Genomic DNA, 72089 nt, shown 5'->3' with positions numbered 1-72089 from the left:
GCAACTCATTACTAATGCTGAAGCTGCTGCCAGCAGTCATGATAGTACTTCAACATCTATAGATGTGTCCTTACAGATCTTTGCTGCAGTCATGCCAAAAAGCCCTTCTAGGCACATCAGGTTCCATGAGACTTTGCTAGTTCTGGGTGTCTTTTTTGTGTCCTTTTTTTGCCAAAAATATGGCTAGTTCGTAATGTGATGTGACTAGGGTGAACAAGCAGACAATGCAGATTAGTTTGATATGTGACACTTGTATATCTGTGTGCAACTGAGTCCCTGATTCTGTATACAAAGTGCAACAATGTAGCTGCTGCAGATTTTTTCATTCCAAGTTCCATTGTGCTTAATGTACAGACTGAGGTGCACACAGATAGACAAGTGTCACATATCAAATAATCAGTACAGTCTGCTATTGCATCCTAGTTGCATTTCATAGTGACTTTTTTTGGTAAAAAAAGACACCCAATGTTATCAGAGTTGCACGGGACCTGGAGGCTCACTCGTGCCAGGCAACTCTCGCTGCCTGGCATATTATGGCTAGATATTTGAGGGCACATATGTATTAAAGGTGGTCCAGGGGAAATAAAGTTTAAGAAAGGGCACCTGAAATCTAAACAATATATGCTTCTTTATATTAAAGAAAACATTACATTTAATAGTCCAAAGTTGGAGAAAAATGCAAACCACAGTCTGAAGAGCAATTGAAGAGGAGAAGAGACCGAATACCCAAGTCTGTGGGTCCCCCTGCAGGAGGGAAATCACAATCCCCACTTTCTGGACCTCGGAACCTAAGGATAGAGGCCTGAGTCTAAAGTAAAGTTTGCAACTCTCCTTCAAACTGACATAGTCCCTTCGATTCCCCGAAAAATGATCAGGCAGATTAAGTTTGGGCTTGCGAGTGAGTGCAACCCATGTCTCCTCAACCTTAATGGAAAGTTCTTGCACTTTCTGGGTAAGCACCTGAATCTGGGCTCCTAGAATTTGTACTGGATTCTGTCCGGGTTCCATGACTAATCCTATATCAGTCTGTTGGCCGGTGATAATAGTAGGAGCTGAGGGTTAGTCAGGCAGGATAGAGTTAGTGGCTGTAGTCTAGATGCAGCCTTTGAGCTGTGAGATTACCTTGAGGGCTGGCTATTTGTGGCCTATGATACAGGTACGAGATGCAGCCTTTGGGTTGTGTGGTGGCCTGGAGGTCTAGTTTGCCTTGGCTAGTCATGGCCTGTGAGCCGAGCATGGGATGCAGCCTTTGAGCTGTAAGGCAGCCTTGAGGGCTGATATGACTTTGCTCATTGTGGCCTATGGGCCGAGAATGAGATGAAGCCTTTGGGCTATGTGGCAGCCTTAAGGGCTTATATGTCTTGGCTTGCTGTGGCTTGTGGGCTGAGGATGAGATGCAGCCTTTGGGCTGTGTTGCAGCCTTGAGGGCTGATATGCCTTGGCTTGCTGCGGCCTGTGGGCCTAGTATGAGATGCAGCCTATGGGCTGTGTGGCAGCCTTGGTGGCTGGAAAGTCTCTGGTTAAGTTGCGTACTAAGATGCTCGGATGTGACCAATGTTGCTGGGTTGACACTGGCGTTGGTACACTGGATTGCACACTTTGGACGCTAAGGTGTGGCCAATATGGCCGAGTTGACACTGGTGTTGGTACACGGGGCTGCGCTCCTTGGATGCAGAGGTGCATCCAATGTTGCCGGGTTGACACTGGCTATGGTACACTGGGTTGCATACTCAGGATGCTGAGATGCGGCTAATGTCACTGGGTTGACACAAGCCACCAGATGCTGGCATGTGCTCCAGGATGTGGGTGGACTCGATACCGCTGGGATGACACAAACAGCAGAAGCAAAGATGCACAGCGTGATTCTTAGATGACACAAGCAGCACACAGCAGGTGCAATGTGGACCGTGCCACCTGGATGGAAGAATTGGCAGATTATTTGTATGGCAAACTGGACTCAGGACCTCAACTGTACTTTAGGAGATTGGTACAACCAGAAACATGAGGAACACTATAACCAGCATGGAGTGAAGGACTGGCTGCAATTTAACAGATACAGGGCCCAATCTGAGCATGCCCTGTAAACCTCCCTAATGACATACTCCTGCAACTGGCCTGTGCACACAGACAAGATAATCAATTAGTGTGCAGCTTATATTGTACAGAGACAGAGAGCAATTACTGAACACATGAGGTCAGCACACAGACAGACAGGAATGAATGCAGTGTCTTAGTAGCAACTAAAATGATCTGCTTAACCACAGATCCTAACACTCACCCCTGATAGGTTGCAATCTCATAAATAATGGTTTATCACACACAATGATAGCCCTCATTGACATCAGGCCTCTCAATTTTAAATGAAAAAACACCAACAGTTTTGGTATTTACCAGTTAAATCTCTTTCACTAAGTTCATCTGGGGGACACTTCTTGACCAAGGGGTATAGTGAGGGTTGAGGAGCCAGCACTTAATGAGTTAACATTTTTAGGGTATAAAGCTTCCATGCTACAATCCCTTCCTCACTTTGAACTTAAAGAGCCCTAAGGAAAGGTTGAAGAAATAAGTAAAGGATTGCATCATATTCATACACACAACCAACGTTCCCCCTTGAAAAAGTTTGGGTGCAGAGACCATTCCCCTGGAAGAGGATTGCATCATATTCATACACACAACCAACAGTCCCCCTTTGAAAAAGTTTGGGTGCAGAGACCATTCCCCTGGAAGAGTTGGTGCCTTAGAAGGTCTGCCTTCCAATTTTTTATCCCTGTAATAAAAACTGCTGATGTAGCTGGAACTATGATCTCTGCCCAGGAGAGAAACTGCAATGTTTCCCTCATAGACAAGGAGCAATTTGTCCTTGCCTGGTGACTTATGTATGCTACTGTTGTAGCATTATATATTAGCACTGCGCTAATTAGTGAAATTGATTTCCTTGAGAGATGGCAGAAATAAGTATCAGTTGTAATTCAAATAAATTAAAAACAGATACAGTCAGGTCCATAAATATTGGGACATTGACAGAATTTTCAGATTTTGGCCTCTGTTCACCACCACAATGGTTTTGAAATGAAACAAACAAGTTGTGCTTTAACTGCAGACTTTCAGAATTAATTTGAGGGTAATTACATCCAAATCGGGTGAACGGTGTAGGAATTACAACAGTTTCAATATGTGCCTCCCACTTTTTAAGAGGCCAAAAGTAATGGGACAATCAACTCAAAAGCTATTTCCTGGACAGGTGTGGGCTATTCCCTCATTATTTCATTATCAATTAAGCAGGTAAAAGGTCTGGAGTTTATTCTAGGTGTGACATTTGCATTTGGAATCAGTTGCTGTCAACTCTCAATATGAGATCCAAAGAGCTGTCACTATCAGTGAAGCAAGCCATCATTAGGCTGAAAAATCAAAACAAACCCATCAGAGAGATAGCAAAAACATTAGGTGTGGCCAAATCAACTGTTTGGAACATTCTTAAAAAGAAGAACGCACCGGAGAGCTCAGCAACACCAAAAGACCCGGAAGACCACGGAAAACAACTGTGGTGGATGACAAAAGAATTATTTCCCTGGTGAAGAAAAACCCGTCACAACAGTTGGCCAAATCAAGAATACTCTCCAGGAGGTAGATGTATATGTGTCAAAGTCAACAATCAAGAGAAGACTTCACAAGAGTGAATATAGAAGGTTCACCACAAGATGTAAACAATTGGTGAGCCACAAAAACAAGAAGACCAGATTAGAGTTTGCCAAACAACATCTAAAAAAGCCATTACAGTTCTGGAACAACTTCCTATGGACAGATGAGACCAAGATCAACTTGTACCAGAGTGATGGGAAGAGAAGAGAAGGAAAGGAACTGCTCATGATCCAAAACATACCACCTCATCAGTGAAGCATGGTGGTGGTAGTGTCATGGCGTGGGCATGTATGGCTGCCACTGGAACTGGTTCCCTTGTATTTATTGATGATGTGACTGCTGACAAAAGCAGCAGAATGAATTCTGAAGTGTTTCGGGCAATATTATATGCTCATATTCTGTCAAATGCTTCAGAACTCATTAGACGGTGCTTCACAGTGCAGATGGACAGTGACCCGAGGCATACTGAAAAAGCAACCAAAGAGTTTTTTAAGGCTAGAAAGTGGAATGTTATGCAATGGCCAAGTGAATCCCCTGACCTGAATCCAATTGAGCATGCATTTCACTTGATGAAGACAAAACTGAAGGGATAATGCCCCAAGAACAAGCAGGAACTGAAGACATTTGCAGTAGAGGCCTGGCAGAGCATCACCAGGGATGAAACCCAGCATCTGGTGATGACTATGGATTCCAGACTTCAGGCTGTAATTGCCTGCAAAGGATTTGCAACCAAGAATTAAAAAGTGAAAGTTAGATTTAGGATTGTTTAGTTTGTCCCATTACTTTTGGCCCCTTTAAAAGTGGGAGGCACATATAGAAACCGTTGTAATTCCTACACCGTTCACCTGATTTGGATGTAATTACCCTCAAATTAAATCTGAAAGTCTGCAGTTAAATCACATCTTGTTTGTTTCATTTCAAAATCTTTGTGGTGGTGAATAGAGGCCAAAATATGAAAATTCTGTCAATGTCCCAATATTTATGGACCTGACTGTTTGTAATCATAAACTATACAATGTAAAATATATGCAACAGCATAACAGATAATACAAACATATGATTAATAGTAATATCACAAACAGTATAACAAATAAGAAAACCATAAATTGGCTTCAGCAGCACATTGATAGTTTAAAAACACATCAGTTATAACTTCAGTGCCTCATCTCTATTTAAATGCTAATTTTAAAAGTATATATATATATATATATATACATATATATATATATATATATATATATATATTAGGGGTGTGCACCGGCCACTTTTCGTGTTTTGTGTTTTGGTTTTGGATCTGGATCTTTCTTCGTGTTTTGGATCTGGATTGGTTTTGCCAAAACCACCCTTCCGTGTTTTGGGTTCTGGGTTTTGGATCTGTATTTTTGTGAAAAAAAGCATAAAAACAGCTAAAATCACAGAATTTGTAGGTTTTTCTGCTCCTATGCTATTATTAACCTCAATAACCTTAATTTCCACTCATTTCCAGTCTATTCTGAACACCTCACACCTCACAATAGTGTTTTTATGTCCAAAAGGTTGCACCGAGGTAGCTGGATGACTATGCAAAGCGACACGAGTGGGCGGCACAAACATGTGACCCATCTAGGCGTGAAACTGCAGTGGCAGACAGGATGGCAGTTTGAAAAACTAGGCCCCAAACTGTACATAATGCAAAGAAAAAAAAGAGGTGCAAGATGGAATTGTCCTTGGGCCCTCCCACCCACCCTTATGTTGTATAAACAGGACATGCACACTTTAACAAACCAATCATTTCAGCGCCAGGGTCTGCCACACAACTGTGGCTGAAATGATTGGTTCGTTTGGGCCCCCACAAAACAAGCTGGCAATTAATCTGTCCCTGCACAAACTGGCTCTACGGAGGCAAGATGTCATCCTCATCCTCCTCATCCACCGATTCCTCACCCTCTTCAGTGTGTATATCCTCATCCTCACAGAGTATTAATTCGTCCCTGCTGGAACCACAGGTCCCTCTGTACGTTCTGGAGGCTGGTCTCCCTGGAAGAGTTGATAATTCATTTTATGAACATCATCTTCTCCACATTTTGTGGAAGCAACCTCCTACACCTTTCGCTGACAAGGTTCCCGGCTGCACTAAACACTCTTTCGGAGTACACACTGGAGGGGGGGCAACTCAGGTAAAATAGAGCCAGTTTGTACAGGGACCTCCAAATTGCTTCTTTTTCCTGCCAGTACAGGTACGGACTGTCTGACATGACTACTTGGATGCTGTCACCGATGTAATCCTTTAAGAGACAGACGCACGGTTGTGGCTGCTGCTTTGAGGATGCAAGTGCGGCTACATCGCACACAAGTCACAAACACATTAAAAAAATAGTTTTTTATTTTTTGGAGCACTTTGAGAGTTACACCACCCTTTAACAGACAGACGCACGCTTGTCGCTGCTGCTTTGAGGATGCAAGTGCGGCTACAGCCCACACAATTCACAAAGACAGAAAAAAAAGAACAATATTTTTATTGTTTGTGTAGCACACTTTGAGGGTGTCACCACCCTTTAACAGACAGACGCACGCTTGTCGCTGCTGCTTTAAGGATGCAGGTGCAGCTACAGCCCACACATTTCACAAAGACCGAAAAAAAAAGAACAATATTTTTATTGTTTGTGTAGCACACTTTGAGGGTGTCACCACCCTTTAACAGACAGACGTACGCTTGTCGCTGCTGCTTTGAGGATGCAAGTGCGGCTACATCGCACACAAGTCACAAACACATTAAAAAAATAGTTTTTTATTTTTTGGAGCACTTTGAGAGTTACACCACCCTTTAGCAGACAGACGCTCGCTTGTCGCTGCTGCTTTGAGGATGCAAGTGCGGCTACAGCCCACACAATTCACAAAGACAGAAAAAAAAGAACAATATTTTTATTGTTTGTGTAGCACACTTTGAGGGTGTCACCACCCTTTAACAGACAGACGCACGCTTGTCGCTGCTGCTTTAAGGATGCAGGTGCGGCTACAGCCCACACATTTCACAAAGACAGAAAAAAAAGAACAATATTTTAATTGTTTGTGTAGCACACTTTGAGGGTGTCACCACCCTTTAACAGACAGACGCACGCTTGTCGCTGCTGCTTTGAGGATGCATGTGGAATCTAGACGGGATTTGGAACCGGGGACACACTACCTCCATCAATTGTCTAAATCCCACTGCACTAATGGCGGATACCAGGCACACGTCTAACACCAACATAGCAGTCAAGGCCTCAGTTATACGTTTTGCTTCAGGATGACTGCTGTCGTACTTCATCCTCATCGCTAGGGACTGTTGGAAGGTCAATTGATTAGTAAAAGTAGTGATGTTCCTACTTCCTCTCTGGGATGATGAACAACTCCCAGCAGCAGCAATAGCACTAGGAGGAAGTGGTTCTTGATCTTTCCCTATTTTATTTTTATCGGAGAAAGTTTGGTCCTCCATTTATGTTATATTGATATAAACGTGCGGCTAAAGCGCACACAAACAAAGAAAATATTTTTTTATTTTTGCTGGAGAGTAGTGCACTTTGTGGGTTACACCACCCTTTAAGAAATGAGCCAGCCGGCTCTTTACTTAAGGGACACAGGCGCACGCTTGGCGCTGCTCCTTTGTTGATGCACGTGCAGCCACAGTGCACACAAGTCACAAACACAGAAAATAATTTTTTTTTTGGTTTGGAGTGTACTTTGGGGGTTACAGCACCCTTTAACGGTCAAGCCAGCCGGCCCTTTACTTATAACACAGGCGCACGCTTGGCACAACTTTGTTGATGCACGTGCGGCTACTGCGCACACAATTCACAAACACAGAAAATAATTTTTTTTTGGTTTGGACTGGAGTGTACTTTGGGGGTTACAGCACCCTTTAACGGTCAAGCCTGCTGGCCCTTTACTTATGACACAGGCGCACGCTTGGCACTACTTTGTTGATGCACATGCGGCTACTGCGCACACAATTCACAAACACAGAAAATATTTTTTTTTTTGGTTTGGACTGGAGTGTACTTTGGGGGTTACAGCACCCTTTAATGGTCAAGCCAGCCGGCCCTTTACTTATGACACAGGCGCACGCTTGGCACTACTTTGTTGATGCACGTACGGCTACTGCGCACACAATTCACAAACACAGAAAATATATTATTTTTTTAGCACTTGGGGGGAGCACCCCTGATGGACAGAGCACCCCCTGGACAACACTACAGCACCTCTTTAGGACTGGGACACTGCACAGGACTTTGGAGTGGACACAGCCCCTATGGAGAACTGACTGCACAACACAGTCCAGCCAGCCCCTATTGACTTTGAAGTAGTGGACACAGCCCCTATTAACAACAGCAGCACAGCACAACACAGCCAGCCCCTATGGACTTTGAAGTACTGGACAACAGCAGCACAGCGCAGCACAGCACAGCACAACCTACTCTGCACTACACTGCACTACACTACACAGCCCAGCCAGCCCTAACTCAGACCCTCCCTCTTCACTGTCCACAGCCGAGTGAGAAAATGGCGCCGACGCGGGTACCTTATATAGGATCCAAAACCCGCGAGACTCGGAAGGCGGGATGATGACGTTTTGCCTCGATTTCAGATCCGAGTCAGGCGGGAAACGTCGAGCCAGACTCGAATCTGCCTCGGATCGGGGGGGCTCGGGGGGGTTCGGATTTCAGAAATCCGAACCCGCTCACCCCTAATATATATATATATATATATATATATATATATATATGTAGGTGACTTTCACCATGTTTCCATAAAATGATGCATCCACAAATGATACATCCACATTGATCGATGTTGTCACTTGTATTATAAATTATGGTAACTTTCACCCACTGTTTAATTTTGTATATAGTGCAGAATAATTACCCCATCCTGGTTTACTTTTCCCAGTCTGGCAGTGAACCTGGTTGGTAAGCAAAATGCTGTCTATGCACTGCTTGCCAGTGCGCTCCAGGTTTGTACTACTTAGTCAGCACTTTATAATTGTCCTAGTTTGTCTTCCCTTATAACCAAAGCCTCAGAATGAAGATAATTGGACAGGCTGCTCTTTAAAAGATTGGCAAAAATGTTTACTTTTAGTCTTTAACGGGAAGAAGGTACTTTTCTTTCTTTTGGCTTCCGAAATTCTTTCATCTAATTTGGGACCAAACAAAAACCTTTTTTTGATTTTTTTTTATTCCTATAATGTTTGTATATTTTTACAATAAAATAAACAAAAAACAATAAAATTGCATTACAAATTAACATATACATGTGTGGTCTCCTTATTAGGTTTTGTCTGATAAACGATAAAATATAATACATTTGCAAAACACAGTTTAAGCATACATATTTAGGTACAATGTACATAGCATTCAACAAAAGAGAATTGTATTGAATTATCATAGATAGGTAACTATACAAGTCACATATAAATAAGTGGTAACAACAGTCAGAATATATGTATAGATCAGACGTTCTCTGGCAGGTCTAGCAGACAAGCTATTTAATCACAGGCTGACAAATGTACATGTTTTCTGATTAAGAAAAGAGAAAACAGGTCAATGTCAGTCCTATGGTTGATCCAACCTGTTCTTACTGAGATCCCCCAACATATACCCCAGATGACCATAAATACAATCCCAGATTGGTATGATTTGCCTTTAACCTTAGAGGATCAGAAATGTCAGCAAACCATGAAGAGAAATAAGTAATCCATTGATTTATCATAATTAACCCTTGTAACACAACCTTAAGCTAATTTATAAACTAAGAATAAACACAAAGACACCAGTGCATTGGATTAAGGTCACAGCTTTATTAATTGTATGACCAGATTTAAATTTAAAGTTTGGCAAAGAATGCGCTACCAAACCCAGCTCTAGCCAATTAAATCCATTAAAATGGGGGGCAGGACTAATATGGTCCCCCCTGTATATAGCTGTAACCTGCGCTGCAAAGGTCTCACCACCTTTTACTATGACACAGTCCTGAAGCTCCCACAAAGAAACGCCCATTTTCCTGCCCGCATGGGTGGGACACACCCGTCAGCCTTCAAAGGGCCAGTGCCCCACACCGACCACTTACACCACATGTGGCCACTGGTTAGCAGCGCGTTCCTGCCTAGCTGCCTCTATTGTTATTAATAATTAGTAAATGACAAACAAATAAATATATAGCGAGGCTTTGGGTGGGAGGTTGGGACTTGCAACTGAAAAGAGGCTGGACTAAGGGCCTGATTCAGAGCCGCTCATTAACAGCAGTACGCTCGTTGCGTTCCGATGTTGAGAAAGCACGCATGCATCGGTGTAACACTGCGCATGTGCGTAATGCATATTGCGAGCTTTTTTTGTCTCGTTCGTCAAATAGCGTACAGGAAGTGACATGTCAAATGTGATTGACAGAACAGGGCGTTTTTGGGCGTTGACGGGGGTGGAGATGGAAAAACGCAGGCGTGGCGAGGCATTTTTGGGGCGTACATACATTATCAGATGCGAACGTCAAATGTGTTCGTACCAACTCATACGTCACTGGATGATCCTCTTTCCGTTCAAAATGCTCGCACAGCTTAGGGTCTGGATTACTCGACTACATTGGCGATGGCCTTCTCCTCCGTTCCGGCACTCCACGATGTTGCATCGATTAATCACGGCTTGTCAGAAAAACAATTAGTGTTGTATTGAAAACCGGGTTGGAATGTGTTTTGAAATCAGTTTTTTGGGTTAGAACTAAACCGTACGCAGGTGGAAATCATAGCTGATAATGTCAGGATTACACAATCAATTAGCGTACATTTGTGGGTGTTTTGTTTTGGGTTGATATTTGGTTTTTGGGCTATTGTAACAATAATGTCAACATGTTTGTGTGTTTTTTTCCATTTTGCTTTTGCCTGGAGAATTTGCATCCTTATCTAAATTTTAAAAAGTTCCTTAAAGAGCCCTTTTTTTTTTTTCCAGTAAAATTTTGGGGGAGCTCGTTTTTGCCTTGTGGGCCTGGATTAAATGTAAACCATTTCTACAATAATGTCAGAAAACAATGTCGAACATTTTTTTCAAATTTATTGTAAAATAAAAACATTTTCATGCACATTTTTGGCCCAAACATTTTTTGCAGTGTTCTTCCAAAAAAAATTTTTAATTGTGCAAACATAAAAGGTATGGACTTAAAGCTAAAAATTTAAAACAATTCACAAGAAAGGAGAGGGAAGTTTTGGCCAGAAAGGAATATGGGGCAAGCACAGAAGGAGTGTGGGAAAAGTAGCCAATGCTGTCAACGTTTTTTCCCCCGTTTGGCAGGGCGAGGGAGGGCGCCAGACCGGGTCCGGGATGTCATCGGCTGGTCCGTCCAGAGGCAGATGTTGTGGCCTCTTGACTAGGCACAGGGCTAGGCACATTTGGAGGATTGGCTGATGTTGTGCCAGAGGTGGAGGATCCTGATGTTCCGGCAGGAAGGGAGGTCAGCTCCACCATGTGCTGGTGAACGAGCTGCTCCAGGGCATTGGCGATGCGGATGTTGGCCCTGGTATTTTCCGCCAGGGCCTGACCAATGGTCACGCATTTTGCTCCAGGGCCTCAGCCACCCGTACAAGACTGACGTCCATCCTCTGCAGAATCTCCATATGGAAATCCAATTTAAAATAGAGTTCTGTGAGGAGGGACACTGCCTGCGAGGTTGATTGCCCTGGACTGGCTTCTGCAGGGTCCTCAGCCGGATGTACTGGTTCCTCCCCTGCAGAGCCAGCAGAAATTCTGCGGCCAAGTCTCCCCTCTGGAGCAGACTCATCCGCCTGTGTCTCTGTTGGAAAAATGAGAAAAGAGTCACATTAGAATCTACATATTGGCACAATAACATTTCAGAGTTGGTGACATCACAATATTTACCTTGGACAACATGAGGAGCCGCAAAGTCTGGCATGTCCGTATCCATGTTGGACACGCCAAACACCTCCACAGCCTGCACACACCCCTGTGCCAGCTCTTCTAAATCATTCAACTCCAATGACACAGGGGTGGGTCCCCCACCTGTACCCCTTGCATGCCTAGCCCTTTCCGCCAGTTTTTGCTTCAGGCGATATTTGAAGTTGGCCCATCTGTGGGTGAAATTGGAACCATTATCCTTTTGTTTTAAATGGGTTTTGGTTTTAGGGGGGTCAAGTTTTTTCTTTCCGCCGTTTGACATCCCGGGCTAGACGGACATAATCACCCACCCTATTGACAGCACTGGCTACCTCCTCCCACATTCTCCACTTCTGGCTTGCACTCATATTCCTGTCTGCCTGTGGCAGGATGTCCACACACTTCTGAACCAAAACCTCCATCTCCTTTCTTGTGAATTGTGGCTGCCTTTTCTTTTTGCCAGCTTTGGCTGGAATACTGGGCCCAGCAGCCTCTTCCAAGTCATCCTCTTCACCTATTTGTTTAAATGTTGAGAATTTTAAGCTTCACAACTTGCACTATATTATGTTTCAAATTAATCATTGTTTTGAAATGCCTGAAATACTTACCGGCAGACTGTTGGCCATTGTTTCCCTGGTCTGTAGCCATGTCTTATCTCCAAACAAGAAATACACCAGAACGTTTTTTTTGGCTCGTGACGTATTTATACATGCGTCCTTATTTTTCGGCAGCATCATTGATTGTGCGTTCCTATGATCCCTCCTTAATTTGTGCGGGAAACTAAACACTATTTATGGCTTGGGGTGTCTCGAGTCGAGGTGGCGGTTTTTGGTTGTTTAAGGTTACGTTGGTCGGAGTGGATTGTTGGCGGGTTTTGGATTTGGCGTTTGTGGGAGTTGTTTTTGGTTTGTCTTTTTCTTTATTTTTTTTCCGTTCGCTTTTTTTCTGGTGGTTTTTTTTTTTGGCGTGTATTTATTTGGTAAGTTTTGGCCGTCTAACTTTTTTTCAATTTGTGTCTCCTTCTTTTCCTGAATTTTGGCTCGTTAATGTTTCCAATTTTCGCCTTTGTTAGGTTTCTTTTGGCTCTGCCCCAACGACCTTTTGATCCGGAGACTTATATATTATCTATTGGTAAGTTTTTTTTTTCACTTGGTTATTAAATGTTCATGTTTGTATTTACGCAACTTTGTTTGACCTTACACTTTTAACCTTTGGTTTTGTTAGTCAGAAGTGTATGAAATAATTCGTGTTTTTCTATCTGCGTATTTTTGGACTTGTATTTGCGAACTAATTAGCGCATTTTTATCTGTTTCTATTGTGACTTGTATTTGTGAACTAATTAGTGCATTTTTATCTGTTTCTATTGTGACTTGTATTTGCGAACTAATTAGCGCATTTTTATCTGTTTCTATTGTGACTTGTATTTGCGAACTAATTAGCGCATTTTATATCTGTTTCTATTGTGACTTGTATTTGCAAACTAATTAGCGCATTTTTATCTGTTTCTATTGTGACTTGTATTTGCGAACTAATTAGCGCATTTTTATCTGTTTCTATTATGATGTTTATTTGCGAACTAATTAGCGCATTTTTAAATGCTTATTTAGACCCATTAAATTGGTTGTGTTTTCCCTTTAGCATTTGTTTAATACATTTGGGCCCAAATTGAGGTAGTCTGCGCACTGTCGTTTTGCTATTTGCCCAAATGTGTGTTTCTCCCCTTTTATGTTTTGTCTTGCACCCAATTTAGAATCCAAAATACCCACCCTAAATTGTTGCATTTTTATATTGTGATTATTTATAGGTTGGGCCAATCATGACAATACCCCTGCATGTAAGCATCATTGGATTGTATCATCAAGCTAAGTAAAATTCCTTTTTTTTTGTGGAAAAAAGCCTTACATTCAAATCTTGCCATTTCAGGTTGATCTTTGTTGGATTGTTCTGGCCATGCTCCCGGAAGCCGACCAACCTCAATCTCGTCCCAGGCATAGGCATCGTAGGCGTGCAAGGCCCCAGATATATCGAACACGTGTCACCCTTTTTGGAATGCCCGATGATGAGGTGTTAAGACGCTACCATCTTCCGCCCAAAATCATCATAGACACTCTCTCATTAATAGAGAGTGATCTTGAGCGGGAAATTGACAGTCCTACAGCAATACCACCACTTACGCAATTTATGGCGGTGTTACATTTCTGTGCCTCAGGATCGTTCCAAACAATGGTGGGAATAGTGGCGGGCATCTCCCAATCCTCCTTTTCCTGGATCCTGAGGGCAGTGATGGAGGCACTTTTCAAGCAACTCCATCATTTTATTCAAATGCCTTTGGATATGTGTGCCCTTAGTGTGGCCAAGGCCAATTTTTACCAAATAGCTGGCTTCCCACACATCATAGGGGTTGTGGATGGTACTCACATACCACTTCAGCCTCCAGCACGTCTGGAGGCCATATTTAGCAACCGTAAACACTATCACTCCCTGAATGTAATGGTGGTATGTGATGCCTCCCTCCAGATCATGTCCCTGAATGCAAAATGACCCGGAAGTGCACATGACTCATTCATCATCCGGCAATCAGGGATATGGCACAAATTAAACAACCTACAAGCTGGTGATGCGTGGCTTCTGGGTAAGTGGAGACCTTTAGTACATAACAATGTTAAGCTTGATACACAGTGATCCTGATGTTGTCACTTCTTTTTCACAGGAGACAGTGGCTACCCATGAACGCCCTGGCTGCTCACTCCTTATTTGGCTCCCACACCAGGGCCACAAAGTAATTTTAATACCGCACTTACAGCCACCAGGCAAGTGGTGGAGCGCTGTATCGGCCTTTTAAAAGGCCGATTCAGATGCCTCCACCGCTCTGGTGGCGAGCTCATGTATTTGCCGGATATGGTTTCGAAAATTGAGGTCCTGTGTGGGATATTTCACAACATCGCCATAAGGAGTGGAGTCCAAATGCAGCCAGAGGATGCCTTACCTGAGGATGGCCCCCCCGAGGTTGGTCGGAGGTCAGTATTTGGGGGGGCCATACGCGATGATGTGGTGGCCAGATATTTTAGGTAATTATTGGCAACACAACAGTGTTTAGACACAATGTGGTAAGGATTTTTGGAGAACATCTAATTATTTTCTTTTTTTTTCACCATCTTCTGTTTGATTTCATAATCTTTAGGACTCCAATGATGACTACTTCCTGCTACCCTAAAAAATCCTTCATGGGGACACATTGGAAATATATTCTGGAACCCATATTGCAATGCAACATTTGTGGAATCATGTTGGCATGGTCCTTCGTCAACCAGTTCTTGATTTTTCTTTTTTATTTTCAAATGTTGTTTTATGGGTTGTATTTTTGTTTATCACTGTGTGTATTGTTTGTGAGTGAACACTTTGTTATTTTAGTTATGTTGTGAATAAATGTTTTGAGAGTGTAATTTTGGTCATTTTATTGCCCATTACAAGCAAGTGTAACCAGGTTCACCCACGTTAAAATTTATTAAGGGGTAATCCTGTAATGACGCAAGTTGAGCTAAAATTTAAGATGTTTTCGGGGTCAAAACCAACACCAAAAGGAATCCTGTACAATCAGTTGGCTTTGTAATCTCGGCTTAAGCAGGTTGCCCCCCAAATTGGAACCTGTAAGATGTAGTAATATATAAATTGTCAAATACAAAAAAAGGCCAATCAGATTGTTACTGTTAGGTGTTTCTTGTGCCTGTTTTCCTACAAAATACAACACACCATCTTAGTGACAATAATTGCAAATACTTGCTGGAAGAGTCTACTTATGTCAGTGTAAACAATCTCAGATTTGGAAACAAGGAATGAGACAGAACGTTAAGATTATTTTTTTAATTTAGAAAACTATTTTTAAATGAAAACAAAAAATTAGGGATGCAGGATGACCGACATATGGTCAAGGACCACCAGCAGCCCGATGAAGTAGGCACGCATCATTTCGACACATCCGGCTAAGTCTGCCATACGCCTCTGTTCCTCTGTGGGTTTGAAAAGTGTGGGGCTTAATACATCAATAATGAAACCACATTAAAAAACAAGCCAAACAAAGCTAACCAAAAATGACAATATTGTGACCAAAAGCAGAATTACCCCAAAAATACCAAGGCCCCAAAAATGATCCCCCAAAAAATTACAACCAAAAAAATCAGATTCTGATAGGTGTGATATGTGTATGGGGAAATCAGCAGTAAAAGGTAAAGACAAACAGAAATCTACAACAAATTCTCACAAACCACACAAAAAAAGGCACAGACACAGGATTACATACAAACAGTTTTTTCTAAAAACTAAAAAAAAAGACAAAACATACCGTTCAAAATAACGCCCGCTCCAGAAGCCACTCCCTCATCCTCCTCGGAGGTGCCTACATTCCCCAACGAGGTTGGCGGGGTGATTTGGGATTCAGGGGAGGGGGTAGTTACAAGAGGGATGGTTGGAGAAGAGGGGGAATTGGGATGGAGGGGAAGGAGCCCCGAAACATCCTCCACAGGGTCTGTGCAGGCTGGGAAGGAGGGTGAAATACGGGAATTTTGGGGTGTTGAGGTTTGGCTTGGGGTTGGGGAGAGGGGCCGAGAGCGCCGTCTTTGACGCCGATGACGCCGTAGTCTTCGCTCTGCCCCTAAAAGATGGGAAACAAATTGTGGTTATTTTCAACCCAGACCTAGTTAAACACTAATTTTTGACAACACAAATATGTAAACATGGCCATGCAGATATGAGTACAATGAATAAATAGGCCATACATGAAAACATGGCCATACAGATATGAGTACAAAGAATAAATAGGCCATACATGAAAACATGGCCATGCAGATATGAATACAAAGAATAAATAGGCCATACATGAAAACATGTCCATGCACATATGAGTACAATGAATAAATAGGCCATACATGAAAACATGGCCATGCAGATATGAGTACAAAGAATAAATAGGCCATACATGAAAACATGGCCATGCAGATATGAATACAAAGAATAAATAGGACATACATGAAAACATGGCCATGCACATATGAGTACAATGAATAAATAGGCCATACATGAAAACATGGCCATGCAGATATTAGTACAAAGAATAAATAGGCCACACATGAAAACATGGCCATGCAGATATGAATACAAAGAATAAATAAGACATACATGAAAACATGGCCATGCACATATGAGTACAATGAATAAATAGGCCATACATGAAAACATGGCCATGCAGATATGAATACAAAGAATAAATAGGACATACATGAAAACATGGCCATGCACATATGAGTACAATGAATAAATAGGCCATACATGAAAACATGGCCATGCACATATGAGTACAAAGAATAAATAGGACATACATGAAAACATGGCCATGCACATATGAGTACAAAGATAAACATGAAAACCACTTTCACAAAAACTTACTTTCCGCGATCTGCATGCGAAAGCATGCCAGCAAGCGGGGCGTCCGCTGTTGCAGGTCGGACCACCTGCGCTCCAGCTCGCCGATCTGGCGGCGTGAGCCGAAGGAACGCAGGCGGCCACGTACCTCCGCATATGCGGAATGCTTTTCTCTATTGGTGATGGGTGGAGGCTGGCTGGTGATCCGCCTGTCCATGACCTCGGTTAACACCAGCAGCTCGCGCCTGGTGAATGCTGAGGCTCTCATGATGGCAATGGTGTATTTTCTAAAAATCATTTTTAATAAAGACCTGAAAATAAATTTGATTGGCTAATGTATTTGGGTAATTAACAGGACCAATTCTATTGGTTAGTGTATGAGTCATGTGTTCGACAGGGCCACAAATCTCTTGAGAGTTATGATAGGCTTGATGCAGTGACATGCGTAAGTAAATTTAAATAAAGAAATGAGCAAAGGAAAATATGCTTGGTTAAAAACAAATAAAACAAATGTTTAATTGGCTCTAACATGTATTTTGACAAAGAAAAGCGAATGTTTAAGCCGTACGTATTCTGCGGGTAAACACAAACACGGACAAGAGTAAAGTTTATTGCATTGTCCAAAAAAAAAAAACACCAATTAAGATAATTGATATATTGATTGGCATGATACGATTGAGGGAGGTAGGCAGAATAAAGGAGCAGGTAATCGGAATCTGACAGGCCCACTTCCGGTTTGTACTTGTGCGTGCGTTCCCTTCAAGCCACTTTGGGGATGTACGCTAGCTATTTGGCACGCTCGTTAGTTAGAGGAGGGGTCGGTAGAGTTTGGAGAGGAAGTTTAGCTGCGTTCGAAAATACGAGCGAGTGCTTGAATTTACATAAGTGTGTACGTACGCCGAACATACGAACGGCCACTTGCGTCCGGGTCTAAATGAGGGCCTAAGTTCAAACTGGCCCTTAAATACCCCTGAAAAGTATACAGCCCTGACTATCCTCTAATTGGCTACTCAGAACCACATGCAAAACCACTAAATCTGCCTAACAGCAGGTTACTGACACCAAATGCAAAAAATGAGGACTCTTAAATAGCCTCTTGCTTAAACAGCCCTCAGCTAGCCTAAGAAGTCCATTGCTTTATCGTAATTAACCCTTGTAACACAACCTTAATCTAATTTATAACTAAGAATAAACACACAGACACCAGTGCATTGGATTAAGGTAACAGCTTTATTAATTGGATGACCACATTTTAATTCTTAAAGGGTGGCAAAGAAGGCGCTACCAAACCCAGCTCTAGCCAATTAAATCCATTAAAATTGGGGCGGGACTAATATGGTCCCCCCTGTATATAGCTGTAACCTGCACTGCAAAGGTCTCACCACCCTTATCCCGTCCGCATGGGTGGGATAAACCCACCATCTTTCAAAAGGGAAAGTGCCCCACAATGACCACTTACACCACATGTAGCTGCTGGTTAGCAGTGCCTTCCCACTAACACCAGGTTTGAAGAACCACAAACTGCCACCCAAATAGAACAAAAAACACAACAAACAACCAGAACTCCATCTAATCGAATACTGAAAAAAGGCCCTTAAAAAAATTTCCTAGACCTAAAAGGGAAAAGTGCACACCATCTGCCCTAAGATACTCGGAAGTTTGTCAAATTAAAGATGGATGCTTCCCTATCACACCCCCAGAAGATGCCACAAACTTGGATACAGCTTTGTTAATTTTCTTCCTGGCTTTGTCCAAAGCCCCGGGATCTCTAGAACCTCTCTGGGTACAATATCTGACCAGAGCAGCCTCACCCCAGGCCAACGAGTAAAAACTTCAGTCAAATCAGCCTTTACTTCCAATATAAGGTCAATTCCTTTTATTTGTCCGACATCATTCCCACTAGGTATACTATTAACCAATCTGGAATCCCCCAAAGCTGCTCCTGTTTGAAAAGCAAATCTAACAAAGCCATCCACTTCAAATCCCCTATACCTAGCAATCTGTCTCTACGCCCACTAACAACAAAACAACCTTTTTAGAGAACGGGCGCCTCTCTGCCTAATAGAAATATGAATGGCCAACCAGCCAAACTTGCTCCAATGATGTGACAGATGCTGAAAGAGAAAAATTCCCTAACCGCCAGTAAAACCTCTCCCAAACCCAGGCAATGGAGAGAAATAAACAAAATATTAGAACAAATAAAAACCCAGGTGATGAAGAAAACTTAAAAAACCTCCCACAGACCTCCTGTGGACCTCTTGTTAAGTCAATTAAGATTAGGGACCCCTCATTCAAAATCTGACAGGTAAACAACATTTTTGGGTTTGCACAACAGGCACAACATTAAACCTTATCACAATGAACATAAGTCTTAAATGCTGCTGACTTTCATCGCCCAATGCTCTGAATGCTCTGAATCTCTGACACTGAGCAACTGCTAGCCACAGTGCAAGTAGCCGCTCCAATGCGAAAATAGTGAGTACAGTAATCCTCACTCTTAAGGCCCAACTTAGTCAAACAGCACTTAAATATGGCAGAAAACTGGAATTTAGTAAAGAGTCTATATGAACAATAAACCGAGAGCCGCCTTCTGGGTGCAACTGAACAAATGGGGATGCTAAACACAATGGATTTTGGGGTGGCTTTTAGCTGATACCTAAATGGTTTATTTTGGAATGGGAAATTTGCAAAGCACTGAATCCTCCTTAACTAAAACATGCTTAACTAATAAATATATGTGTAAATAATGCTTATTAGCAGCCACCAATTCGCTTATTCTAAAGCCCCCCAAAAAAGCAAATGAAAAAGCCATCTGAAACAGGGTTACCTCGAACTCAGAGTCTGCTACTACATGGAGCACCGACAACAGATCCTGTAACAAACTTAAGTCAATGGGCCGACAAGAATTGGCAGGTGTCGGGTTCTCTCTAGCCCAGCCTTTGAGGGCCTTGGAAAGTACAAATGATCTAGTGGGGTCATGCACATGGTACAATTTAGCAAGGAACCAGATACCAGCCAATGCTGTGGATATAGCTGGCTTTAATCTACCCTGATGATAATGACACCACACAAAAGACAGCAAACATTGGTTTGGTGACTTACACTCATGTTCGTGCCTAAGCCAATAAGCCTCCCAATCTTCCCATGCTGCCATATACGCCTGCAGTGTGGATGGTGCCAAGGATTTTTGCATCAGTCCAGTTATGCCTGATCGATAATCTGTCAGACATAAGAAGGTCATGTTAAACCAAGGGGGTTAGCCTATAGCACCAAAGCGCAAAATATATCAAAGCTCAAAAGTGACAGTGCATCCACTATCCCATTGTCAACACATGGCACGTGCTTGCCCTAAAATTTATGTTAACGTGTAAACATGTCAAGACTAAATGCCTCAAAAGCCAAAGGGCCTGAGGTACTGAAGAACGCTGGTTGTTAAATATACAACCCTTAAATTGTTGCACCAAAAAACATTGGTTTGGTCTGACAAACTCTTAGCCCATAATTCCACCACCACAATTATCAGAAATAGTTCCAATAAAAGTAAGTTGGCGGTGAATCCACAGGAAAACCACAAAGGAGGCCAAGGGGCAGCACACCATTCCCCTTGGAAAAAAACCAAAAACCGGAAGAGACAGCCACAAAAGTTGCAGTGCACAGTTAGATACTGGCCTTAAAGGCCAAAATTAATTCTATGTTACAATTAACTAGGAAAGATACCCATACCCGCAAATCTTCCTTGATCTCTCTAGATAAACATATGGTATGGTGCGGCTTGGTAACACCTGCAGTTGCTCTCTCGAGCTTGCGGCAAACAACTCTCCCCATCGGGATGACCCTGCATACAAAATTAATGGAGCCTAATAGCGACTGACCCTGGCTTAATCTCACCCTGTCTGCACTGAAGCACTCTTGCCCCAAAATCTTATGAACTTTATTGGTCAGAATGCGACAGCACCCTGCCCCTGTATCCACTTCAATGCCCGGGTATGAGAGACAACATATGGTACCCTCTGTCTTTTCCCTGGCAACTGGAACTGCCAGAACCTGAAACAAAGCACCGGCAGAGAACAAAAGCTCCCAGCAAATGTTACTATCAGTTGGTCCCAAGAAGAGAAAATCATCCAAATAATGGGTGATGCCATGATGACCGGTGCCTGCTTGGATGCACCAATGTAAGGTGGAAGGAGCTGATTTTTTCAAATTAGGCACAAGAGACAGAAAAACCCAATGGGCAAACATTTATCTACATAAAATTGCCCATCTACTTTGAACCCCATAAACCTCAGCGAATTGGGGTGTAATGGCAAGAGACGAAAGGCTGACTCAATGTCTAACGTCGCCAAGAGGGCACCTGGGCCAAGAGGGCACCTGGGCAAAACTCTGATTCAAATAGAGGGCCTTGTCAAATAACTGATAGTGAACCAAGCAAAATACCTCAGGAATAGCATCACTGAGAGAGCCACCATGGGGGTAGGACAAATGCTGGATTTAGCGGAATTTACCCAGAAGTTTCTTGGGCACCACCCCTAGAGGAAAAATGAACAAGCCAGGCAAAGGCGAAGTCGGGAAGGGTCCACACATGCACTCAAAGCTAATTTCCACATCCACCATCTGCCTCACCACCTAGGGCCACTCCCTATCACTGTGCTGTTGATGGGTAAACAAAAACATAAACTAAAACCATCTGACAAAAACTGGGCATCACACCTAAGTGGGTACTTGCTTAACTACTTACTCAACTCTGTCAACACCACCTACGATGAGGCCTTATTTTGCATCACAGCCAGTGTGTGACTGGTCTGAATGGTCGTTTCCCGCTGAGGGCTTGCAGTCCTTGGCTTGGGTGGGCTGACCTGCATATTCAACAAGAATGTCAAAAACAACAATTGGAGCCCCTAGTATATTTTCCATCATTAAATGTGAAGCACTTACCATTCGATACATACCCTGAGCATCCCTTAGACAATAATGCCATTTTCCTACACTGGACTTCATTTACATTCCTAACCTGCTGGGTAACCTCTAACCAAACCTCCACATCCTTAAAACCCTGGGGCATGGTCAAGTTCCCATCCTGTTTTCTGCGGAATTTCTCATCATAGTCCCGCCAAACATATCCCCTAGATTTCATGAACATCTCATGGATCAAGAAAATGTACTTAATTAAATTGGGATGTTCATTGGGCCTGGTCTCTAAGTAGCAAGCTGTAAAAACAAAAAACACCTTTAACCACTGATGGTAACTCCAAAATGCATTCTCTTCAATACCACCCAACATTTTTGCCTTCTCGAAACCCTGTCTCATATACTCCGCATGGGTAAAAATATCAAAATACTTCCCCTTTTTAACCTTTTCCTGCATCCTCTTTCTCAAACCCCTGGTCACTGCCGTGTTAGAGTAATGTACCATTTCGGAGTACAATATAATTTCTGCTTGAGTGGCAGAAGCATTAAAACCTTTACACTTTGTGCTTTTCTTAACCAGCTGATGCACTATCAATTTGGCCAGTTTATTCGGGTGTTTAGGTGATCCTGATGACTCACTGCTAACACTAGAAACAGATGAAGAACTCGCAGACAAATCATGCATAACATCATGCTCACTGGATCCAGATGGATCTGGAAGCTTGGATACTTCCTCTGTAGCACCTGCCACCATGCATGATGAGTCCCTCACTGTCTCCACCTGTTCAACATCGGGCTGTCTCCTTTTATGTGCTATTGCCACCTGAACCGATTGCCCAGATGAACTGCTAGGCTGAACCTCTGGGACAAATGCAGAAACTTTTAAAGAAGGCAGGGGAGCAGGTTCCACGGATGGAGAAAACCAGCTGAGGTGCAGGTACCTAAGAAAATTATTGGGTATAATTTCCCAAGCATGAGCCCCGCAGCCCCAGAAATTTGAAGCATATTTGAGGCAGGATAACCTTGCAACCAAGGACCGTGGGGACTATAGGTGGCCTGTCAAGGAAAAATATATGTGCTAGATGGTTGTGGTGAAGGAGAATAAGGAGGCTGCTAATATGGGAACTGTCTAACCACAGAAGCGGGTGGGGTGAAGGCCAGATATGATGCCAGCAATGTAGCACTACCCTGAGGAACGGACATTGCATGCCGAGCTGGCGAGGACCATGTGGGTTGAACATGTGCAGAAGTGGAAAACACTGGAGAGAATTGAGCGCTAAAAGGGGGGTTAGCAGAGATTGGAAAGTAAGGCAGCGTTGCGGTGACAGGGGAAGGAAAAGCTGAGCAGATATAACCCGCTGTAACCCTAGAAGTGATAAACGGAGCTGGTTGTGCAGGTAGATTAAAGGTACTATCCATTAATTGATGGGAAACAGTAAATTGGGGCACACCCACCAATGGCAGCATGCTGTCTGATTGTGAAAAAAACACAGGAGCCCCTGCAGTTGACACAACCAGACTTGAAGGCTGAACAGCTGCAGGGGCTGCTGTCAGCACCCCAGTAACTGCCAACATGGACCCATGCTGAGATACAGCCACAGGAACTGCTGTAAGCGTACCTGCAGCTGACAGCATGGACCCTGGCTGATGAACAGCTGTAGGAACTGCTGGAAGCGCCCCTACAGCTGACAACATGGCCTTTGGTTGAAACACCACAGCGGGGACTGCAGAAAAAAGTCCCCGCATGTGGTATATTGCTGGCTGGCTGTGTGCTGGCGGGGGCGGGTCCTGCGACCTATTTATGGTGGTCCGAGAAACCTGCGTCTGGCCTCATGGAGCTACTATGCTGTGACGCAGCCAGGGATGCCCAGTTTCCGGTGCTCTCATCATCAATAACAAACTCTCAAACCTGAGCAGCAGTCTCGCGGCCCACAGGAACATCAAAGATGCACTGCACGCCGGGGCTAGAGACAGACGCCGGAGCGGGAGACTGGTGAGTAGCCTCCCCCTCCAGTATCAAAGCAGTTGGCCCATGAATGCCACAGCTGGGGAACCTGTAACCCGCAAATGACAGCAGGCATGCAGCCTCCACCAGCTGCCGGGAGGGGGGGGGGTGTACCGCTTTGGACGGGGCATAAATTAGCCAAGGGGGGGGGTTTGAGGAGCAAAGTGAGAAAATAGAAAAAGATACACTAGGAGTATTAAAGGTGGAGGAAAGAGGGCTGAAATTAAGTGGAAATACAGGAGGGGATAGAAAGAAATGCAAGGGATGAATTATGAAAGAAACTGACAGAGAAAAATAGTCTGAGGTATTCAAACCACAAAACTGATTCTACTCAGTCTGACTTGCAACTGAAAAAAGGCTGGACTAAATTCAAACTGGCCCATAAATACCCCTGTAAAATATATGCCCCTGACTATGCTCTAATTGGCTACTCAGAACCACATGCAAAACCACTAAATCTGTATAGCAACAGGTTACTGACATTTAACAATTACAAAAAATGAGGACTCAAATAGCCTCGTGCTTAAACAGCCCTCAGCTAGTCTAAAGGTGACAGGTGCATTTTAAAATTTGACTTTGTATATAAAGCTGGTACTGTACTGTATGTGAATAAATTCAATATACGGCTGTCTTCCTTACAGTTGTCAATATACTTGCACACAGGAATTGTAATGCTTGTATAAAAATCCATCCCAGCCCATCTAGAATATACATTTTTATACTACAATAGTATTGCTTTCACATAATACAAAATTAGTTTTATATTTATAGATACCGTACTGTACATTGAACAAGACAAATACTGTATATAGCTAGAAAACACATATTTTGAAATTATACTTTACATGATGTACAGTATGTATGTATGTATGTATGCGTGGTCTTTTTTAGAATTCTTGCAAGTACTGTAGGTCTATTGACTGATTGTTTGGAATTCTTACTTCCTAGATTTGAAATCGATCTGTCAGTTCAGATGAAAAGACATATTCACAAATGTTAAAGGAGCTCAGCGGGCACATCAGTAATGTCACTTCTTGATCAATAATTGTAGGCTTTGAAAGATAACAGAAGGTTTGCAGGTTGTTATTGAGAAAGACTGAAATAAATCTCCTTTCCATGTTAATGGACCAGTAAACTACTATATGATCAAAAGTGTCTAAAGACTCTAAAATTAGGTTCCTGACTATTACTACAGCCAAAGAAAAGTAATATTATACAATTGCCATAACTATAGGGTGCAATGCAAAAATGTATATCTTTATTTCAGCCAAATTCCCCCTAATTCTGCCCCTAAAATTTATGTAAAGGTCAACAAGTAATATATTCCTAGGGTAATGCAATATAAGTGTGAAATTTGCATAGATGTCTGCTATGTGCTTCTATGCTCAAGTTGTGATGTCAAGCCAAAGCCCTGCTTACCTGTATTCCTTTAAATAAAATAAACATTTGTTATAATATAAGTTTTCCTAACTATTTACCCTTAATTGAATATAAAACAAGTTGTGCAAATAATGGAACCCTGAGGCTGAGAGTCAATTTCCGGGTATTTAAAAAAAAAATACTGGTTGTTGGTGCCCATCTGCATCTTCCTCACAAGGGATCAGAGGTAAATATACAGTATGCTAACTTGCATAGTGTATCTTGCGTGTTTTGACACTGCACATGCTCTATGACAGAGCATAGGCAAGTACAAGCAATGCAGAGATGTACACATTTCAGTGGCATCGCCATTATGACTGGGCTGTAGCGGGGCAACGTTCCAGAAGGATGTGCCAACACAACTGCATGCTATGCAGGCTAATACATTGCACTAGGTACATATTAATTTCCACATAACTAATGTAGGAGCATCTACAGATTTGTCCACATACACCTTTACTCAAATCGAGCCCAATGGGGCTATTTGGAGTGCCATGGACTTTGTGGTGCCAACATTCCTGCCAGAGACTTTTTCTCAAAATATGCATTCTGTGCAAATCACTAATGCACAAAAGTACAATGCAAGGGTACACTGACTACTGGCGCTGGCATATCATGTACTTCAACTGTACTGTATGTGCCAGTCAGTTGCTAATCTGGGTTAAAAAAATGCAAAAAAAGTTCTGATACAAGTGACCGCGCCATGCGCACACCACATATTGTTATGCTTAATCTGCAACCTTATTTCCAATCCTTTGTGACAAATGTATCAATCTAGTTACCTGGTACACTGTAAGCGACTTTGCAGTCAGCTACAGTGAGAATAAGACATTCAATTTAGGAATAAGTATGAATTTTTACCATGATAAAGCATCTAAGTTGCGTCAAGCCTCTTGCTTCACATGGCACAAAACATATCTGTACGCCTGATTCTCTTTCAACACTGCATAAACCCCTGAGTCTCAAAGTACAGCAATATGCTCCATATGTATCAACATGAAACAAAACTCTTTATATAGAATCAATCCCACTTTTACCAAACTAAGGGTGTGATTCAGCAAGGATCTCAACTGCTAAAACGCACGCAATTGGCTGATTGTTGCATACTGCGCATGCGTGAACCAGCCACTGTAATCGGGCCTGCGATCATAGTGACTATGCAGACCCATCGCAGAGTCTTTGACAGGAAGTACAGTTTGGGGGTGGTGATGGGGGGGTGCCAGTTTGGACGCCATTGCATTGGCATGCATAAATTAGCCCCTGCGATCACATATGCAGCTTGAGTGTTCACTATGTACAGGAAAGTCAGCAATTAATAAGTGAGGTCTGACCTGCCGTAATTGTGCGAGAGGCTCTGATGTACTTCATTGTTTTGGCTGGATTGCAAGGTATTACGTATGTGCTAGTGGGGACGTGGGCGTCTGCATGTTGTCTGTGTGAGTGCTTTGCAATTGCAATTATTAGCATTCTCTCGCAGCAGAACCGTGTGTGCGATTGCAGCCGCCTTAGCATCAGTGATCCTTGCTGAATCAGGGCCTAATTTTTAATTTTCAGTAGATGCAAGATGGTCAGATTATTTAGTCTTTCTTTCCAGCAATTTGTTCTGCACTTCATAAATGTCCTTTGCAATCTCAAATGCTTTTCGTTTAATGTTTATGAATTCATTTGGTACAGTGTACAGGTCAATAGACTGACCACATTTCAGCATCTATAGATGCAAGCACACTGACTGCTTAATGTTCTTCCATATGGTTTGTCATGCAACAGAAGCCAGGAGGCTAAATGTCAGCAGAATTATTGTAGATGCACAGATTAATTTAATATATCTGGATGATGACATATTGTATTACAAATATACTCAACTAAGCTATATCTGAAATACAATTGAAGGTCAACGAATTGCTGAAGTACAAAACGCTAACTTCATTCATTGTAACTGGCTGTGGTTCTTAAGACTACTGTATTTATTACGCATTCCATATATATATACTTCACTCTAAGCAGTGCAAGAAATGATGAGTGGTTCAGGCATAAGGGTTAAAGGTGGTATTGTAGAAAAACCCCAGCCATATTTACATTGTTATAAAGAGCAGCTGTAATATCTGAGAGTGATGTGTTACATTTATAGTGCTAGAAGAAATCTAGGGGGTATATTTACTAAAGTGTGGGGTTTTAGAACTGAAGATGTTGCCCATAGCAACCAATTAGATTGTACTTGTTATATATCTAGCACTTTCTAGAATATAATAGCAAGAATCTAATTAGTTTCTATGGGCAACACCTCCACTTTTAAAACCCATCAGTTTAGTAAATATACCTCCTACTGTATTTGTTATCGAGCATTAGACAAATTTAAGTTAGAGTATTTTAAGTTGAAGAGAACCTGATACATAATTGACTACAATAGCCCAGAAGCAGCAGAAGTAAACTGCATTAAGTAGAAAATCCACAGCTGCACATCTGTAAAGCGACAACTACCTTAAGATGTGTGCAAGACAGCACAGTAATATACAGTGCATGGTTTGCGACAGCCATATGTTGAATATACTTATGTCCAGGGCCGGACTGGGACTAAAAATAGGCCCTGGCATTTAAAGAGCACACAGGCCCAACTCGCGTCAGCATCTGGCAATGACTCCTCCCCTTACTATTCCTGGCCCCTCCCACTTCTTAGTCTATTTTCTTTCAAATATAATTAATATTAGAACAACATACAAGTACACATAATTCTCTGTATTAAAGATGTAATACCTACAACAGAGCTCATCCCGCGGGGATTCAAACCTGTGCCATAGTCAGACGTTACTGGTGTAGGTCACACAGAGAAAAGGGAAAGCATTTTCCCAAATGACCAATCCCTGGCTTAGTAGTTGTACAGGATTAGATAGTGATCACTGTAGGAATTTTTTAGGGCAGGGGTGCTGGACGCAGAGGACACATCTGAGTAGGGAGCAGGGAGATCGAGTAACAAAAAAATCCAGGTGTGGTCTCGCTGGGAAGGCGCGTAACCACATAATAGTACCCCCAATTCAAATTATGCCACAGAGTTGTGCCGCTTAGTCACATTATTATTATCCTCTATTTCAATGGTGCCTTAAGTGTTCTGCAGCACCTTACAAAGTACATAAACAAATAAGTGAACAAGAAACCAGTGACTTACAGTACAACAGAATACAGAACAAGTAAATGATGCATTAGCGATCATAACTCTCAAAATAAGCAGCAGGGAGTCAGCAATCATGTTACGTCACACAGTAGTGCCCCATAGTCACGTTATGTCACACAGTAGTGTCCCTTAGTCACATTACACCACACGGTAGTGTCCCTTCGTCACACTACACTGCACAGTAGTGTCCCTTATTCATGTTACATCACACAGTAGTATCCCTGTTTCATGTTACATCACACAGTAGTGTCCCTTGATGTTATGCCGCCCAGAGCCCATTCACATAATGCACAGTTGTAATGCCCCTTATACATTATGCAATGCAGTAGTAGTGCCCCTTATACATTATGCTACACAGTAATGCCCCATATACATTTTGCCAGCCACACACAATAATGCCCCTTATAACACATTATGCCACCAGTGGCATATCTAGGGTATTTGGAGCCCAGGGCAAGATGAAAAATGGAGGCCCCCCCTAACATGGCACAAATGGTGTGGCCACTGAAAGTGGATCGTGTCAACATGACACACCACCGTTTCTCATCACTCATGGAACATTCCTTTTCATTCCATATGCACCTTAATACCCCCAGTAGTAGTGCCCCTTATGCAATGCCCCTAGTAATAGTGCCTCTTATGCAATGTCCCCAGCAATAGTGCTCCTTATGCAATACCCAGTAGCAATGCCCCTTGTAGCAGTGCACCTTATACAATGCCCATGTAGTAGTGCCCATTATGCAGTGCCCAAGTAGTGCCCCTTATACAGTACCTCCAGTAGTAGTGCCCCAAACACATAAAACACCCAGACATACATAATAATTATACTTACCCGTATCCCCGCTTCTGTGCATACTGCCGTCCGCTCCTCTGGTTCCACATGGCACTATGGGAAGTTGGATCTCATGAGTGAGCTCCAACATGACACCTGCCATGGGTGCAGCAGCTGATAAGAGTCTGTCTGACATTTATTGGATGCTAAATTAAACACACCGCCGCTGGCAGAAGTGTTTGTTTTCTGTGTAGTGCCACGGACCGCACTACCTGGAGGGCAGACAGCGTCCATTCGGCCATCGGGTCAACAGCGCCAAGGACACGTGTCCCGCTCGACCCTCTTAGTTATGCCACTGCTGAGAACAGCTTGCAGGACACAACTCGCACCTAAAAGAATTGACCCTTATGTATCACTATGATATTTATACAATGTACGGTATCACACTATAATATATGTGCACTAATGCAAATATGACAGAAGGACTCACAATATATACAATGCATAACTATGTATGATGTATCATATAATATACTGAGAGGAGGACCCACACACTATACACCATGTATAAGAGGAACACACACAATCTAGACAACATGTAAGACTAAACACACACTATGCATCATGTATGACAGGGGGACAGGCACTATGCAGCATGTATGGCAGGGGTACAGACACTATACATCATGTATGACAGGGCGTTACACACTATAGCATGTATCACACAGGACACACACTATAATGTATCACTATATACAATATATGACAGGAGGCCACTCAATGTATACCATATACAATGTCTGAGAGGGGACAGGACTCGCACATGCTGCTCACTATGGGAGATGATGATACAAAGCCGGAATGAGGTTCTGCAGTAGCTGAGCCCCCCCCCCCTCTTTACCTCCCGGGAAGAAGTTCTGCAGCAGCTGAGGCTCCCCCGGTTATATCTTTCCCTTTTGGAAAAGAAAGAAGCTGAGGGGCTGGAGAGAAAGAGATGGAGGGTAGGGATACAGAGGATGAGTGGCAGGAGAGAAAGAGGATGAGGGGCAGGAGAGAAATAGGATGAGGGGCAGGAGAGAAAGAGATGGAGGGTAGGGATACAGAGGATGAGGGGCAGGAGAGAAATAGGATGAGGGGCAGGAGAGAAAGAGGATGAGGGGCAGGAGAGAAAGAGGATGAGGGGCTGGAGAGAAAGAGATGGAGGGTAGGGATAAAGAGGATGAGGGGCAGGAGATAAAGAGGATGAGGGGCAGGAGAGAAATAGGATGAGGGGCAGGAGAGAAATAGGATGAGGGGCAGGAGAGAAAGATACTGAGGGGCAGGGAGAAAGACGCTGAGGGGCAGGAGAGAAAGAGGCGGAGGGCAGGGAGAAAGAGGCTGAGGGGCAGGAGAGAAAGAGGCGGAGGGCAGGGAGAAAGAGGCTGAGGGGCAGTAGAGAAAGAGGCAGAGGGAAGGGAAAAAGAGGCTGAGGGGCAGGAGAGAGAGAGACTGAGGTGCAGGAGAGATATAGACTAAGGGACAGGAGAAAGAGGCTGAGGGGCAGTAGAGAAAGAGGCGGAGGGCAGGGGGAAAGAGGCTGAGGAGCAGGAGAGTAATAGACTGACGGGCAGGAGAGTGAGAGTGAGGCTGAGAGTTAGACGCTGATGGGCAGGAGAGTAAGGCGCTGAGGGGCAGGAGAGTAAGGCGGTGAGGGACAGGAGAGTAAGATGCTGAGGGGCAAGAGAGAAGGACTGAGGGGCACGAGAGAGAGACTGAGGGGCAAGAGAGAGACTGAGGGGCAGGAGAGTAAGACAATGAGGGGCAGGAGAGAGAGACTGAGGGGGCAGACACAGGAAAACAGAAAGGATAGACAGTAGGAAACAACATCCATTCAGTGCTAATCATAACTGTTATAAATAAGCCTTCCTTATTGTAAAACTAAATTTAGTGTCCTCCCACTGGGAAGAGGTTCTGCAGCAGCTGAGAGTCCCCCCCTGGCTTATACCTTTTAGCCATGCAAGGACAGTTGGTCAGCGCCATCGATTGATGCAGGGTCCCGGAGAGGCATCCTTGCTCCTGGCTGAGTCGAGCCGTGCAGCAGCCGGGGTGTCATGCTGCGAGTGTGCAGCATTATGAGGAGCCCCGCGGAGGTCGCAGCTGCCGTGCAGCAGCCGGGGCACCATGCTGCGGGACTGTGTGTGCGGCGTCATGTGGAGCCCCACGGAGGTCGCAGCGTGTCACCGGCGGGAGGGCGCGACTATGGTGAAGACCAGCAGTAGCGTCCGGCTTACCCAATACCACTTCCCCTGCATGATCACCACCCCAGCCGCCAGCCAGCAGCCAATGGCAGCATGACAGAGGGTGAGGAGGAGAGAACATCATTGAAGGCAGCTCAGGCCTGGCCACTAGACAGTCAGTGGACCCGGGATAGTACATCACAGAGTAGAAAGCTTTATTGTACAACAAAAGTTTACGCTGCATCACGCAATGATGCAGCCGGGTAAGCCTGTGCTCGCCCAGACTGGCCCATCTGGCCATCGGCCCTTCTGGCATTTGCCAGAACTGCCCGATAGCCAGTCCGGCCCTGCTTATGTCCCACTTACATACTGTACATGTTTTTAACAATTTATTTTATTTGCAAAAAACTTTTTGCTATTAGACTAATACCTCTCTAATAGACCAGAAACAACACTCTATTTTGTGGTTCGCTAATGCAGTTTACCATTATGATAATTGTCAACATCATTATCCTCCTCAGCACACAGACACTCATGAACCACTTGTGCCCATGTTTTATAAAATAAAATTTAAGCTACTGCATGTTATTAGACTTGTAATCCTTGCTTGAAATAGAAACTAGAGATGTGCGCAGACCCCCGTGTTTTGGTTTTGGTTTTAGATCTGGATCTCCCCTGGTTTTGGATCTGGATTGGTTTTGCCAAAACCTCACATCCATATTTTGTTTTTGTGTTTTGGTTTTGAATCTGAATTTTTTCTTAAAAAATAAAAAAAACAGCTAAAATCACATAAAATGGTCCTTTTTTGTTCCTACAGTATTACTAACCTCAATAACATTTATTTCCACTCGTTTCGAGTCAATTTTGACTACCTCACAGCTCAAAATATTGATTTATTCATCTAGTGTAGGCCCAAAATTTTCACCAAGATAGCTGGCTGACTAAACTAAGCTGCAGCAGTGGGCGGCACAAACGCATGGCAGTTCAACTTCAAACATGGCACATCAGGAAATACTTTTATTATTCAAGGGAGGGAGGGAGTTGGAGTATGTATGTAGTTGAAGATAGGGCAGGGACAGGAAGGGTTGATTGGTAGTAAATGTAATTTTGCTTTTTGATTCCAAAGAAAATTTATTAGGGAGAAGGGGAGGGGAGGAGGCATTTACAATAAAAGGGGATACAGTACATTTACATCAGTCCTTGCCACAGAATAATCTTTTAGCATGGCTGCTGCTGTTGGGAGTTGATTTTTATCATCCCAGAAGGGGACCAGGAAGCGTGCTTTCCAAAAATAAATAACCAATTGACTTAAATAATGCCTTGCAAATCTTCTATAAAGGTATTTCCCAACCTGTACAGGGACAAAAAAAAACATAGTTAGTTAGTGGCCTTCAAACTACCGTTTTTCCCACTGTCCACTTAACCATATTAGATATTGTGAACAAGCAGAACAGAGCAGCAAATGCAACATTTCAGACTTAAGGTCTAAGTATCATGTTGTGTCTTTCTTGAGCACCATGCCTGCTTGCTAGGAGTTGATTTTTCTCATCCCAGAAGGGGACCAGGAAGTGTACTTTCCAAAAAAAATAAACAATTGACTTAAATAATCCTTTGCAAACCTTCTGTTCTGTAACAGAATTTCCCAACCTGTACAGGGACATTAAAAGAGTTAGTGGCCTTCAAATTGCCATTGTTCCCACTGTCCACATAAGTTCTTAGATATGTGAATGTTAGAATGTAGAAGGCCAAAAATTGGGTGGACCACACATGGCTGATTGATCAACCATGGTGACTGGATAAGTGTCATAAGAAAGAGGAGGCTGCAAACTGGGTGCCATGTTATGAGTTGGCCATATGGGGTATGTTGCTGTTAAGGGATCAGGCTGGTTATCTTCAGTGAACACATTATTATTAGGGGTGTGCACCGGCCACTTTTTGTGTTTTGTGTTTTGGTTTTGGATCTGGATCTTTCTTCGTGTTTTGGATCTGGATTAGTTTTGCCAAAACCACCCTTCGGTGTTTTGGGTTCTGGGTTTTGTGTTTTGGATCTGTATTTTTTTTTTTAAAAAAGCATAAAAACAGCTAAAATCACAGAATGTGTTGATTTTTCTGCTCCTATGCTATTATTAACCTCAAAAACCTTAATTTCCACTCATTTCCAGTCTATTCTGAACACCTCACACCTCACAATAGTGTTTTTATGTCCAAAAGGTTGCACCGAGGTAGATGGATGACTATGCTAAGCGACACGAGTGGGCGGCACAAACACATGGCCCATCTAGGAGTGACACTGCAGTTGCAGACAGGATGGCAGTTTGAAAAACTAGGCCCCAAACAGTACATAATGCAAAGAAAAAAAAGAGGTGCAAGATGGAATTGTCCTTGGGCCCTCCCACCCACCCTTATGTTGTAAAAACAGGACATGCACACATTAACAAACCAATCATTTCAGCGCCAGGGTCTGCCACATGACTGTGGCTGAAATGATTGGTTCATTTGGGCCCCCAGAAAACAAGCTGGCAATTAATCTGGCCCTGCACAAACTGGCTCTACGGAGGCAAGATCTCGTCCTCATCCTCCTCATTCACCCATTCCTCACCCTCTTCAGTGTTGTGTACATCCTCATCCTCACAGAGTATTAATTTGTCCCCGCTGGAATCCACCACCACAGGTCCCTCTGTACGTTCTGGAGGCTGGTCTCCCTGGAAAAGTTGATAATTCATTTTTATGAACATCATCTTCTCCACATTTTGTGGAAGCAACCTCCTACGCCTTTGCTGACAAGGTTCCCGGCTGCACTAAACACTCTTTCGGAGTGCACACTAGAGGGGGGGCAACTCAGGTAAAATAGAGCCAGTTTGTACAGGGACCTCCAAATTGCTTCTTTTTCCTGCCAGTACAGGTACGGACTGTCTAACATGCCTACTTGGATGCTGTCACCGATGTAATCCTTTAACAGACAGACGCACGCTTGTCGCTGCTGCTTCAAGGATGCAGGTGCGGCTACAGCCCAAACATTTCACAAAGACAGAAAAAAAAGAAGAATTGTTTTATTGTTTGTGGAGCGCACTTTGAGGGTTACACCACCCTTTAACAGACAGACGCACGCTTGTCGCTGCTGCTTTAAGGATGCAGGTGCGGCTACAGCCCACACATTTCACAAAGACAGAAAAAAAAAGAATATTTTTTTTTTTTTTTGGAGCACTTTGAGGGTTACACCACCATTTAACAGACAGACTTGTCGCTGCTGCTTTGAGGATGCAAGGGCGGCAACAGCCCACACAATTCACAAAGACAGAAAAAAACAAAAAGATTTTTTTTTTTTTTGTGGAGCGCACTTTGAGGGTTACACCACCCTTTAACAGACAGACGCACGCTTGTCGCTGCTGCTTTGAGGACAGTATCATATGCAGTGACAGTAGACTTGTCAGAAATTGTTGGCACGTCCTTCAGTCCGGACCAGATGTCCAAACCGGCCCTTGACTTATGAGACAGGCGCACGCTTGGCGCTGCTACTGTGTTGATGCACGTGCGGCTACATCGCACACAAGTCACAAACACATAAAAAAATAGTTTTTGATTTTTTGGAGCACTTTGAGGGTTACACCACCCTTTAACAGACAGATGCACGCTTGTCGCTGCTGCTTTGAGGATGCAGGTTGAATCTAGACGGGATTTTGAACCGGGGACACACTACCTCCATCAATTGTCTAAATCCCACTGCACTAATGGCGGATACCGGACGCACGTCTAACACCAACATAGCAGTCAAGGCCTCAGTTATACGTTTTGCTTCAGGATGACTGCTGTCGATACTTCAGCCTCATCGCTAGGGACTGTTGGAGGGTCAATTGTTTAGTAAAAGTAGTGGTGTTCCTACTTCCTCTCTGGGACTCTCTGGGATGATGAACAACTCCCAGCAGCTGCAACAGCACTGGGAGGAAGTGGTTCTTGATCTTTCCCTATTTTATTTTTATCGGAGAAAGTTTGGTCCTCCATTTATGTTATATTGATATAGTAGTGCGGCAAAGGCGCACACAAACACAGAAAATATTTTTTTATTTTTGCTGGAGAGTAGTGCACTTTGTTGGTTACACCACCCTTTAAGAAATGAGCCAGCCGGCTCTTTACTTATGGGACACAGGCGCACGCTTGGCGCTGCTCCTTTGTTGATGCACGTGCAGCCACAGTGCACACAATTCACAAACACAGAAAATATTTTTTGTTTTTGTTTGGAGTGTACTTTGGGGGGTACAGCACCCTTTAACGGTCAAGCCAGCCGGCCCTTTACTTATGACACAGGCGCACGCTTGGCACTACTTTGTTGATGCACGTGCGGCTACTGCGCACACAATTCACAAACACAGAAAATATTTTTTTATTTTGTTTGGAGTGTACTTTGGGGGTTACAGCACCCTTTAACGGTCAAGCCAGCCGGCCCTTTACTTACGATACAGGCGCACGCTTGGCGCTGCTCCTTTGTTGATGCACGTGCAGCCACAGTGCACACAATTCACAAACACAGAAAATATATATTTTTTTTGTTTGGAGTGTACTTTGGGGGTTACAGCACCCTTTCACAGACAAGCCAGCCAGCCCTTTACTAATGGGACACAGGCGCATGCTTGGTGCTGCTCTTTTGTTGATGCACGTGCTGCCACAGTGCACACAATTCACAAGCACAGAAAAAATATTTTTTTTTAGCACTTGGGGGGAGCACCCCTGACAGACAGAACACCCCCTTGGCAACACTACAGCACCCCTTTAGGACTGGGACACTGCACAGGACTTTGGAGTGGACACAGCCCCTATGGACAACTTACTGCACAACACAGTCCAGCCAGCCCCTATGGACTTAGAAGTAGTGGACACAGCCCCTATGGACAACAGCAGCAGAGCGCAGCACAGCACAGCACAACACTGCACTGCACTACACTACACTGCCCAGCCAGCCCTAACTCCCACCCTCCCTCTTCACTGTCCACAGCCGAGTGAGAAAATGGCACCGACGCAGGTACCTTATATAGGATCCAAAAACCACGATACCCGGAAGGCAGGATGATGACGTTTTGCCTCAATTTCAGATCTGAGTCAGGCGGGAAAAGTCGAGCCTGACTCGGATCGGCCTTTGATCAAGGGGGTTCGGATTTCAGAAATCCGAACCCGCTCACCCCTAATTATTATAGTTGTTGTTATTTTGGGTTGCCATCTCCTGAAGGGTGTTACCAACAGACAGAGACTACCTACCTATCAGCTCAGGCATAGACACTTCCTGAGGAACAGAGCTGTTCTCTGGAGGGAAGCCAAATTGGTGGGAGCCCCTGTTCCAATATCTGAAGCTCTTATCTCTCCACATCATCTATTATACAAGAAAAAAAATGTCATCGGGGACATCTAGCTCCTCTTTCTGTACCTTGCTCACCCTTTTTGGACAGGAAGTCTAGGATGGATAGTTTGGAAGAAGAAGACCTAGAAACAGATGGGGATGGTCATTATCAAGACCTGGTCCCCCCTGTGGGTGTAGTCTGGGAGGTATTGGTTGGCATGCCAGCAGTGGAATAACAAAGGCCTCCATGTTGTTTGTGCTTACTATTCCATATTCAGTTTGCGATTCAGGTAGGAATAAAGTCGGCTACAGAACACAGTGACAGAATCACTGGATGTCTTAGTGCATTCAGGCCAAATACAATCCATGAATTCCCAGACAGATTCCGGACAGATGAATCCTTTGCTTGTAATAATCTTTGGTAATTCCTGGCAATGGTGGGTATTATAGCCAGACACTTTGAAGGCTGTAACTTTGAACTGCTTTATAGAAAACATGTGAATGAAACCTTTCCACACTGCAGAACATGATGGAGAAATCCCTTGAAGTTCAGCACCTAGAGCATCTTTTCATGTTCTCTGAGGCCTCTCCTGACTTTTGTTTACGTTTTTGAATAGAACATTTTTAGAATTTAAGATGTCTACTTTATATTGGTTTGTAAATGAATATAGGCTTTAGTTTTTAGAGCATATAACTTTATAAGCTGTTAGGATAAAATTTCTACTATGTTTAAGATTAAAAAAAAAACTTTTGTAATCCAATAACTTAAAAAAAAAGTTTCATTGCAATATTCATGCAGCCCTTTGACAGACAGCAGCACAGCATTCATGCGCACCTACACCGATGTCAGTGACAGCCAGGTGTGGCTAACACGCACACAAAAAAAATTGACAATAAAAATATATTTTTTTCTGCTCCAGAACTTTGGGCCCAGAGCACAGATTGATGCGACTGGAGTCGGGCAGCACTTCTAGCTTGCATTGCCAACTTGATAGATCTTGTGCAGCTTAGCCTAACACACACAGAATATTATTAGAAAAAAATGACAAGTTTGATTTTTTTCTGTTCCGGAACTTTGGACTGGAGTCGGGCAGCACTAGGTTGCTTGCAACAAGTTGCGTTGCTGGCTGGATCTTGTGCGGTACTGCGGTTAAGCCTAACATACATGCACACGCACACAGAAAAATATAAAAGACACTTGTGTTGATGATTTTTGTTTTTATTGCATGCCTGGACTCGGGCAGCACTAGGTTGTGCAACAAGTTGCGTTGTTGGCTGGATCTTGTGTGGTACTGTGGTTAAGCATAACACACATGCACACACACACACAGAAAAATATAAAAGACACTTGTGTTGATGGTTCATTTTTGTTCATTTAGGTTGTGCAACAAGTTGCATTGCTGGCTGGATCTACACAGCAAGAGTGAAAGGGGGTCCGCCGCGTGTTCCCTCCTATACTACATTGATCAAAGAGACGTAAGCTCGCAAACCGTGAGATTTCATACTCTATGGTTTTGCCTCGGTTTTGAGTTCCGAGTCAGGCAGGAAAAATCGAGACTGCTTGGATCCGACTCGTATCTGCAAGTTCGGGTGGGCTCGGTTCTCTTAGATCCAAACCCGCTCATCTCTAATAGAAACTAGTAAAGGATTGTACAAACTAGTGCCTCCACCGAAGTCTCCTTACTTGCTAACCTACAGGGCCACCTGAGAGGGGGGTAGGCAGGTATCAAATTTTTTTTTGTTGGAGGGGGCTGGTGGGGGCCCAGGTCTGCTGCTCCCAACCCCCTTACCTGTCAGCAGCCTTAGTCTCTCCAGCCCAGGACATACTGCTGTTTGCTGGGCTGCAGTGGGGCCAGGGAGGCTTCTGCAACTGAGCAGCAACAGAAGTCTCCTATGCCTTTGCGGGAGGGTGATCAAATTGATTGTGCCCCCCCACTGGATTTGCCCACTGCACCCCCTCCTCAGTGCACAGCACCACTTCCTGGTGCTGCAAATAATTTTTATCCTTTTTTTTTTTTCTCTGGGGCCCAAAAGTACAGGGGCCCAGGTCGACTTTCTACAGGCATGCCAGACCATCAGGGGTTTACTTGTGGAAACTGTAATATATATATTAACACTGGAAAGGTGTTCTGCTCCTCAATTCGAAACAGAAGGTGGGGGATATGTGACAAATGAAAGGTTGCCAAGGGGAGATATATATTCCCGAAGCTGATTAGCAGCCTTGATTGCCAGTCTGCCTATGAGAGTCTAATAAAGGGTGTGTCAATTTCTGTAGTCAGTCTCTTACTGCCTGGGGAACAGGTCAGAGACCTGTTCAGGGACACTACGATTACTGAAAGTAAGGGCTGTGCTAAAGACTTCTGTTTTGTGATAGGGAAGTAAGGCCCTACCGTTCTGAGAGAGGGAATCATTTTGTTTAGTTAGAGCTGGACAGGCCTGGATTTACTTTTATTTTTGGTTTATTTTTGTGCTGCTAATAAAACTAGCTTTGACTACTTGTACAAAAGCCCTTGAATGGTGTACTACTACTTGTCTGCTGCAAGTGCAACAGTTTACCCCAGGAGACAGCACCCTTACCTTGATCCTGCCACAATATATATATATATATATATATATATATATATATATATATATATATTAGAGATGTGTGGTTTGGTTTCCATAAAACCAAACATACACAAACTTGTGGGATATGAGGGTAAAAGCCCAGTTTTGGGGGGCAGCTAAGGACATTAGAAATTGGCTGCCCCCCAAAACTGGCTTCTGCTATGCGGAGTTCACTTTTTGATTAGCACATTTTCCAATAATAATTACTGAAGATAACAATACATTTCAAACTGTGTATCAGTGTATATTGTGCAACATTATTATTATTATTATTATTATTATTATTATTATTATTATTATTATTGTTTATGTGTATATGAATGTGATTTTTATATTAAATACTGTTTTACATTTGATATTTCTACGCACTCCTTGTTATTGAAAGGTAGCAGCTAATGTATATGTGTTTGGAGTTTATCTGATTTACTCTGTAGGAGAAGCAGAAAATTCAAAATAGAATAAAAATTGCATAATAATTTTTATATATTTTATAAATTGTAATATATACCAGTATGCGCCCACATTTATGTTTGTTTGTTAGATGGAGCAGGTGCCTGGGAAGGGTGACTGCAGGCATCTTTGTTAGTGTATTTTTGTTTGTCATGCAATCTAGCATGCAATCTAGCTGCAGCTGCAATCTAGCGCACTGACGTGCAAACTGTCAACAGGCTATTGTGTGTTTGTTAGATCTAGTAGCACTGACTTCAATCCAGTGCTGGTAAAGACAAAGTGAACTTGCTAATGTTTTTCTGGACCATTTACACTGCTGTATGCAATGTATATCACATGTATATGAGGGAAGAGACAGTGTGATTTCAACTTCAAGATTATTTCTCCAAAAAATACTGTGCTATGTCTAAGGGAGATGCACATCAGTCCAATGAAGACCTATATTCCTATCATAAAAACTTAACTGGATATTTTTTTTTGCTGAATTAAAAAAATAAAATAAAATATTTCGTCTTTTATAATCATTCAGTTTGTATTATATCTTTTCAAGTGTGTGTTTCATACAGGCAGGCAGAATAGATTATAAGTCACCCATAGTTTTATTATTTTCACACCACTCTTAAGCTTATCTTAGATAATAAATAAATACACCTACAACTGTATAGATTGGGAAAAAAAGTTCACAGCCAAATTTATTAAGATTGAATTACAATTGTCAAAATTAAGCCAAGTGGTGAAAAAGCAGTGCTACCTTGGCCACATCCCATATAAAGATTTATTTATCAAAATGGGGTGGAGTTTCCACCCCATGCACAAACCATCTAGAGTAGTACCACCTTCCCTTAACTAGCACAGTGCTGGTCCTCCCCTAAAGTAGTGATCGACTCAACTCTCTCAAAGGGGAAATGCTAGCCAAGCTCTGCTGTGCTAAATTCAGCCACCGAGGAGCTCTGCCTTCCACCAGCTGCACCTCTCCTATTGGAAGAAAAAACACAATAATTAATTCCAACGATAAATATTGGTGCAAACCAATTGAGAATATATTGGATGATTGGGATCACAAACTAGAAAGAGGAAGTTGACTCCTCCTCCTGTTCCAATATAAGACAAGTAAACCCAACCTAAACTGAACAGTTAATAGGTTAACTAACATTGATTGAAAACTCACAACAACCAGTTACAAAATATCAAAACAAAACCAGCTTTAGCTATTACTGTTCCTTAAAAAAACAAGGTGCTTATCTCCTCTCAAACTTATGCAAGCTTTCAAGTATTTTAAGTCACCCATAGTTTTATTATTTTCAAACCAAGCTTATCTTCAACAAAACTGTATAGATTGGAAAAAAGAGGTCACAGACAATTTAGATCAAATTAGAATTGTCAAAATTAAGCCTGGTGGTGAAAAAGCAGTGCTATCTCGGCCACAGCTCTTATAAAGATTTATTTACCAAAATGAGGTGGAGTTTCCACCCTGTGCACAAACTATCTTGGGTAGTACCACCTCCCCTTATCTAGCACAGTGCTGGTCCCTTCCTAGGATGGAGACCTGGTCCTCTCCTAAAGTAGTAACCATCTCACCTCTCTCAAAGGGGAAATGCTAGCCATGCTCTGCTGCGCTAAATTGAGCCATCGAGGGGCAATGCTTTCCGCCTTACAATGTGGACAAACAACCACATAACTGCACCAAATTCCTAATACCTCTAGGCCTACTCGAGACAAAACAGAATGGTTGTGACGAATATTTCCAAACCTTCTCCCATGAAATGTACCCCATCTGGCCTTTATAAATACACCGTCTCATAACATAGATGAGGGTGTCTGATAATATGCCCAACTAAACTAACTACAAATCTGGACACTGTAGCATTTAATTTTCTCCTAACCCTATCCAGAGCTGCTACACTTTGAGTACCATGCCAAAACCTCCATGGGATCCCAGCCAGGTTACAATCCTGACACCTCCTGGTAAGTAAGCCTAACCTAACCCTCCCTCCGCACTGCCTAAACCTAACCCTCCCTCTCCACAGCCTAAACCTAACTCTACCCCTAGAGCCTAACCACTAACCCTCCCCCTAATCCCAGTACTTACCTTCAAGATCCTGGCAGTCAGGATGCCAGCACCTGTATTCTGATAAGCATCCATCTCTGAATTAGGCCTTCAGAGTGAGAATGTGGTGCATGTGAGGTTACATAAGTTGCATGATTGTGGGGATATGGTCATAATCCTGACAGCTGGGATTATGGTGTTCAGAATGCCAATGCAGGGATCCTAGCGGTCAGGAATATGACCAGATCCCCACAATCATGCATCTTCTGTAACCTCAGATGCACCACATGCTCGCTCTGAGGACCTAATTCAGAGATGGACAGAATTGCAGAGCCGCACACAAGCAGCTTTGAAATTTCCATTCATTCTAATGCAAATGCAGAAGTTGGTATCAGACACATACTTGCTGTACTTGAGAGCAACATTGCAACCATCACGACTGATGATCACGATGGTTGCTCCTTTGGTTAGGCTGTGGGAGAACAGTGACCGGCCACGCACCCGGTCCACCCACCAAACACCTCACCATGTCAATCATGCTGTGCACATGCAAGAATGGGTCCTGCGTATGACAAGACCCATAACCATTGGAGATGTACATTCATCATTGAGTCTATCTGTATCACCTTTAACACAGACAAATTAGTGCACAAACGAACACAAAAAATTAAAAAACAAACTGTATGTTCACAAACTTTACAAATCCCTGAGGCATAAGTCCAAAAAATCCATCTCTTCTGTGTGGAATACTTTTTCCCAAATTCTATTGTATTTTTCAATTGTACCACCAAAGTAAGTAAAGGTAGGGATGTTAACCATCTAGGCACCTCCTCCCTGTTAAACAATTTTCATGAGCTAACTGCACATAATGTATCAAAATCTGGAATATCATGTAAAATAAAAACAAGCAACCCAGCAACAGCTACCATCTGCATGCCTAGATCCCACCACATGCAATCTCCACTGGCAACAACTTCATCATCAACCTCATCATTAATGGTCAGAGGTAGTCTCCTGCATCCAATTTGCATTGGCAAACTAGTTCCACCCCTATCTAGGATTTCCAATAAGAAGCTGCTGCTGCTGCTGCTGTGGTTGAATGTTCATAACAGAAGTAGAGCAAGAAGACTAGTAGACAAGTAGTTTCAAACAACAATTGACTGTGAAACAATTATATGCAAGAGGAAGCAAGTATGACAACTGCCATGCTGTTGAACAGTGAACCACTGTAGCCATGTTGGAAATGTTAGCATTATATTTGAATCCAAAATTCACCATCAATGCACCTGGTTTTTGACAATTAGTTCATGTGTCCATGCTACCAAATTCCATCTCAATCCATTTTACCAGAAAAGCAAGTCCTCACCTGCACCAGGACATTAAAAAAAGATATTCATTGTTTAGAAAATGCCATTGTACCGAATAACTACTTAACTACAGATATTTGGACAAGCAGTACTGGTCAATCTAAAGATAACATAACTATGACAACCCACTTGGGTTTATCTCTTTCAGCTGCAGTATCTAAAGGTGGCCATACACAGTGAGATTCAAAAGTTTAACAGATCAGTTTTACGATTTCCCTTGAAAATTCTTCCCTTTAGATACAGGACAATTTGTATTTAAAATGCAACTATTTCACATAAGACCATACGATTTGATCAATCACATCACATAATGTGTGTCAATTCCTACATGATCAGTTGCGATCTCTTTGCAAAACCGTCTGATCTGCGATCCAACTAGACGATGGCGGGTACGCGCATCGGGGTCACAGAAGACTCAAATTACAACTATTTTCAAATGATTGGTCTGCCCAACCTGTAGAAACTGCCCAAGTCGTGTGATCAAACATATGGACAGCATTACACACTGGTCAATCTAAATATTACATGAATGGCACAGCCCACTGGTTCAGTGTATTGTCTTCAGCAGTAGTATATAATAATCAATGCCAACTCATCCACAGACAGGCTACTCTCTATATCCCTGGCTTCACTAAAAGGCATACTGGTGCCAATCTGTTGGACAAACTGAGGGATATAATCGCATAATGGCTTACCCTTGCTCAAACTCTTATCAGGATTTGCCATTTCTGATAATATAAGTAACAACGTACAGTATGAGCCTTACAAATGGGTCAATTTCAACACATACCATGTTTTGCACACACAATAAAAACTAATGTCGGTTGAGAATTTCTTTAAAAAATTACAGATCTGTGCAGAATATGGTGGCTGTGGTCCATAACTTTTTGGTCATTTTTGACATTCAACAACTGCATGTAGAAGATTGCAGCAGCTGTAAGCACAGTATAATTTGCCATGCCATCAATTGAAGAATGAGGAGGCAACAAGGTAGAATTCCCCACTTTATATGTTTGAGAAACTGGAGGAACGGCAACAAGCCATCATGACATACAGTACACATGAAGCAATGAGATAGGGAGAGGGGAGACAAATTGCCACCTTACTGCAGCACATTGAAGAATGCTCTCAGTTTTTTGTAAACTATTGAAACCATTTGAAATTGTAACCAATGTGGTGAGTTTAGACACTGCAAGTGAGTCAGGTCATACCCTTAATTAAAATAAGATAAAAGCAGCTAGATAATCTGATGAAGGAGATTAATCAAAGTTTTTTGGCTAAGTATGATGGACTTGTATATCAAGTTTATTACTTGCTTCTTAAAGACCAAAGGTTTTGAAACATCTTATAATTGAATCACTACATTTTGGCAGCCATGCTTGATCCTAGGTTTAAGTCCTATGTAACGTCTTTTATTTTACAAATGACACAGATCTTAAGTGATGCAAATAGCTCCTTGCAAGCAAGTTGCCAGCTCAAGTAGCCCATGACATGATGTCTCCTGCTTCAGCTTCTCCTTCAAATGTAGCTGCCAGTAAAAAAAAATGACCTTTTCCAAGAGACTCACTCGTGAAGATGTTGAGTCAACTTAGCCCACCGAAGTAAAACAGTATGAAATCTGGTCAGGCTTAAAAGAATTGCCCAAATATATTGAATCCTCTGTCATGAATCAATCTGATACAGTAAACACCAATTAAATGGTGGATGATTATTTTAATGATAATGTACAAATTAGCATATCACACATTCCCTTTGAATACTAAGAAGAAAAAATGACAAATTGGAGCCCATTGTACTTTCAATCTTTGGTGTTCTCATGAGGATCTTTGCCACTAATTACAACAAAGGACAGAGAGCCTGATTCAGCAAGGATCGCAATTGCGATTATACATGCAATCGGGTGATTGTTGCATTCTGCGCATGGATTATAGTGCGCGTACATGAACCAGCCACTGCGATCGAGCCTGTGATCTCAGTGACTACGTAAACCCATTGCAGAGTGATTGACAGGAAGTTCTGTATGTGGGAGGTGATGGGGGGATGGTCGGCAAAATGCAGATGTGCCAGTGAGTTTGAACGCCGTTGCAGGGGCGTGCATAAATTAGGCACTGCGATGCAATACACAGCTTGGGCTTTCACTGTGTGCTCTGAGGTTAGAAATTTCTGAGTAAGGTCAGAATTTGTGCATGTGTACGTGAGACTCCGATTGTACTTGATGTTACTGATGAAGTATTATGGATGTGTGTAGGGTAAGGTGTGCTGTGATGGCATAGCGATGGCAGTGGTTTAGCATAGCTTCCCAGTGAAAATGCCTAGGTAATTGCTATTGCAATTGCAGTTGAGATCCTTGCTGAATCAGGCCCTTAGTTCCATGCCAGTACTTTGGGAGCAATTGCGGATGACTTGATTTAAACTCTGAATCAGCCTCACTATTTGCAGAATTGCCTTTGCTGCTTGGTGGAGGCCCACACACAGGCTACTGTATTAAAGAATAATTCAGTCTATTTTGGAACAGTTGACAGACAAAATGTGTGTAGAAATGCAAGCTACTAAGTGTCATTGAGAACTTACCTCACATCTTTCTGTCAGAATACACCTGTCATTAATGCATTTGCTGTGATAGTCCACTATGAAAGCTCCAGGAGAGCTAAATGCTGAAATATGGGTAGTCAGCTATTGTAGTAAGCAGAAAGAAAGAAGAGCACAATATTTTCACCTGTAATCTGTCAGAAAGCTCTGACTAAGAAATCGTTCTCACCTTGCATGATAGTGATAACAGGGCCTGATTCAGACCTGCTCGCTAGATGCAATCACATGCAGCCGTCAGCTGCCAAAGTAGGGTTTCTTCTATTGTTGTTCCCCACCAGTTTGCCATTACATTTTTTATTCCTAAGAATTGTAGGTCTGATGGGTCACTGTTGTGTTCCTCTGTGAAATGTACTGGAATGCTATGGTTATCTTTTTTTATTTTGGATGTTACACAGATGTTCTTGAATTCTTGTGTGTAATTTCCTTTTGGTCATGCCTAAATACTGCAGACCACAGGGGCAAGTTAATAGATAAATAACCCCCTTTGTGTTATAAGTAATACATTCCTTTATTGTATATTCAATCTTATTTGAAAATTATGTTATTTCTTTTACTGGTTTCTGGGATTTTCTTTTTTTGTTTTTCTTGCATGCTGTGCATGTTTCGCATCTATAAAAACCTTTTAGTTCTGGATTGAGCCATGTTCTTTCTATCCCATTGTTTTTGTTCTTGTTTTATTATGACTTCTTACTAGGGTTGATTTAAACATTGGGACTCTCCTATAGATTACCCATGGATGGTTGGGTAGTATTTCTTTCAAATCATCATCTGCTAGTAGGATGTGGCAATGTTTTTGTAAACTTTTGTCCAATTATTTGCTCTGTGCAGAAAAAGTTGAAATAAAAAGAGGTTCATTCTGTTCTTTTTTTGAGAGTTCTTTTTTTGATAATAGGTCTTTCGGTCCATGGTTTCTGCTTTCTTACATGCTGTTTCTACTTCCTTCTTTGGGTAGTTTTTGTCCAGAAATTGTATCTCCATATTTTTTGATTGGTCTATAAATTCTGTATTTCTTGAGCAGTTCCTCCTCATTCGCCTGAATTGGCCCCCCGGAATGTTAGATATCCATTTATGGTGGTGACAACTCTTTGAATCTAGGCAGCAATTGCAGTCAGTAGGTTTCGTGTAGGTCTTTGTTTCCAATTTGTTGTTGTTTATGGAGATTGTTAAGTCCAGGAAGTTTATACTGCTCTTGCTACTTTCATTTGTAAATTCTAAATTTATTGTATTGTTATTCAGAATATTTATAAAAGTCTTTTGTTCTTCATTTGTACCTTTCCAGATAATCAGGGCCGGATTAAGGCCTACATGGCCTGGAGCTGAAAATGTTCAAAGGCCTATACTGAGAAGGGGAAGAGCTGTGATCGGTGCTGTGCGAGAGTGCTCAGAGTCACCTTGGTGTGTACACCCCCTACACTAATCATGCTGTCATGTTGATGGGCCCATTTTTATGTGGAGGCCTGGAGCTGTAGCTCCATCCGCCCCATTGTTAATCTGGCCCTGCAGATAATTATGACATAATCTATATATCGTGCCCATAATTTGACATTGCACTTATATTTTTCATTTTTTTCCATATGATCTCTTGTTCCCAATGTGCCAAAAAAAGGTTGGCATAAGCTGGTGCAAATTTAGTGTCCATAGCTGTCCCCTTTTCTTGCAAAGAGACATTAATGTTAAACCAAAAATAATTGTGTTTTAAAATGAAATTGATTGCCTCCATGATGAATTATATCTGTGGTGTTCTTAAATCTGAGTCTTCCTCCAATCTTTTTTTCACATTGTTACATCCTAATGTGTGGTCTATACAGGTATAAAATGATTTTATATGACATGTGGCTAACACGAGATCTTGTTCCCATTATAAATTATTTAGAATATTAAGACCTTGTGTTATATATTTTAAGTACCCTACTATTTAAGTAATTACTATTGGCAGTAGGAAAGTGTACACGTATCCCAACATTTTGGCTGTCACCAAGCCTATTCCTGATACTATAGATCTGCCCAGTGGATTCATGGGGTCCTTGTGGATCTTAGGCAGAAAGTAATAAACTGGTATAATAGGGTCTTTAGGGTATAAATACTCATGTTCTTTTTGGATAGTATGCCAATTTCTAATCCTTTCTTCAACCAAGGTATAAGAAGTTCTATATACTCTTTTGTTAGATCCTTTGTGAGGCATTTGCATGTTGTTCCATCTTCCAGCTGTTTGTAGGCTTCCTTTTCATATTCTTCTTTGTCCATTATAACAATGTCACCTCCCTTATCCGCGGGTTTGATTATAATGTTCTCAGTTTTGCTGAGGGTTTTAATGGCCATCCTTTCTTTTTTCATTATGTTCCACTTTTTCTTATTTATTTTATCCAGTATCTTCTGTATATCTTTTTCTACCAGTCTTTGGATGGAATTGATTAAATGTCCTTTTTCTTGGATTGGGTAGAAAGTTGATTGTAGTTTAAGATCTGTATGTTTTAAATTTATTATTATTTGAGTCTTCCATTTCCTGATTTTCTAAATTAATTTCTTGTTTAGGCCCCTTTTTTAAAAAAAAATCTTATGAATTTGTGTACGTCTATTACTGTTTAAAATTTTCTTAATTTGTTAGTTGGGGCAAATATAAGACCCCTTTGTAAGATTCTTATTTCTGTATCTTTAGGTTAGTATTTTCTTACAAGTTGAAAATGCCCTTTGGATTTGTTTCTTTACTCCCTTCCCTTTTTTCTTTTTTTCTGTTTTGCTTTAACTCCTCGTTTTCCTTGCTTGTAGTGGAAATCCTTTTTCTTCTCCTTGTTCTTCTGCAGATCTCTCTGGCCTAAGAATAATTGGTATAAAAATTAAGTATGCAGATAAAAATAGGTTGTAGATAAATGAAAGTCACTTATATATTGTTGATGAGTTGGCTTTTTTTGAACCTCCTTTGGTTGTTATACACGTGGTAATTTAGCTGAGTGTTGGTTTAAAAGTTGTATTCAGGAAAAATTAGATATAAAAAGTCATTTAAAAGTTTATGTATCCATGTTTGTTGTTTGCGATCTCCCACTGTGTGGCAAGCATGAGTAACTGCAAACCTGTATATCAGGATAAATAATCAGTACCTGAGATCGGCGTTGTTCTAGCTGGGTACAATAAATGGAGGGCAGTGTACAGTTTGCCTCTCTGACAATTGAAGCTAGCCACTCTGCTGAGACTAAGTCCTGTGAGAAGTAGGTGAGGCCCTAACTTCTGAGCACTGCTGTTCCAGGTAGTGTCATATAGAAGAGTCGGTCAACAGCCATATCAGGTCCCGCTGTGTTGTGAGCTCACTAAAAGGGAAGGTGCTTGGATGATAGGATGTTTAATGCATCCAAAGTGCATGCAGCATTAAGGGTCTCTTTGTTGAATCCACCAGTAAGGTTAAACCTAATGCATTTCTTGGCCTTTGTGGGTCTGGCCGTTTCCTCAGAGGTAATCAACCTTACTTCAGAAGGGATTCTAGTCATATTATGAACAATTAGTTTAATTAGAAGTGGGTGTGTTCTTGCATTTATCTTAATTTGTTCATGTTATAAAACCAGCATCACCCTTTTGATGATTTAATTAAACCATGGATAAAGAAAATTATATTAATAGGCAACATACAAAGGAAACTAGTACATATATGTAGACACATGTAAATATACATATATATATATATAGATACATATATATACACATATACACACAAACGTACATACATATACACACACACACATAAGTACATGTATAAGCCACATTGATATGACAACCTGATTAATTAAATAAAGAATAAATTTAGACAGAAAAGCAGAAAGAGACTATGAAAAAAAATATGAAAAAAAATATTTTGTGTAGTTAATATGTACGCATATTGAAACCAATTGTAGTTTGTTAGAATTAAATAAAATCAATTATTATTATTATTATTATTATTATTATTATTATTACTTCACTCCCAATACTTTGTTTCTTTTGGTTCCCTATTATACCAGTTTGTTACCTTCTGCCTAAGATCCACAAAGACCCCACAAATCCACCTTACACACCTATAGTATCAGACATAGGCTCGGTGACAGCCAATTTGTTGGGATACGTGGACACTTTCCTACAGCCAATAGTAATTAAACAACAAGGGTACTTAAAAGACATGACACAAGTTCTTAATATTCTAAATAATTTAGAATGGGAAGAAGATCTCCTGTTAGCCACATGTGATATAAAATCACTTTATACCTGTATAGACCACACAGTACGATGCAAAAATGTGAAAAAAGATTGGAGGAAGACTCAGATTTAAGAACACCACAGATATACTTCATCACAGAGGCAATCAAATTCATTTTAAAACACAATTATTTTTGGTTTAATGACAACTTCTATTTGCAAGAAAAGGGGACAGCTATGGGCACTAAACTTGCACCAGCTTATGCCAACCTTTTTCTGGCACAGTGGGAACAAGATAACATATGGAAGAACAAAAATTACAATCTCAAATTATGGACACGATACATAGATGATATCATAATTATCTGGAAAGGTACAAAAAAAGAACAAGAGACTTTTATAAATATTCTGAATAACAATACAATAAATTTAGAATTTACAAATGAAAGTAGCAAGAGCAGTATAAACTTCCTGGACTTCACAATCTCCATAAACAACAACAAATTGGAAACAAAGACCTACACAAAACCTACTGACTGCAATAGCTACCTAGATGCAAAAAAATGCCACCAGATAAATGGATATCTAACATTCCGGGGGGCCAATTCAGGCAAATGAGAAGGAACTGCTCAAGAAATACAGAATTTATAGAACAATAAAAAAATATGGAGATACAATTTCTGGAAAAAAACTACCCAAAGAAGGAAGTAGAAACAGCACATAAGAAAGCAGAAACCCTGGACCATAAGGACCTGTTTTCATATAAAAAATGCCCCAAAAAAGAACAGAATGAGTATTGGAAAAAAGTTTACGAAAACATTGCCACGTCCTACTAGCAGATGACGATTTGAAAGAAATTCTACCCAACCATCCAAGGCTAATCTATAGGTGAGCCCCAATGTTTTTAATCAACCCTAGTAGGAAGCCATTTTAAAGAACAAAAACAATGGGATAGAAAGAACTTGGCTCAATCCAGAACTAAAAGGTTTTTACAGATGCGAAACATGCACAGCATGCAAAAAAAACAAAAAAAGAAGATCCCAGAATCCAGTAAGAGAAATAACATCATTTTCAAATAAGATTGAATATAAAATAAAAGAATGTATTACTTGTAACACAAAGGGGGTTATTTATTTATTAACTTGCCGCTGTGGTCTGCAGTACGTAGGCATGACTTAAAAGGAAAATTACACACAAGAATTCATGAAACATCTGTGTAACATCCAAAATAAAAAAGATAACCATAGCATTCCAGTACATTTCACAGAGGAACACAACAGTAACCCATCAGACCTACAATTCATAGGAATAAAAAAAAGTAATGGCAAACTGGTGGGGAACAACAATAGAAGAAGCCCTGACAAAAAATAAGCAGAACTGATCTACACATTGGGAACAAGATACCTTAAAGTTCTGAATATCGACCAAGAAATAACCCCATTCCTGTAGAAGTGAGGAAGATTCAACAACAACTCATCATTATCTATCGAAGACCAAACAAAGACGTCATCATGTAGATGGGAAAGTCTAAACATTTTAGAAGAACACGAAGTAACAACATCATAGACCAGATATTGACAAATTCCCATCTCAAAAGTTTGCTTTGCCATTTTTAATTGGCTTTATATTCTATACTATTTATGTTGAGGAGTTATCCTCTTATTAAATATTTACAATGCTATATCTATATATTTATTTACATATCCTCTCCAATACAAGAAGTAGGTCCTTAGTAAATCATTATCTTTTACTACTGTTTATCACTATTCCAATAGCAACTTCATTTTGCTATTACTGGTATTATTCCTTATCAGAATATCTATCCTCATTAGAATTCTTAACTTCTCACTCTTTATGAGACTATCTTATTATTTCATTTTATTTAATTATCTACGGAAATGACATATTGAAAATTTCATAACCGATGCCCTCCAGACACACACTTGGAGAAATAATCTGTCCTTTCCCTTTTCTCTATTTTCTAGGATAGGACAGCTTTTCCTCGATTCTCATGAAACTTGCATTTATTTAACATACGTTATGTTCTAAGTTTCTTTCCCTCTCTTTTTTTCACTTTAAATCAATAATGTTATAACAATTCATATAATTTTAATATTTTCCATATCTTTATAATAAGGATGTTCATATAATTGATTGCACAGAGCATCCCGGATCCATTGAGGATGCTATCCAGATCACTTTCTATACCCACCAAATAAGTCTGTTATATTACCTATATTGTTCTAATCCACTTTTAATTTCTCTTGTCATTCAGTTATATTTAAAGTCTTTTGTCTTTTAAATGTATTGTGAGATGCCAATGTAATTAGCCCCACTTACAAGACATCCCAGCCACATGCGTACAAAAACATACATCAAGGAAAGGGCAGTAGCATTACCCTTACCAGCCTTATAAGGGCAGAAATTACATCAATACAGACCAAAAAGCAACTGACCGCTATAAAGTGATGAACAGAGGGAAGATCGATTAACGCTGTACTCCTGAAGAAGCCTGTGATCAGGTGAAACATCGAGGATGAGTACTGCATCAATCCTGTATCCACTGCTGACTGCAAAGCATACTACGGCAACAGAGATATGGGTAAGTCTGCTGGCAGACACCCTTGCACACCGTGACAGTGGATCATGAAGTACTTTACACTAACTGACTGGTACCTGTCTTATAGCGGAGCTACCACAGTTAGCAAATGGCTAGTCACGCAACTAGCAAGTGCTTACACCCTCCGGTCTCTGGGTCAATCCTTCCCGTTACAAGGGAATACTAAAAAGACTTTTATTAGACCCCTGGAGGGAGTAAAACACTACACGCATGTCACCACCAGCTTCAACTTGCACTGAGATATATAAGCTGCAAAATAGTAGCTTTGGAGAAAAACTAACAATCCCATTCAGAGTTTGAAATTTTTATATTTCTTCTATGGAGTATGTGACATACGGGACTTTTCTTCTTCCCTATCTTTGTGGGATGTGTTGTCTATTGTGATATTTGTTGTAATATGACTGTTTGTCTACCGGTATTAGGAACCACTTAACTATACCCAATAAGGGTCCATTTATTTATCTATATATTTTATCTTTTCTATACATTTTATACTTATTTTATATTGCTGCATATTTAGAGATACCAATTGCTCTATCAATTTAACACAATTGTTATTGAATCAAACCTTCATATTTAGACACAAACTGGATTCCCTGATAATTTACTGTTTATGGTATATTTACTTTATGCATTTCTTTATTGATTCATGCAAAATAACTATATAACCACCTCTTATGAGTAGTATGCTAGTAGGTGTGCTCTGGGAATAATTATTTTTTGAATTTCTCTACATGGGAACGCAGCCTTGCAAGTGGGTCTGAATCAGGCCCACAGTTCTGTCTAAAATACATTCTCATGTATAACACATTTACATAATATATGACTGTCTGTGCTTTCTGCAGGTGACAAGACTTTGCTAACACTAACAATAATCACAGAATGAATCACAATATAAATAGTTTGAAACTGAAATACATAATAAATCCAGTCAACATTAATATACAGTACTTTAACTGTAACACGTTAAACATTGTAGAATGCAAAAATATGGAGCTATAACCTATAACCAAGAAAACAGACTAGTGCATGGAATGATATATATTGTATTGCATGGAACAGGGGTGAATTGATTTACATTTTATCCAGCTAGACAGCACCTACTCAGCAACGGTGTAATTTCCTTACTGATAAGCAGGGCCGTAACTAGGGTAGTGCGACCTGTGACATGGCACAGGGCACCGCAGGGAAGGGGACGCTGTTTGGACCTATCATTTTCCTGTTTATTATCATTCTCACTTATAGCTTCCTCTTCTTTTATCCCCAGCATCTCCTATCTCTTCCTCGGCCCTTCCCCATGAAGCCATGTCCCTTTTTCAGGTGCAGTCTTATGTCCCTATTTAAAAAAAATGAATGGGAGGGGCACCAATGCTCTCTCTGGCACAGGGCACCAAAAAGTCTAGTTACGGCTCTGCTGGTAAGTACTGTGAGGCTCCTTCTCTGTAGTTCTGTGGTTCACATATACACAAACACAGAGAAACTGCATTAACATGGAGATATACTGTATAGTTGCCAATTACCCTAATTATCAATTGTAGTCTCAAACACAGACATATAATGTATAGTTGCTAAATTACCCTAATATTTATTATAAATTATTGTCCAAAGTGTCACTGAAAATCTTTAATTTATGGACATGTTTCTGAGCAATATAATTGCAATAATTCTGTATGTTAGAATCAGTGGTCATTATCTGTTCTTATTCTCTTAACTTTGGCTTAAAGATTAAGGCCTGTATTCAATTAGTTTCGCACCCACGACACTTTTCCGCCTGCTGGACTTTTCCCCTACTGTACATCGTGTATTTTAGCCGCGGAAACCTATCGTGCGTTTGCCCGCAATTCGCCCTATTCAATTCCGAAAGATGCGAAGACGGAGATATGCGATGTCAGAACAGGCGAAAAGTGGTGTCAGAATCAGAGAAATCAGGCTGAACCCTCCCAAAAAGATGCAGAAACTTTGGGGTTCGATGTAGTAGTGCCCGATTAGCCCAAATGAAACAATTTGGGGTACTTAAGTTCGCACAATTGCCACTATTTAGTGTCTTTGAAGAAGTGGTGAAGAATGGCATAAAGCAGTATTTTTAGGAGAAAATAAGTATTCCTGTCAAATTTGGGGTACCTGACAATGGGTGCAAGCATATTTAAAAGTTGCTCAGGTGAAGTTATAAGAAACGTAAAAAATGCACCTTCAGCAAACATCTGCAATGAAAAAAACACCTCACCCATACTTGCAGACCTCCCAAAAGTCTATTTCACTACTTTTTAAGTTTGTACCCCCACTTTGCACTTTTCACCCCCTTTTTCAAAGTGCTTTTTTGGGGTGTTCCTCACTTTTTTTTTTTTACGCAGTTATCTTTTTGTGGGCTGCCCCAAAGGTGCTGAGTGGTTTCCCCACCTTTGCACCTCCTAAATAGCAATTTTGCTTTTTTTTTCTGCACTTATTCATAGGCGAATCTTTTTCGACTATTACAGTGCATTGCATTTTTGCGTACGTGAAAAGCGGATAGAATTGAATACGGAGATAAGTTTCCGTGTGGCGAAAAGTCGCAATCGGTGATACTTTTTCGCGGATCTCAGCTTGTCGATGCTAATTGAATAGGGCCTAAATATTTAAGAGAAAAATAACTACTGTAAGTTCAGTAAAAGTTTGTGATGGGAATTCTAATGTGCCGGGGTACACCTAAGCTGTACTCAGTGTTGCAGTACTTAAGTACTTGTACTTGGCAGCAAAGAGTCCTTGGAAATTATTATATCATTTTGACATTAACAATAAAAAGTGCACACATATACTGTATGATAATTATGTGCTGTCTAATTTACACACTATGGCCCATATGCAATTTGATTTGCACACGCGATATTTTTTCATCTGCTGGACTTTTCGCCTATATCACGTGTTTTGGGTGCAAAAACTTTTTGAGCGTGTCCCTGCGATTCCCCGTATTCAATTTGAAAGTAGGCGAAAACAGCACCCGGCGAAACTTGAACAGGCAGAAAGTCCTCAAGTCCTCTCCAAAATGGGGTAATCAGCCTGACACCCCCAAAAGATGCACTGACATGGGGGATCACTATGGATACCCTTGAGTAGACCTGCTGAAGGTATCTGGAGTACTTAAATGTTCTCAATAGGTTCTAATTAGCGTCTTTGCATAAGTGGTGAAGACTAGCATTTAGCAGTTTTTTTAGAAAAAAAACTAGTCCCAGCAAATTTGGGGTACCTGAAAATAGGGGGTAGCATATTTAAAAGTTGCTAAAGTGAAGTTTTAAAAATCATGAAAAATCCACCTCCCGCAAGCACCTGCAATCAAATAAACACAAGGGACATACTTGAGGACCCCCCTGGAGTCTATTTTGCTAGTTTTTAACTTTGTCCCCCAAATTTGTTTTTTTTTTCGCCCCCAAAACAAAAGTACTTTTTTGGGGGTTTAAGTGGTTTTTTTTAAATGTTGACGCAGTTTACATTTGGGGGACTTACGGCTGCATGGGTGTTCCCGCAACATTGCACCCCAAAACCCCAATTCTGCACTTTTGCCGCCTGATATTCATAGGCAAAACTTTTCTGCCGGGTCCATTGCATTGACTTTCTGCCTCGGTGAAAAGTCTTTGATATTGAATACGGCGAAAAGTTTCCGCCTGGCAAAATGACGTCACCCGCGATACTATTTTGCCGAAACTGACTTTTCGCCTCAAATTGAATATGGCCCTATGTTTCTGCTGTGTGACACTCTCCTCAAGGGTGCTGCACCAGTCCTCACCTCTTCTTGTGTTATATCATCACTTTACGGGAATACCCTTACACAGACCACTATACTCCTCCATTACAACATCCTCCTGATGTTTTTCTTAATAGCACAACACATTCTACTAAACCCCACATATTACAGTCCTTGCTTCCTAAAGTAGAACCTCAAAAAACTACTGCATCCCACAAATTCACTGTCACCAACTCAATCTTCAATCTGTTGTATCACCTGCAGCAGCCACTGTAAAATGCTAATTCTAAACAAATACTTATTGCCAAGTGCTATGTTTTTTTTTTTTAAATATTAGCACTAGCTAAGCTCTGGTATTATTGGAATCAACGTGGGTAGACAAATTTGAAGCTTGGATGTCTGTACATCATGTTATTTTTTATATTGTTCCTGTTAATAAAGGCTTCTGTCAATCAACTTCTGTCTCCTCGTTTGCTTGGAAATAAATGTCAATATTGTCTGAGACAAAATAATAAGACGGTTTTCACACTAATTCATCCCAGCTCCCAATATCAACAATATGACTGTAATAAAGTCTGGAAGGTGATGCAACTCACAAGTGCACCACATACTGTAGCAAAGCACATTCAATTACATATAGGTGTTGAGTGTGCTCACATCTCACTCTGTACATACTGTACAGTACATGTTTATTTCATTGTCTAATTTTTTAATATCTTTATAATGATTAAAAATAAATAAAGTGATATTTCCAAGCTATTTCGTATATAAATATCTATATAGACCATGCACAACTGAAATAATATTTCTGAGATAAAGAGATTGGTTACTTTTATACTGTTGTTTAGAAATAATTGCTTTTGTGTTGTATTTTTTTTTTTTCATTTTTTTTGGTGGGAATTCATTTTCTCATGTATCTTATTAGTTTTTGAAATAACAGAACTAGTTATTGCTGCAGTTGTCTAATAAGTTGTTTCTCAGTTGATAAATGTAATAAAGGTTAAAGGCGCAATACTGTATTAGTATTTTCTAACTACAATACAAATGTTTCAGGCTTCTCTGAAGTCTGCACTGCAGTTGTTTTAGCTGTGAGCAGTTGGAAAGTGACTAACTTAATTTTCAGTGGAAAACTGGTAGAACTGAAAAATGTTGCTAATATAGTTAGATACAGTCAGACAGTTTTCTCTTGTCTATTATTAATAAGTCCATGTGAAATCTACATGTCACCTACAAAATGCAAACAAATGCTGCTTCTGTTTACCTGCCTCAATATACATTCAGTAGGTGCTGGCATAGATTCCGGATTTTGAAACGTCCTTGTGTGTGAATGGTGATAAGTGAGAACAACACAAATAAGTAATGCCTACTTACACTTTAGGACCCCCCATACCCTTTATACAGTAAATGCACTATTGGAGGACTCTCGATTATCATCATCTGCTGAGACTCCATCACAATCAAGTCTTTGTAAGACAAAAAAAAGGCTCTGTGATCGCTCTGTAAGGGTGCACTCATCCCCCTTCAATTTACCTAAACGGTATCTCATCCTGAAAAATGAAATCACATTTGGTTCGTGGAAGAAAGTCTGGGGGCAGTTAAAGGTACCCTTATTAACTCAACCATCATCTAGCTATGACTGCCCCAATAAACACAGCTCCACGCATTAAACATTGCAACACTTTGCAGCAACTGTCAGCACTTAGAGTTGGAAGAGAGATGAGTCCTAGTTTTAAACTCACTAATGGTTGATATCCACATTATACCTTAAAGACTTATCATGACTAAAACTTATCTAAAATAAACACACTGACAACAGGAGTTGGAATCAAAATAAAGGTAACATTTTATTTTCAGATAAGATTGTTAATTATTAAATTATTAATAATTGAATTATTAATTATCGAATTAGGTATTGGCAATTGAAATTAATTGTTATGAACTTAAAGCTAGTATGGTGGTAGACAACAAAGAACGAACACTCCAACAAACACATGCAGACCAAACACAACACTCTACAGAAAAAGCACGCTCCTACTGGCTGTGTCATTTCCCTGTAGGGACGATTTGGCCTATATTTGAATAAGGAGAACACACCCATCTAACTTATTTTAACAAATAAAAATAATTTTAAAAGCACACTACCGTTCTTTCAGTCACAAAATGCATAACATACACAAAAACAAAACAAGGGAAATAGGGAATTCTAGAAACAAAAAGACTGATTTCCTGGTGACAAACCCTAATATTAGCACAAAGACATGCCCCCCAAGAACCCTATAGGCTAACTCTATATGCCTGACACTAACAACACAATAATTCTTAAAGTTACCCTGCTGCTACAACCCCAGGGTTTTATCTGGTTCAGTCAGATTGCAAATACATCATGCTGTAGTTGCCCTTAGTAACCAATTTACTTCTATCTGAATGTACTTGATAAATGACAGCTACAGTACAAGCTGATTGGTTGCTATGAGCAACTTCTCTATGTCCTCTTTTGAAGGTTTGACACATCTCATCGAAAATCACAGTGTGATTATAAAGCTGCCCAGCATTTGTGTGATACAGGCAGTATTTTCCCTGTATGCACAAAAAAATGCACTTACACTACTGCATCACCACTGGGTTTGTCAAGTACAAATATGCAACTTTTTGCTGGCTTTGCCCATAACTTACAATGAGCCCTTAGGGTGTATATTTCAAGTTGTATATATTCTTTTTTTCAGTAAAAACTTCCACTTTATCTTATTGTTGCCTCTTATTTCCCCATTAAGGATGCATAGACATGATATTGATAGTCGCTTGGGTCTCTGAGTATTATTTTCCACTGAAAGAGTTTTATTTTCTATTTTGGGGTCAAGCAGCCTCTTTGCTGTATGAATTTATATCTTATCCCTATGACTCCAGACCTCCCTTAGCTATGATAGCAAATGGTGATTGTCGGAATCCAAAATCACTAACGCTCTAAAGATAAATTCTCTAAGAAAACATATCCTATTTCAGATACCTTCTGCTCATGGAATGCAAATTGTTGCACAGTGTTGCAAGACTGTACTCGAAGGACATTTTTAAATTATACTAAGAAACATATTTTAAGGCAGACAGGTTATACTGTACAGTACAGTAGATATTCCCAGATGCACGATATACTACATATTATTATTTGTTGTCTTTTACATTGATGCCTAGAGCCATATAGGGCCAGATTCACTACGGATTGCTATTGCGATCGCTGCTGTGATTACGCATGCAGATCTGCTGTGAAAATATGCTAATGTTTGCAATCGCAAAGCCAACATAGAGACACCCACTACCGCTTTCGCATATGCGCGAGGCCTCGTAGTCCTGCATATACATCGCTACCATTGAGTAAAATCAGTCCCTCACACACAATTACAGGTCTCAATCTTCGAGATACAGTATACTCTAAATGTCAATCTAGGACATCTAAATATAATAAGGCAACGATCACTAGAAATAAAATATATAATTCTTGGAAGGTCATTATAACAATTTTATTTCACCTTTAAACGTAGTCACAATTATTTTAAATATTTTGCTGGCAACAATTTTAATAAATTAATAAATGTTAGGGTTTAATTTTATGTGGTATACTCAATAAGTTGACATTTGTTTTTCAAATTGTTAAAATTATGTTTGTGATTGCACCATAAAGGAAAACTTTATTTCTATAGTTGTTCTGATACTTATCTATTCCTGGCTGCATCTCCTTGAGTTAACCTTATAGCAAATACATATACAGGGAGGAACCACTTGTTATATACGAGAGTCTGTGTGGGTATTTTGGTTTTTGCTTTTTCTTACTCAGAAATTGCCTATTCCATCGCGGTAGCTAATTTATGCACGTCCAGGAAACAGCGTTCAAACAGACAGGCATGCCTGAGTTTATACAACTACTCCACAGTCACCACCCCCAAATGCTGGTGTTCTGTACCTCAATCTGCAATGGCTTTGTATCTGCGTAAGGGATCTGAGTGTGATCACAATGCTAACTCACGCACATGCACTGTGGTGCATACACAGTATGCACCATCAGCCAATCTTCATGCGCTGATGCGATCAGTGATGAATCAGGCCCATAGTCTGCAATCTCACATCTGTTATCAGGTAATTGGCCAGATATAGCAGTGTGCATAGGCTTCAAACAACCATGATCTCCATGATCATCCTTTGGAAGATGAGGGATAACTATAAAGAATTATAGTGTGGAGGGCGCTGTCATGAGTTGTTTTCTTAGCAGCTGCTGAGGGGAGGTAGTCAGCCTCCTGAGGAAAAAGAAAAAATGAAAATATGCAGCGCTAAAATATACACAAATATTTATTATGCTAAAACACTGTAAAGCAATTTAATACAATAAAATATGAATAATAAAATATGTAACATCAAAAGGTCACTTGTGACATAGAAAATAAATAGATAAAAATGAAACCACAAATGGTTAGATCTCATGCATGATAAATAACCCTGTGAAGATCACTACTATACTACTAATAGTTTTTTTGTGTAGAGGACAGTTCACAGTGTCTGTGACTTGTTTTAACTAATGTGAGTCCAAAGATGTTTTTTATGAGTTCAGTAAAGTGACTGTTTCATTCCTCAGTTAGTGATGTTACTTTTCTCTCATCGCTCATTTGTCAGTGATGTAAGTTTAGTAAAGTGTGTGTAGTGTGCAATATTACATTTACTATCCCTGCTATGATCAATTTTATTCCACTTGTCCTATGCAGTTTTTTATGGTCTCTTATATAAATAAACCATCATATTTTATTTTCTCACTTTAATAGATTTCCTATCAAAAATTTGCTGTTAACTGCATTCTGCTGAGACAAATTTTTAAGAGAGTGTGAAACAGCAAAATTTTGGGAAATTATGAGATCCTGGTAAGCAACGCCATCTACAGAATAGGTTGCCTAATAAAAGCCAATGGGCTTCTTTTCAGAGTTTCCCCGAGGGTCCAGCATGGCTCATGCATGCACAGAAAAACAACAGAGGAAGAGCTGTCCTTTGCTTAACTGTTCATGCATTTGGTGTCACTAAATGCCGATATGAATGCGATCAGTGTCAGATTGCATCGCATCCAAAATGTGATGCTTGATGCATCCCAGATAATTATATGCTCACAATATAAATATGCTGCTGCCATCTTTATTTCTCCTGTGGTGATCTCCACAGCCTTATTGATGGTGGCAGCAGCTGATACCACAACTTCTGCGACCATAGGTAACAGGCTTCCTGCCTCTGTGTACACCAGCAAGCATTATGCCAAAGAGAGATATAGTGCCTGGCACACAATTGCTCCAAGCTGACAGATAACCACAAGATTCCATGCAGCACTAAGCTCTTCTCCAGAAACAGGAGAGAAAGAAAGCTCAGTTGATATAACAGTGTTCATGAACATGGCTTCACTTCTCCATCCTCTGGGAAGGGACTATAAAACGGTAAACAGTAAATGTTTTTAAACAAGTTATACTTATTATACACTCACTTTTTATGTATACTGCTCTGTTCATTCATATAATGATTATAAAGCAACCCACACTTAGTCAGCAATTTCACTTCATATAATAATATAAAACACTTAACAGAGTTCACTGTGCAATATTTATTGTTCCAGAATGGTATTACATACTTACAGTACACATATATCTAATTTGAATAACCCACACTAATACGTTGAGGTTGCACATCTATTACATAAGCAGCTTAAATTATTGCTCCACAGTAGAGACAGTATTGTGACCACAACCTCTCCCTTCCTTCACTACTATGTCTGACTGCTAGGACACATACAGTACCACCCCCTGCCAGAGAAAAATGGGATAAGTCCTGATCCAGGCACCTCTCCACACCAGGGCCGGATTTCCCGCTAGGCATCCTAGGCGCTCGCGTTGCTGCGAGACCTGTCCCATGCCGCCAGTCTTCTGCTGCCGCTGTTGGAGCCACCAGGACCAGGTAAGTCTAAGTGGGGGGCTGTGATGGAGGGGGCTATGAAGAGAGGCTGTGATGGAGGGGGCTGGAGGTCTAAGTCTAAGTGGGGGGCTGTGATGGAGGGGGCTATGAGGAGAGGCTGTGATGGAGGGGGCTATGAGGAGGGGATGTGATGGAGGGGGCTGTGATGGAGGGAGCTATGAGGAAAGGCTGTGATGGAGGGGCCATGAGGAGAGGCTGTGATGCAGGGTGCTACGAGGAGGGGCTGTGATGGAGGTGGCTATGAGGAGGAGCTGTGATGGAGGGGGTTATGAGGAGGGGGTGTTATGGAGGGAGCTCTGAGGAGGGGGTGTGATGGAGGGGGCTATGAGGAGGGGCTGTGATGGAGGGGCATATGAGGAGGGGCTGTGATGGAAGGGGCTGTGATGAGGGGGACTGAGATGTGATGGAGGGCTGTGATGGAGGGGCTGTGATGAGGGGGATATGGGGGTTGTGATGAGGGGAGTGAAGGGGGCTGTGATGACTGGGGCTGTGGTGAGGGGGGCAGTGAGGTGCTGTGATGAGAGGTGCTGGGCTGTGAGGGGCTCCATGGGGAGGGGGAATGAGTGAGCTAGGATGAAGGTCCGCTGTGAAGAGGGGATATAAGGAGCTGTGATGGAGGTGACTGTAAAGAGGGGGATTGAGAGTGGCTGTGATGGAGAGGATATGAGTGGCTGTGATGAGGGTAGTTTGAGGGAGAGGGGCCCCATAATGGTATCCTGCCTAGGGCCCCATGAGGTCTAAATCCAGCTCTGCTCCACACCCCTGCCCTAGCACCGCTCCTGGCCCCCTGCTAGTGCAGAAGGTCCTGCAAAGTTGTCTGTCCTCCCTCTGCCATGGAAGAAGGTAATGAACTGGATGCAGCACACACCATGTGTGCACATACCACATGTGCACACACCCCCTCCTCCGCCCTCCTGAGCCGGCTCCATTTACTGTATGTTTTTTTGTGCACTGTCCAACAAGCACGTTCCTGTGTCATACACCGACATACCAATATCACCACATATAACTGTCCCACAAAACATTGTTTCTAGCACAACTCATAACATGATCACTACATACACATTCAACACAAGAACATAAATATTACACTTTTTATTTCACCAACCATCCATTCATAACAATATCAATAATTATTTTGATTAACCATATCTAGAGACACAACACTACTGCCTACCCTACAGATACCGCCTGTGGGGGCAATCACAGGTCTTCGGAGTGTAGGCCTGTCTAATGCTCACAACTTTCATCTAATATGTTTTCATTTTCCTGCAGAATACATTATGTCTATGTACTATAAATCTCACAAAAAATGATTCAGAAGAAACAAGAATCAATGTTGTGTTTCAGGGGCTAAATCACACATTATTTACTTGCACTTAAAAATCAATATTAAAAAAAAATGGTCTATTAGTAAATGTGTGATTTAGCCCCTGATACACAACATCGATGTAAACAATTTAGTCTGATTTTTAATTTGTTAAAATTGACCTTTTGTAAATTTAACCTTGACAGTCTTAGTACTGTTCTTGATACTCAGTCTCTTCCAATAAGACTTATAAAGAAATGTAACATTATAGGTGTTAGAGTTTGTGTTTGTTGTGGACCCGGGGTGGTAACAGGAGTAGACACTGGACCAGGTTTAAACTGAAAGGTGGGTTGTTTAATATGAATGTTGGTAGACATGAACAATAAGATAAACTAAAGTCCAGTAATAAACAAACTAATATATGTGGCAGGAGGGAACGGTAGTGAGTGGGAATAAACAAATGTCCAGATCAGTGACACAGATGAATGAGGTGAATCCAGATCAGGCTTGCCGACTTTCTGGCTGCCCCTTCCGGGAGGGAGCAGCCAGATCGTCATGACAGGGGGTCGTGGCCAGCAAAAGGGGCCATCTAGACTACAAGTATATTGGCCCCACCCCTGCCAAACAATGCCAATATTACAGGCATTGTGAAGCAGGGGGCAGAGCCAAAATTACACGATTCACCTCCCCCTCCTCCCCCCCCGCTGTGGGTGTTTCAAAGGTAATTACAGTGGAGGATAGGAAAGGTGTGCGGCACCCAGGGGTATTGTCTGCCTTCCCGGGAGGTCAGGAGTGGCACCCGATTTTTGGGAGGTGGGTTATCCGGTAATGCTGTGATGATGGCTGAAAGAGAAATCCGATAATGCTGTAATGATGGCTGAAAGGAAAATCAGGTAATGCTGTGATGATGGCTTAAAGGGAAATCTGGTAATGCTGTGATGATGGCTGAAAGGGGAATCCAGTAATGCTATGATGAGGGCTGCGCAGGAATGGGTTAACTGAGGAGACAGGTTCAGGCAGGAGTGGGTCTTGTGGAAGGTGCAGGCTGATCCAAGTGGAGTGCAAGGCAAGGCAGAGCAGTCAAGGCTATGCAGGGAGCCTGGAGGCTGACAAAAAGCTAGCGCAAACACCGGAGCACAAGTCTAAGGTTCAGGAGTGCAGAGAACTCTCTCACAGCTGACGCTGTGAACATGTTACACTGGCAACTAGAGGATGCTCCAAACACCCTTAAGTACCCAGTAACAGAGCGTGATAGGCTAGAGAGAGCAGGTGACCCAAAGACGATTGGTCTGCTATGTCACATGGCCAAAGACAACATGGGCCACCCAGACAGCCGCCACTAGACTTACCCTTGCCAGAATGGCCTAACACTGGCAGATCTCTGCGTACACGCAATGTCGGTCTCCACACGCCACCTCCCCCTGCTAGAAGAACCGCACCACAGCACCCCCACCAGTAAGGACTGCAAACCTCCTTTCTTTGTCCTTATCACCCATTCAGAGGAGCTTGATTTTGTTTATAGATCTTGTAAGCTTCAGGGAACTAAGGACCTGATTCAGACCCGCTCGCTAGGATGCATTCACTTGTAGCTGGCTGATTTCAGTGTTTGTACATGAACCAGTGCTAGAGATCGGAAAGCGTTAGCTCGCTGCGCATAGACAGCCCAGCAGAGTGAGTGACAGGAGAAGCCATTTGTGGGTGGTGTCAGGGGCTGGATATTATAAACGGGTGAGTGGAGATATGAACGCAGATGTGCCTGAGCATCTTAACGCCATTTCAGAGGTGTGCATAATTAGCAGGCAGCATGTCACCTGGTTTAATTTGAAGTTATCGCAGTGCTTCCAGTAGGTTATGGTCTGCCCCAAGCGCTGCGATCGCATCTGATGGTCAGGCCCATTAAGAGCAGCGGCGGGCCCTGGTATAAAAGGGCGTGGCCTAATTGCGCCCCCTTAGGTAAAAAAAAGACAAGGTTTGCAGTGCTGCACGCTGGCGAGAGGTTGCAATTATCAGACTGCTATGAGCGTTCGCATCCTAGCGAGCAGGCTCTGAATCAGCTCTTGGGTTCGAACCGAGTCCCGGTTCGGATCTGTTGCCGGTTCGGATATCGGATTTAAAAACCGAACTCGGGATTTGGATTCGTATATTTTATTTATTTTTATCGATTTGTGTCCGAATCTAAAACAAAAACACTTGAGGGTAGTTTTGCAAAACCAAAACACAAAGATGAATCCAAAAACAAAACCAAAACTCGAGGTTCCACGCACATCTCAAGGAAACAGCATTAGGCTGAAATATTAAGGGCATAGAAATAGTCACACATTGCTCTGTGGAATTGTTGATTCAAACCTAACATTGATTACAGAATAAACATTTCATACGCATTTCATACGCAGAGACAAATAATAAAATAGCCACAAGTTGAAAATTGGGATAGCAGATTGACAAAATCATGCCCTCAATCTGCAAAAAGCATGCGCCTAATCAGTCCACATTGTATGCAAATGGGGTGAGGCATGTTTTTTGGTAGATCACTACCCTATCAGATTCTGAAAATGGGGACTCTGAGATGGCATGCACAACAAATAAATCATTGTGTATTTCTTTCTTTTATTATTTTAACCTGGGGAGACATAGACAAGTCACAGGGGACTAATACATTATGTAAACTGGATCACTAACTATTAACTTATTGTATTAATTTATTAAGAGAAAAAAACTGACAGGGGCTACAGAACACCTGAATGTCTCCCTAAGTTATGTAAGGGGTAACTCCATAACTATGGGGGTACCACACACTTCCCCCCTAAAATCACACGTGTCCTCACGTATACTGAATTAGTAAGGCCAGACAGCCTTTCCTAAATAATTGCAACATATTGTAGCAAGTAAAATTGAACATATACATTGTAACTTTCAATTTCCCATTTACAAAAACCTTAATTAAGCCCTAAGCTGGGTACAGTTCTATTAAAGGGCTGGTCATTGTGTCTGGGGGAAACATGCTTGCCTGAAGTCTCTGATCTTGTTTGTTGATGCCACTTTTTTGTAATGTCCCATATGTTAGACTAGGGACCAGGTTTGAATTTGATCAGAGGGGTAAGCAATATGTTTCCCTTTTGCAGACACTAATGACAGACACAATGAGGAAGGTACAATGAGATTTTATTATTTTTACAAATAAGAGAATAACAACAATTCAAAATGTATTACGAATAGAATACAATCCTGCAAAATTTAACACCAAGCTGATTACTCAACACCTCCCTGTCCTCTACCGGTGACCTCAGTTGGCAAAGTAATAGCTATAACCACAAACAAGAGAGAAGGATTTACCTAAGGCTATTTTGGAACACCTGTACACATAACTAATGCACATGCAGGTCAGGTTGGTACTTATAGTTCTCCAGCTGTAATGGCTAACAGTCTATGCAGAGTAAGTGGCTCAAGCACAACATTGCACATGCAGGTTAAGCTGGTACTTGTAGTTCTCCAGCTGTAACAGCTAACAGTCTATGCAGAGTAAGTGGCCCAAGCACATTATTGCACATGCAGGTTAAGCTGGTACTTGTAGTTCCCCAGCTGTAATTGCTTACAGTCTATGCAGAGTAAATGGCCCAAGCTCAATAATGCACATGCAGGTTAGGCTGGTACTTGTAGTTCTCCAGCTGTAATGTCTAACAGTCTATGCAGAGTAAATGGCCAAAGATCAATAATGTACATGCAGGTTAGGCTGGTACTTGTAGTTCTCCACCTGCAACGGCTAACAGTCTATGCAGAGTAAATGGCCCAAGCACAATATTGCACATGCAAGTTAAGCTGGTACTTGTAGTTCCCCAGCTGTAATGGCTAACAGTCTAGCAGAGTAAGTGGCTCAAGCACAACATTGCACATGCAGGTTAAGCTGGTACTTATAGTTCTCCAGCTGTAACAGCTAACAGTCTATGCAGAGTAAGTGGCCCAAGCACAATATTAAACATGCAGTTTAAGCTGGTACTTCTAGTTCCCCAGCTGTAATTGCTAATGTCTATGCAGAGTAAATGGCCCAAGCTCAATAATGCACAGCATATTAGGCTGGTACTTGTAGTTCTCCAGCTGTAACAGCTAACAGTCTATGCAGAGTAAATGGCCCAAGCACAATATTGCATATGCAGGTTAAGCTGGAACTTGTAGTTCCCCAGCTGTAACGGCTAGCAGTCTATGCAGAGTAAATGGCCCAAGCTCAATAATGCACGATCAGGTTAGGCTGGTACTTCTAGTTCTCCAGCTGTAACAGCTAACAGTCTATGCAGAGTAAAAGGCCCAAGCACAATAATGCACATGCAGGTTAGGCTGATACTTGTAGTTCTCCAGCTTTAACAGCTAACAGTCTATGCAGAGTAAATGGCCCAAGCTCAATAATGCACGATCAGGTTAGGCTGGTACTTCTAGTTCTCCAACTGTAACAGCTAACAGTCTATGCAGAGTAAAAGGCCCAAGCACAATAATGCACATGCAGGTTAGGCTGATACTTGTAGTTCTCCAGCTCTAACGGCTAACAGTTTATGCAGAGTAAATGGCCCAAGCACAATAATGCACATGCATGTTAGGCTGGTACTTGTAGTTCTCCAGCTGTAATGGCTAATAGTCTAAAACACAATTCATTAGTTAAGAAAAGTTGCCAAATGAGGTTACACAGGGTTGAGTTTTTTAGCTACCAGAAAACAATGCTAGCCAGGTAATGCAGTGGTTAAAAGCAGGTAACAATTTAGCATTAAATCAGCTAATACATTTGAAAAATACATTGAGCAATAAACATTATTACAGAAAGATATAACAGACGATGGGCCACAGCGGGCAACTATCAACCAATTAATTAACACCAGTGACCAACTGCAAACAAAGAAAAATACATTTCATTGGCATGACATTTAGTTTTAGGATAAACATAGGAAGTGTTGTACATCACTCACAGTGGCATCGGACATGAGCCAACATAGTAAAACAAGTCAGGTCCCCTCGCAGTATGAACTGGAGGTTCACAGAAAGAATAACCAATATGATCCTGGGGAATGGAAGGGGTAACCTATTCCTACTTCCCCCCTATTTCCACACCTTACATACAAGAGGCTGGGGATATCCTTTCTTTTTTCTGACCCCCTAAGATTGGATACTAAGCTAGCAAGGAGCCTCCTTTCCCCTCTCAGCTGCTCAGAGACAGCACTAACCCTACTATGCAAGATAAACAGCACCCAGGGGACATGATCAGATTACAGGCACTGGTTAATTATTAGGGGGAAATGGGGGCAGCATAGTCCTCACCACTTGCAGGGGCTCTTCTGCCCAAACGGATTACTCAATACTGGAACAGGCACAGCCCGGGTTGCAGAGCACTGCACCAGGCTGTGCTTAGACTCTTGACTTTCCCAACCTCCTTAGTCGGGCACAGCAAAAGGATTTGTAATATCCAGGGGGCCTTGCAGGAGACTCCTTAGCAGGGGCTGTCTTCTACCCTTCAGCGATGGGCCCTTCTTCTGTCCCTCCAGCTGTAGTCCTCTGCAATACAGCAGTCTTCCTGGCAATCTGGCTTCACTGGCAGTGGCAGCAGCATCACCTGGGAGACAGGGTCCTTACAGTGGGGTCCTCTCAACCTGGGGCTTCCCCAGCACTGCCTGCTCATCCTGGCCATCCAGCAATCCTGCTCTGGATCCGGCAGCCAAACAAGCCACCTCAGCGGGGTCCTTCCTGCCAGAAGCTGGGTCCTCATAGGGAGTCTTTTGGAAGCAGCAGTAGGTACAGTCAGCAGGCAATCCCCGGGGCAGCCATCCACCTCCCCAGAATCCTCACATCAGGGGAATGATGCACAGCTGACCAATCCAGGGGTAGCAGAGGTTCAATAAGTATAATCCAGGTGGGTAGCAGGAGTCCATGCAGCAGGCACTCCTCTAAACAGCAGGCAGTGGCAGCACAGCCCTCATACTTAGCAGGGGGCTCTTCCATACTGGGGGATCTCCCAGTTCTTCAGTGGTCCTTACAGCTAGGAGTTCTCATGGGGTCTTTGCGCCAGCTGTTCGCAGCCGGGATACCTTCACTGTGAAGGTATCCTGGCTGTGGTGGAAGCGCTCTGGCTTCCACCACAGCCGCTAACCTCCAGCGAGTCCTGCTCTGCATCTCGGTTGTTACTGGCTAGGACACCCCCCTCCTCTTTCACCTGCAGGTTACACTTTTGATTTTTCTCAGCTACATAACGGGGTTGCTGCACAGTATTTTCCCCTAATGTAGGATTTCTACACTCCATATTTACTACATGGCAGCTCCTACTGCCCAGCTGCTTCCCTTTAGGGCATCTCTTCTACCCTTCTGCTGGTACACCTTATTACATGCTACATGGCAGCTCCTACTGCCCAGTTACTTCCCATCAGGACATCTCCTCTCCCCTCCAGGGGATTGCTATCATATAAACTCTCCCTTTCTCTCCTCCCTGTTAGTCCAGCATCTATGAGTGGACAGGGGGCACCCAGCAACAGGCCTCCTACAGGGATCTCTGCCTGGACACCCAGGCTACCAATTAATGGGGCAGGATTTTCCCTCCAAAAATGGGTTGCTGACAAAGGGGCATTTTCTACCTCCCTGTTCAAACATGCACAGTATGGTCCAGGGGGAGCAGGGTCAGTAAAAGTTCACTGTAGTAGTGCTGTATTTACTTATGAAGAGAAAAAAAACTGACAGGGCCTACAGAATACCTGAATGTCTCCCTAAGTTTTGTAAGGGGTAACCCCATAACTATGGGGTACCACATTTCATACTAACAATACACAGTGACAAATAATATAATAGCCCCAAGTTGAAAATTGGGACAGCAAATTGCCAAAATCCTGCCCTCAGTCTGCAAAAAGCATGCTCCTAATCAGTCCACATTGTATGCAAATGGGGTGAGGCCTGTTTTTTGGTAGATTATTACCCTATAAGATTCTGAAAATGGGGACTGCTAGATGGAGTGCAAAACAAATAAATCATTGTGTATTTCTTTCTTTTATTATTTTAACCAGGAGAGACATAGACAAGTCACAGGAGACTAATACTTTCAATGTAAGCTGGATCATGACAAATACTATACTAAAGTACTGTATCACACCAGTTACTGTTACTGTACTTTTATTGGGTTTATTGAAGCTCTATATAAGGGAAGACTGGCAAAGAATTATTTCATAACTGAAATGACGAGTTGGAGTTTTCTTGTAATAAAAAGACTTTTGCACCCATGGAGAAAGCACAGAGTTTATCTTTTGGATAACTTTTCCATTCCGTCATACACATGGGTTGCCAAAATAGATAACATATGACAATTTAGCTCTCAACTGACAGGACACTTGGATACCTGAAAGTGTAGTCAGAAGAAGGTAGTAAATCAGGCTTAAACAGATGCATGCAACTACAGCCACTTTGTGTGTGACTGAGAATCAGCCCCTAATACCCCTTTCAGCCAGAGAAAATGACCCGATAATTTTCTGGTATGAGCCGGGTTGACCTGGATCATTTTTATGTATGAAAGGGTCAACCAGGGTCAAAAATCCCAGGACTTTGACACATGAATTTAACAGTTTTTTTCCCATATCAGACACGGTTTGCCGGCTGTCTGAAAGGGTGCGACCCGGATTTTTAGAGCCAGTTCTTGGTAAACAGCCAGTTCTTGGTAAACAGCGGTGATTGTATGAGCTGGAGGGGCACTGGCTGATTGGCTGAGAGAGCGGTCTCTCTGATTGGATGATGGGAAAGGCACTGGTGTCTGAGGTCATCAAGGAGCTGCAGAAATTGATGAGAGAGACAGTGGGGGCACACTGAATGGAGGAGGCGGATCATAGACTTGCTGGCAGGTAGAGTGGAGGAGGAGATCAACAGACAAATTAATGAGACAGTTAAGGATGCCACAGTGTATATCAACAGTTCCAAGATACTGGCATCCAAGGGCATAATGCAGATGCAGCAACAAGTTGTCAACAAACTGAAGGCTATGAGAAAGTACTATAACAAGGTTCATGACCACAACTGCAGAAAGAGTGGTGCTGCAAGAATGGAATGGCTGTATTATGACCATTGTAATGAGGTATTTGGTAATTTTGCACTTGTTAATCCGACTGCCATCTCATCATCCAGTTGTGCATCATCACGGAGTGTGACACTAGAAAACAGATTATCAAGCCCACTGACACCACCAATGCTTTCTGATGACATCACTGAAATCACTGAAACAGATTTGAAACCTGTCATTGAGGATTGTGTCGCTGAGACTATTGATAATGTGGTCAAGGCAAGTGGAAGCACCTCAGGGACACTGATTGGGACCCCAGCTGGTGGAGAGACTGAGGGCCTCATTCAGAGGTGGTCGAAGGATGCAAGCGGTCGCTCAGAAACTGGGTGGCCGCTTGCATCCTGACCGCCCACGTCTGTTGCGGTCATTAGGCTGTGAGTTTACACCCACAGCTCTAACGACCGCTCCGGTGATGGTCGCGA

This window comes from Taudactylus pleione, unplaced genomic scaffold, assembly GCF_031769625.1.
Source record: "Taudactylus pleione unplaced genomic scaffold, aTauple2 ptg000138l, whole genome shotgun sequence".
Lineage (NCBI taxonomy): Eukaryota > Metazoa > Chordata > Amphibia > Anura > Myobatrachidae > Taudactylus > Taudactylus pleione.
Note: the sequence above shows the minus strand (reverse complement) of the source record.